Source organism: Crinia signifera, chromosome 1 (assembly GCF_055691185.1).
Source record: "Crinia signifera chromosome 1, ASM5569118v1, whole genome shotgun sequence".
Taxonomy (NCBI): domain Eukaryota; kingdom Metazoa; phylum Chordata; class Amphibia; order Anura; family Myobatrachidae; genus Crinia; species Crinia signifera.
The window spans coordinates 57,766,477-57,838,565 of record NC_139217.1 but is presented as its reverse complement, the minus strand read 5'-3'; the positions used below and the strand labels follow the sequence as shown (position 1 = coordinate 57,838,565).

The 72,089-nt window shown below is 44.6% G+C and overlaps 2 protein-coding genes across 4 annotated transcripts; one reads left to right on the top strand and one right to left on the bottom strand.

Moving 5' to 3' along the window:
- Positions 1–28,086: 28,086 nt before the first annotated feature.
- Positions 28,087–50,289, bottom strand: LYAR (Ly1 antibody reactive). 2 transcript variants are annotated; one of them, XM_083157016.1, is made up of 9 exons: positions 50,130–50,289; positions 42,558–42,718; positions 41,619–41,733; positions 39,558–39,665; positions 38,650–38,733; positions 38,206–38,563; positions 37,935–37,991; positions 32,062–32,147; positions 28,087–30,638 (listed from the first exon to the last, which is right to left on the bottom strand). In XM_083157016.1, exons 2-9 carry the CDS (start codon positions 42,677–42,679, stop codon positions 30,504–30,506), a joined length of 1,065 nt encoding a protein of 354 aa, XP_083013142.1. In that variant the 5' UTR covers positions 42,680–42,718; positions 50,130–50,289; the 3' UTR covers positions 28,087–30,503. The 2 variants fall into 2 exon arrangements, with proteins under 2 accessions (XP_083013142.1, XP_083013221.1); XM_083157095.1 differs by having other exon boundaries at positions 42,558–42,713; positions 50,130–50,242.
- Positions 50,206–68,958, top strand: ZBTB49 (zinc finger and BTB domain containing 49). 2 transcript variants are annotated; one of them, XM_083156889.1, is made up of 9 exons: positions 50,206–50,338; positions 51,633–51,808; positions 54,885–55,058; positions 57,635–58,677; positions 59,340–59,386; positions 62,657–62,730; positions 64,544–64,626; positions 64,714–64,875; positions 67,264–68,958. In XM_083156889.1, the coding sequence occupies exons 3-9, from the start codon at positions 54,907–54,909 to the stop codon at positions 67,896–67,898; spliced, it is 2,196 nt and encodes a 731-aa protein (XP_083013015.1). In that variant the 5' UTR covers positions 50,206–50,338; positions 51,633–51,808; positions 54,885–54,906; the 3' UTR covers positions 67,899–68,958. The 2 variants fall into 2 exon arrangements, with proteins under 2 accessions (XP_083013015.1, XP_083012936.1); XM_083156810.1 differs by having other exon boundaries at positions 51,633–51,816.
- The last annotated feature ends 3,131 nt before the right edge of the window (positions 68,959–72,089 follow it).

Genomic DNA, 72,089 nt, shown 5'->3' with positions numbered 1-72,089 from the left:
GAAGCGTGGCGAGCGGACACGGATACCTTCACAGGTATCCGCGTCCCCTCGCAGGCTTCACAGGTGTCCGCGTCCCCTTGCGGGGCTCGCTGCGCTCGCCACACTTCGGGCTCGGTAGCTCGCTGCGCTCGCCATACTTTCTATTCTCAACTCCACGCTGACGTGGATAGTAAGGGTATGAAAAGGTCGTAGGATGCGTACCGCAGCGCTCGCCACGCTTCGGGTTCGCGTTGATAGTGGGGGTGGTACAACCTGAAAAATGACATTTGGGGGCCATTGAACATGTTTGATGCTAATTTCAATGCATTTAAATGCATTTTTATTAAAAATCGCATGTGATCGCATGCGATTTTTAAAAAATGCTTAAAAACTGCAAAAATCGCATCCCATCGCATGCCACTACATATGGCATGCGATGGCATGCGATGGGAGCCGTGAAAGTACACAAGTACCCTTTTTTCTTCTAATCTATACTCATGCCCTTGTGTCCCAAATTCCTTTCTAGTAGAAAAGAGGGTTTGTGACAGTTCCTTATATTGGCCCTTGATATACTTGTACATGTTGAGCATGTCCCCCTTAAACTTCTCTTTTCCAATGTAAATAGTCCCAAATTGCTTAATCTCTCCCCGTAGCTTAAATTCTCCATTCCCCTAATAAGCTTTGTTGCTCGCCTTTGGATTTTTTCTAATTCTATGATGTCCTTTTTATAGTGTGGGGCCCAGAACTGCACTCCGTACTCGAGGTGAGGTCTCACCAATGCTTTATACAGTGGCATAATTACCCTTGAGTCCCTAATTTCCATTCCCCTCTTAATACATGCCAGAATTTTGTTGGCCTTTTTTGTAGCTACATTACAATGGGCACTACATCCCAGTTTGCTGTCTATTTGGACTCCTAGATCCTTTTCAAGTATGGAATTACCCAGTTCCTTTCCGCTAAGGTTGTAACTTGCACACTGGTTGTGTCTCCCAAGGTGCATAACCTTACATTTATCTACATTGAACCTCATCTTCCATTTTTTTACCCACTCATCTAGAATTGCAAGATCATTTTGAAGCATGGTGACATCTTCTGATGATTTGATGACTTTGCTAAGTTTTGTATCGTCCACGAAGATGGATACATTGCTGAGTAACCCTATCCCAATATCGTTAATAAAAATGTTAAACAGAATGGGCCCCAAAACTGAACCCTGGGGCACTCCACTTAGTACCGGTATCGTATCTGATACGGCACCATTCACAACCACTCTTTGTTCTCTAGTACATAGCCAATTCCCTACCCATCTGCAGATATTTTCACCCAATCCTAGGTTCTCCATTTTATTAATCTACCATATGAAATATCTTGTGGCCTAAGCTAAGGCTCCCCTCTGGTACAGACAATATGTGGCAAGGCGGAAGCCCTGTTTAGTTAGTTGTGCCACAATCATATAAAGTGCAAGATAAGTGCTGGTGAGTTTCATTTGTCCATCTGTCTTTTGTGTGTCTGTTTCTGCCTATCTCCCTTTCGTCTAAGCGGACCGTGGACCTTGTACCCTGGTAAAAAGTCAAGCTATCACCTAGGTGTGCGAGTGCCAATAGGTGTCACTTCGGGCTCTGAGGCCAAGAGTGCCAAGGATGACATTCCCTTAAGCTCCATTTCGTCACAGGACGGAGGGTGCATCGGTCTGCGCTAAGACAGAACTCACCTCTCTCCTTCCTCCTGGGTGATCGTGTCCGGGTGCCAGAGAGTTACCAGGACCATGGTGCGTCACGGCTGGAAGGTGAGAGGGTGCGGCAACTTGTAAGTGGTTCAGCTACACCAGGCTGCACGGCAGCACACCGCACCAACCCCCTCACGCCAGGACACGGTCTGCAGATGAGGCTAGGCATGGCTAGTATCCCCCACCCCCCGCTACCATATCACCCTGTGTATCAGCACAGGACGCATCCCCTCCTTATGGCCCTGGAATTGATAATGCCACATTGCCATGAAATACAGAAGCTAAGCCCACAACTAAATACAATTCTCTGCATCCGTTTTATTGTGTTACACAAAACAAAAATCATAATGGTATAATGGAAGTATTGAATACGTCCTATTAAACGTTATCAGATCTACAGGGCTTTCAACGCTGCTAATTTATTAAGGAAAACTATTAAGAATAGATATTTGTTACCTATTCATTGTGCTTTCACTGGACAACCTCCAGTTTGATATCGGATATGGCAAGGAACCATTTGATACGTGTTGTATTTCCCCTGGTTCCTGTCTGCTGTCAGTTAAATCACAAACATACAATATAATTTTTATATCAGTTTACCCATTGTGTATGACATAGGTTGTATAGCTAACACTGCTCATTAAATGTCATTACTTGAGGTTAAACTGAGACTCTAACAACATATTTGTTTGTCTAGCATGTGTCCCTGGAGATGAATATGGAGCTGGCAATATGCTTAGAATTTTTTTTAATCTTTAAAACTATTACTGAAATAAGTTTCTATAGAAACCATCAAAATTCCGACAGTGAAGTATTAAAGAATATGGCTTCAAGGTGGGTAGTGTGGGCAGTGGCGTAACTATAAAATGAGCGCTGCCCCCCCCCCACACCAAAAATTACAGCAGCCCCCCCGCCTGTAAAATAAAGCGCGCCCCCCTCCCCCCTTTCCACCGGTAAAATAATGCCTGCCCCTTCAACCCTGCCTTACCCCTGTTAATGGCGATTAAATATGACCAGAGAGACAATAAGTGAAAAGCGCAGGTTACGTAATAAGTCCGCAACCTGCGTACCCTTTATACCTAACTACGTGCGAACAAAACGTAGCGCAGCGTAGCGTACCTTGTATTGTATATTGTACACCAAGAACCAATACCTTAATAAGAGATTCCTTCGCAGTAATTTGTCTCTAATCTGCGAATATACCTTTATGGACAGTGTCCGTAATATACCTGCGAATAACAGACACAAACCACAGTATAGAAGTAAGGAGATAAGAACTCCATAAAAAGGTTGTATTTAAGTCCCTAATGGACAACAGGGGGTTACAGGAATAGAGGATACAGGTTTAACAAGTGATACAATATGCTAACAATGAATACTAAACAGGCTCTGCTAAGGGGAAAGAATACAGATACAAGACACAACCAGCCAACTATACAATAAGTATAAATACCGTTAATGCAACCGTTACCCGTCTCATCAAATATGCGAAGTGCAGTCCGGTCAGAGCTCACTATCGTTCAGGGCTGAACTATAGTCCGGTAGAAAAGTCATGGGAAGGTAGATGTGCCGAAGAGACCCTGGCTGCTCTGGGTCGCCTATCTAATAGGGTCAGAAAGGGGAGGTCAAAGGCCGTTCTCATTGGTCGGAGGTCGTATGTCAGTTCAGCTGTGATTGGGGGATTAGATGCTGCACCTGGTCTGAATAGGTGCAGGGGAGTGAACTTTAAGAGTCCTTTGTTTGATGGTTTCGGCGTCAGCAGGGATAAGAACTGGTTTCATCTAGTTTCCTTTGTTACCTACTTTCAACAGAAACTGTCTCTGGAATATGGATTATGTCCATAACTATCGGGCAGTGTATATTGCGAAATATTCGCAATGACCGGAATACTTCGCATAATGAACTGAACGGAACGGTACTAAACACGATACAGACAGATGGGTGCAGGGCTAACTAAGCTATGTGTGGCGTTCTAAACCTTTAACTATATTTCATTTCGTGTAAGTGTGTTATTATGAATTTATGTGTGATAGTATGTCTACTCTTCTGGTCCACTTTGTCACACATACTCGGGTATGGAAACTTTATTTGCGCAACTCTGCGAACCAAAATGGCGGCCATACTATCACAAAATGGCGTGTGTGCACCTAGACTTCCACACCCCGCTGCTTACCACCGCCACCCGGTCATCATTACTCAGTGTTGGACCCTCCCGGTAGGCAACCCTGATACATTTATGTTAGTAATTGCATACTTTTGCTATTGCCATTATGCTACTCGGACTGACTAACTGGCATACACACATCTCTTTCGTTCTACCTACACTATGGGATGCCCCTAATGGAGTAGCAGGTAAGTATTACTCACCAGCCTAATTCTGTATTTGCTTGTTACTTGTTGAACAGTAATAATCTGTGCTAGAACAAATGCTATATTATGTGTTGTACTGAAAACCATTTCTATCCCACACTCTTCTCCTACAACCCTTCAGAACACAAGTCTTTCTTGGTTCTCTTCCTACCTCACTAATTGCTCGTTCAGTGTTCGCTTCTCTGATTCTACCTCCTCCTCGCTACCTCTGTCAGTTGGAGTACCACAAGGCTCGGTATTAGGTCTTCCGCTTTTCTCAATCTATACTTCCTCTCTTGGCAAACTAATCAACTCTTTTGGATTTCAGTATCCTCTGTACGCTGATGATACTCACATCATCTATCTATCCTCCCCGGAATTGTCACCATCAGTGTTGCTCCGTGTCTCTGAATGTCTTTCTGCCATTTCATCTTGGATGTCATCTCGCCACCTCAACCTCAACATTTCCAAAACAGAATTAGTTATATTCCCAACAGGCAAGAGTAGTTACCAACCTGATATCTCTATCACTGTTGAGAACGCAACAATTAATCCTACTCCACAAGCTTGCTGCCTAGGGGTCATCCTCGACTCTGAACTGTCCTTCATCCCTCATATTCAATCTGTCTCTAAATCATGTTACATGCATATAAAAAACATATCCAAAATTTGTCCGTACCTTACACAGGACACTGCAAAAACTCGAATCCATGCACTCATTATATCACGCACTGATTATTGCAATATCCTCCTTACTCAGGGGTGGGCAACTATTTTGGCTGTGGGGCCGCTTATCAAAACTAGAAAATATTCGAGGGCCGCACACATAATCACAAAATGCTTTAAGATTTTTATCAAGAATATTTGGTATGAATGTTACAAGACATACAGAATATATACACACACACACACTTATACATTATAGATTTAACGTCGTCTGGAGTGATGCGGATCCTTCCCACAGTATCCACACACCACCGCAGACACCCAGGCAGTTATCCAGGAGAGTGAGTGCCGGTTCGTCCATATATATATATATATATATATATATATATCGACGGAGGGAGAAAGGCACTCAGCGGTCTTCAGTATGAGCATTCAATAAATGACACTTAAGTCAAACATGGGTTTTAAAGCAACGTTTCGAGCATTTATTGCTCGTCCTCAGGCTCGAGCCTGAGGACGAGCAATAAATGCTCGAAACGTTGCTTTAAAACCCATGTTTGACTTAAGTGTCATTTATTGAATGCTCATACTGAAGACCGCTGAGTGCCTTTCTCCCTCCGTCGATATATTGAGTGGATCTCCACTGTTTACAGTGCACCGCGGCAGCAACTCACTTGGACCAGCATTTGAGTGCCTATCTACAAAATCTATATATATATATATATATATATATATATATATATATAGGTCGGGTATCCCGTATCCGGGCATCCCGTATCCGAATTATTCCAAAAACCTTGTTTTTTTTTGAATAATTAAAATTTTATTTATTTATTTTTTTCTCCCCCCTAACCCTCTTTTAATACTTACCAAGTCCTCCGGCGTCAATAGCAGGCCTTCAGCATCCTCTCCGGCGTCTCCAGCGGTCCCAGGAGTGCTTTGCGCGAGTGCGCGCACGCGCCGGTGACGTCACCGGTGCGCCTGGGAACTTGAGCAAAGCACTCCTGGGACCGCTGGAGACGCCGGAGGACTCCATGGACGCCGAGGAACCATGGGGGACCCACCAGGGGCAGGTAAGTATGGCTAAAAAAAAATTATTCCAAAAACCGGAATATTCCCTTATCCGGAATGCTCGTGGTCCCGAGCATTTCGGATAAGGGATACTCAACCTGTATATATATATATATATATATATATATATATATATATATATATATATATATATATATATATGGATAGAGTATTGATAAACTGCGCCCAAAAGTCAGTCAATAGTATACCAGTTGGAAAAGTCCACTGTTTGTCTCAAGCAGGGAGTATAGCACCAAAGTTCATATGAAACTTGCAGCTGCTTTTTTCTCAATATGGAAATCCCTGGAATCCACAGGGCAAAAGATCTAGAGAGAGGCAGAAAGAAGGCGCTTCATGGTGCAGTATTTTAGTAATGAAGATTTATTTTAAAACGAAAATCCAGGGTACAGTTTAACATGAACTCGTACCGTATGTTAAAACACTGTGGACTGGGTACCACAAGGCATGGGTTTAAAACCAAAGGCAACACTGCTCACACTGTACCGGGACCTTGGTATCACTCGAAACGCTGCAGAGCTGGCTTGCAGGGAAGCGTACGAAGGAGAGCCACGTCCAGGAAATCAGTGTCCATAGTAGAAGGAGCGTCGTACGCTCGTACAGAATATAAAGGGCTATCCCCGTCAATCAAGGAGCAGGTAAGTATGCGGTAATTGGATACCGCTGGTGAAAGGGCGGCTAACACACATCTCGCGTCATCTCAGTGACGCGGACAGGGCGGGTGAGCGCACAGGATTGGCCGCCGCTAGTGAGAGGGCGGATGAAAGTAACACGCGTCATTCAAGTGACGCTGACGGAGCGGGTAGCTGCACGGTATTGGACACCGTCAGTAGGGGGGGCGGATGACTATGTCAAGCATAATGCGGGTGACGCGGGCAATACAGATTAAACTGCCGTACGTACCACTGATCATTTTTAAGGAGCGGTTTCAAACGGGCATAAACCAATAAGTGCCGGAGACACATTAACATGACAACAACAAAGGGGGAAGCATCAGGCTGCGTATCTAGTGTGATACGTCTCCTGTTTGATGTCCGGGCCAATATAAGGTGTAATTTAACACTGGGACATATGAGTAAATGAAACCCGGTGATTACTTAAAACATAAGCAGCTTGAGCCGCAAGAATTAAATAAAGTGACAGCGAGACAAAGTATAACGCTTCAGCTCGTTGTCATAGATACATGTAAATGAGGTTGGTCACCGGAGATACAGGCCAATGGGAAACAAAAGAGGAGGGTATGGGATACCACATGGTAAACAATCTCATTGGATGAGACGCACCATACTATAAAAGTATATCAAAAAAGCAAATAGGAATATCGCATTAAATGCGAATAAAAAATATATATATATAAAGGACGGCAAAATTATGCCTGGGATGACATTAATTGTAAACACTATATAGTGTGTGCCAATATATAATGTGTACCACTGGTACGGATACTATGTGTGAGCAGGATACCTCTTGGAATAAGACATAATTAAAACATTGCATTTACAGAATAAATTTACATATAATCTCAATACAGAAATACATTGATATAATTCATAGCAACTGACTAACACATACACATCTAACTAAAATCTCTCAAATAGGTTAATCCGCAAATTCGAGAGGTGAAGTTATCATTAGAAACAGAATATAAATTAATACATAAAATACATCAAATACTTAGCGCATTTTTATAAAGCAATCTATTGGACCTTCCTTATTATATGATTATTGGTCACGAATACTAGAATATATTCGGTACTCTTTACCTAGCACGGCGCCCACGATCTTGATCGTGGGCATCGTGAGGTAAAAAATCGTGTCGGTCGCGTCGTATGCGGGCTAAAGATGCCCGCACGCGACGCGATGTCCACGATTTCCCATTGAAAACCATGTTAAACATGGACATCGTGTCGGTCGCGTCGCGGCCGGCCATAAATGTGCACACGATGGCCGCGACGCGATGCCCACGATTTGCCATAGGAATCAATGTTAAAAGGCCCGATGGACACGATTTTAATGTTAAATGGCTGAATGGACCCGATTTTACCATAGGAAACAATGTTAAATGGGCCTTAGAGCCCAAATACTTACCCTGAACTCTGAAATGGCCCCCCCAATTGTTTACGCCACCCCACGATCAACGTCAACCCGAAGCGTGGCGAGCGCAGCGAGCCCGCGAGGGGCGGCGGTACGCGTCCTCCGACCTTTTCATACCCCCACTATCCACGTCGGCGTGGAGTTGAGAATAGAATAGTGTGGTGAGCGCAGCGAGCCACCGAGCCCAAAGCGTGGCGAGCGCAGCGAGCCCCGCGAGGGGACGCGGATACCTTCACAGCTATACGCGTCCCCTCGCGGGCTTCACAGGTGTCCGTGGCGACGCGGACACCTGTGAAGCCCGCGAGGGGACGCGTTTACCTGTGAAGGTATCCGCGTCCCCTCGCGGGGCTCACTGCGCTCGCCACGCTTCGGGCTCGGTGGCTCGCTGCGCTCGCCACACTATTCTATTCTCAACTCCACGCCGACGTGGATAGTGGGGGTATGAAAAGGTCGGAGGACGCGTACCGCCGCCCCTCGCGGGCTCGCTGCGCTCGCCACGCTTCGGGTTGACGTTGATCGTGGGGTGGCGTAAACAATTGGGGGGGCCATTTCAGAGTTCAGGGTAAGTATTTGGGCTCTAAGGCCCATTTGACATTGTTTGCTATGGTAAAATCGGGTCCATTGAGCCATTTACCATGAAAATCGTGTCCATCGGGCCTTTTAACATATATTCCTATGGCAAATCGTGGGCATCGCGTCGCGGCCATCGTGTGCACATTTATGGCCGGCCGCGACGCGACCGACGCGATTTCCATGTTTAACATGGGTTTCAATGGGAAATCGCGGGCATCGCGTCGGTCGCGTCGCGGGCAGACATAAATGTACCCGCGATGCCCGCGATGGGCGCCGTGCTAGGTAAAGAGTACCATATATTCATATTAAAAAACCCAAGATCCAAGCAAAGCTTGAAACACCGGTAATGCAGAGCTAATACTACAATAACTATGATTCTAAAATACAGCACTCCTTAATATACAACGAGATAAATAAGAGTATTGACGGCACACTAAGTTTGTTAGAGATACACTTAGTTTATAAATGGGGTTATCTCGTAGCCTTCGTTCAATCCCCTGGGTACTAGTGTATCCAATCTAAGTATCCATGCACATACATACACTGTGTGGGTGTGTATGTGTGTGTGTGTGTGTGTGTGTGTATATATATATATATATATATATATATACGAAGTTTGGGTCCGGCACTCGGATATGCAGTCCTGAACAACAACCGGGGTGCCCTCCCAAGTGAATGTATAAAGATCCGTTCGAGTGCCGCCCCCTCTGTGTCTCTTGACACTCATCTTTATTTATATATATATATATATATATATATATATATATATATATACATATATTCACACACTGTGCGGGTGTGTATATGTGTATATATATATATATATATATATATATATATATAACACTAATGCACATAAAATATTTGCCTGTTGCTTACTTAGCAGCCGTTTTGCCACCTCATAGATGTGCATGGCAAAAATCCTGCTGCACCCGCCCTGCACACGATTCAGGGAGCCTGGGAGGGGACGCGGAGAAACTTTAATACTGCTGCCACCGCTGTTGATGCCTGTCTGTGCCTGCCGCGCACAGAACTTCCTGGAGCCTGGGAGGGTACGCGGCGACACTCTGTTACAGCCGCTGCCGTTAATGTCCGTCTGTGCATGCCTTGCACAGCATTTCTGGGAGCGTGGGAGGGGACGCGGTGACGCGGCCACGCCAACCAATGGAGGGGAGGCAGCTGCAGCGTCATCACGTCCCCTGCCACGCTCCCTGTAATGCTGTGTGCGGCATGCACAGACGGACATTAACGGCGGCGGCATTGAAAAAAAAGTAAACAGTATGACGTCAATGACAAGCGGCTTGTCATACTAATATATGTCAGATCGGCGGGCCAGACCTAAGCGGCTCGCGGGCCACCTGTTGCCCACCACTGTCCTTACTGGTCTTCCTAAGAAAAGATGCTCACCACTACAATCCATTCTAAATGCAGCTGCTAGGCTGATCTTCCTGGCTAGATGTCCATCGTCTGCTGATCCGCTCTGTCAGTACCTCCATTGGTTGCCTGTATATTACCGCATTGAATATAAAATACTTCTACTTACAAAGCCATTACTCTGACTACACCCACATATATCTCTTTGCTTATCTCATAATATATCCCCACCCGACCTCTCCACTCTGCACAAGATCTGTGTCTCTCATCCACAATTATTACTCGCTCCCACTTATAGTGGTCACACATCAGACCAACTTTCCTCCAACCATCCAACTAGTTAGTTGGATGGAATAAAATTCTGGTACTGGATAGGAGCAAGTGTAATTTGTAATTAAGTCATTTTTTTGCCAAAGCGGAACATGGACAACAACTGTCACTCAGGCAATGTACTGTAGATGGACCTATTTGATTTAAACAATTTCACTGAATGTTTTTGTCCATTCTCTAGAGTTTGTGAGCAAATTGCTTATTGGCATTTGCCCCCATACAGTACCAGGTTTTTAGTCCAACCAACCAACTAGTTGGGTGGTTGGAGGAAAGGTGGTCTGATGTGTAGCCAGCATTACACAGGATTTTTGTCAGCCAGCACCCACCCTATGGAATGCCCTTCCATGCACATTAAGATTCTCCTCTAGCCTTTAAACTTTCAAGCGTTCCCTGAAAACTCACCTCTTCAGGCAACTTTATCATATTCCAGAACCCCCACACAACCTCCAGTAGCTTTCATATCTAATTGCATCCCATCAGGACTGTCTTGTAATCTGGTGGGACTGCCATGCTATGGAATCCTATCATTATGTATTCCTCCTATTATCCCTATACATTGTAAGCTTGAGAGCAGGTCCCTCCTACCTCTATGTTGGTTTGTTTCTACCCAGTTTGTTTAATCACTGTTGTTTCCAATTGTAAAGCGCAACGGAATATGCTGCACTATATAAGAACCTGTAAATAAATAAATAAATCAGTAACATGTAATAAAATTATAACAATAGCAACTTTATTACAGAAAGCATCTTTATTGAGCATCTCCTAGCATAAGGATATAGAGATTTCTGGGGCACACAGGTTGTAGTCAGCCTTCCTGCTCACTTCAGCTTATAATGTCAGGTGGGGAGAATATCCGCAGGTTAAACAGTATATAGTAAAACAGTTTATCAATAACCAAAGAATGTGATGGAGGTAACCCACTCCGTGAATGCTGTTCATGTCAGTGGTCTCAGGTGCATATCAAATCACAGTGCAACCTGACTTTGAACCTTTAGAAAGGAAAGAATAACTTTCAGGACGACTATTTGATACTGAGTGTGTTTCAGAGGGGCTGAGGATTCTGATATGACTGTGAATGTATCCCACTGTTCACAGGGCTCAGCGCAATTAACCCATTGACTGTCCTTTATATGACTGTCTGCCCCTGGCCTTATGGTTAGAGGCGCAGAGTCAGCAGCTGTGAGAAATGAGGCTGTTCAGTGCTTTAAGCACATTCACTAAACATAACTACACAGTACTTAGAAAAAAAGAAAAAGTATATATATATATATTTATATACTGTATATATATATATATATATATATAATTATTTTTTCTAGAAAAAAACTATATCCTTATCCTAAACTTCAAACAAATAATACTTTTATTGAAGATGGGATGTTGCTATGGGCAACCAATCAGATTCTCTCTATTATCTTCTAGAATGTCCTAAATTAATAAAAAGTAGATTCTGATTGGTCGCTATGGGCAACATCCCATCTTCAACAGAAATCCCTTCTTAGTAAATAAACCTCTATGTGTTTTCTGTTAATGGGACACCCAAGACAAAATTCTTAAAAGCAGAATGAGAGTGCTCTTACCTTTATATCCAGGACTAGTCGTAAGGTCTATGCTTATGCAGTTCTTGTTCCACCTACCCTTCCCAACTACAGCAGAGAAGAAGCTGCTGCAGCAGCCACAGCAAGTCTCCAACTATCCATCTTCCCAACAACAGGAGGACAGGAGCTGCTGCAGCAGCCAGAGCAAGTCTCTAACTAGCCACCTATCCTACCCAATCACAGTAGGAGCTGCTGCAGCAGCCAGAGCAAGTCTCCAACTATCCACCTTCATTCCCAAGCACAGCAGGGCAAAATCTGCTGCAGCAGCAGCATAAGCAGGTCTCCAACTATCCACCTTCCCCTTCCCAACCACAGCATGACAGAAGCTGCTGCAGCAAGCACAGCTAGTCTCCAACTATATACCTCCCCTTCCCAACCACAGCAGGGCAGAAGCTGCTGCAACAGCCAGAGCAGATCTCCAACTAGCCACCTTCCCCTTCCCAACCACAGCATGGCAAAAGCTGCTGCAGCAAGCACAGTTAGTCTCCAACTATCCACCTTCCCTTCCCAACCACAGCAGGTCAAAGGCTCCTGCAGCAGGCACAGCAAGTCTGGAACTATTCACCGTCCTTTCCCAACCACAGCAGGGAAAAATCTGCTGCAGCAGCCAGAGCAGGTCTCCAACTATTAACCTTCCCCTTCCCAACCACAGCACGGCATAAGCTACTGCAGCAGCCAGAGCAGGTCTCCAACTATTCACCTACCCTACCCAACCACAACAGGACAGGAGCTGCTGCTGCAACTATCCACCTTCCCTTCCTAACCATAGCTGGGCAGAAGCTGCTGCAGCAGCCAGAGCAGGTCTCCAACTATCCACCTACCCTACCCAACCACAACAGGACAGGAGCTGCTGCTGCAACAAGAGCAAGTCTCCAACTTTCCACCTTCCTTTCCCAACCACAGAAGGGCAAAATCTGCTGCAGCAGCCAGAGCAAGTTTCCAACTATCCACCTTCCCTTCCCAACCACAGCAGGTCAAAAGCTCCTGCAGCAGGCACAGCGAGTCTGGAACTATTTACCACCGTCCTTTCAAAACCACAGCAGTGCAAAATCTGCTGCAGCAGCCAGGACAGGTCTCCAACTATCCACCTTCCCAACCACAGCTTGGCAGAAGCTGCTGCAGCAAGCACAGCTAGTCTCCAACTATCCAACTAGGGCAGAAGCTGCTGCAACAGCCAGAGCACGTCTCCAACTATCCACCTACCCTACCCAACCACAACAGGACAGGAGCTGCTGCTGCTGCAACAAGAGCAAGTCTCCAACTTTCCACCTTCCTTTCCCAACCACAGCAGAGCAAAATCTGCTGCAGCAGCCAGAGCAAGTTTCCAACTATCCACCTTCCCTTCCCAACCACAGCAGGTCAAAAGCTCCTGCAGCAGGCACAGTGAGTCTGGAACTGTTCACCACCGTCCTTTCAAAACCACAGCAGTGCAAAATCTGCTGCAGCAGCCAAGACAGGTCTCCAACTATCCACCTTCCCAACCACAGCTTGACAGAAGCTGCTGCAGCAAGCAAAGCTAGACTCCAACTATCCACCTTCCAGTTCCCAACCACAGCACGGCAGAAGCTGCTTCAGCAAGCACAGCTGGTCTCCAACTATCCACCTTTCCTTCCCAACGACAGCAGGGCAGAAGCTACTGCAGTAGCCAGAGCAGGTCTCCAACTATCCACCTACCCTACCCAACCACAACAGGACAGGAGCTGCTGCTGCAGCAAGAGCAAGTCTCCAACTATCCACCTTCCTTTCCCAACCACAGCAGGGCAAAAGCTGCTGCAGCAGCCAGAGCAGGTCTCCAACTATCCACCTACCCTACCCAACCACAGCAGAGCAGAAGATTCTACAGCAGGCACAGCAAGTCTCCAACTATTCACCTTTCCTTCCCAACCACAGCAGGGCAAAAGCTGCTGCAGCAGCCAGAGTAGGACTCCAACTATCCACCTACCCTTGCCAACCATATCAGGGCAGAAGCTGCTGTAGCAGCCAGGCACAGGCTCCAACTATCCAGCTTCCCTTCCCAACCACAGCAGGGCAGAAGTTGCTGCAGCAGCCAGACCAAGTTTTCAACTATCCACCTTCCCTTCCCAACCACAGCAGGGCAGGAGTTGCTGCATCACATACAGAAAATCCCCAAAACCCTCAATAAATAAGCAAACAATCAAGAGAAAAAAAGAATGGGATCAATCTCACATGGATATCACAATGATATCTACAGTGTTCAATTCACAGACCATGAGTTGCTTATTAATTTCAGTTTGTCAAAAGTTTTGTAAAATCAAAATGTTTTTAATTTATTGGACCCTTATAGGCCTTTAAGCAGTAATGTTTAGGGATGCCAAAATGCCCCCCCCCCCCCCATACAGGCCATTCTGCAGCCGGGAACAGGGGTGCGGACTGTGGGAGCGGCGTTGTGGGAGCGGCATCTGATTGGTGCCGCAGACAGAGGGTGTTCGTCGGTGCAGGCCCGGAGTTGCTTTCTAAAGTGGGAGACATGGCTGGAGGTGTGGGGGCTGCAGGTAGTGTGCACCTGTATTTTCTTTCTGGTTCTAGTACAGTATATTTGTCTGAGATACTATACATACTGCCTACAGCAATTACTTGGATTATAGAGTGTACTGGGTATATTATTAAGTACTGTAAAGTAGACAGTAAGAAAGAGAGAGAATTCCTTGGTAAGTTATTAGAACAAAACATGCATGAAGTTCTAGAGGCCCGGCCAAAGGTAGTCCCAGAATTGGAACCATACAGTTGTTGTGTGTCTGGGAAATACATCACAAATCGTTTCATAAAAGATAAATAAATACGCAAGAGTTGCGTATTTAAAGGGAATTCTATTTTTTTTACGTTTTGAATTCCATATTTTCTTCACATAGAAAACGTAACTAAGCAAAACTGATATACATATGTGGAATTCCGAGAGGTTTATTCCACATATACCACCTACATATACCACCTATTATACCACTAGGTGGTGCCCATCAGCAGCAATTCAATTGTGGTGCTATTCCGGCGTAATCACCAGGTTCACTGACATTTTTGCTCACAGCCTCCTGAGGGGGTGAGGTGAGAAAAAATTTGTGAAAAGTCTGCAGTTTGGGTGCCCGACCAGGATTCTTTGTGTTGCGCCCACTATTTTAATAAGGTTTAGCCACTTTGTGCTAAGGGACAAAAGTACCAGGCATCTGATCAGAGCAACAATTGAATTGCTTTGCTTATTTCATGAAATGTCACACTCATCTGTCATTCATTACTGTATTCTGTCAGTACATCACTTGGCAAGCCTTGCCCAAACCCCCAGATCTTTGCACCACTTGCACTTGGCTGCTAAGGTTAAGCCCTTCCAGATGGTACTGAAAGGCATCCCAAATAATGTTAGTTATTTATGTTGACTTAGTGCATGAGAAGAGCCTCATGTTCCTTTGTTGGAAATAAAAATAAACATTATCATTTGATGGTTCCGTAGATACGTACCTGATGGATTTCCTTTTCATCATTCTGGCAATAGATCCCTTGTCTTATAATTGCACGATATTTACCTTTCAATAATTCAAGTGGTTGACTTTCACTCAACTATGTGTGTAATATAGATGGCATTGTCTTTTTATTGCGTATTATGCTCACTAAAAGCACAGTGGGTATAAAGGACCTAGCACCAGAGGATAAATAATATTCATCTATGACTGGCTCCCTCACACAATACGGGAAGTAATAAATGATTGTACATATTTATATTAATGGTGCAGTGTGCCTTGTGTATTCCATTGGAAATACAGAATACAGGTGGCAATCTGGTGTGAGAGGTCTACACGGGGAACTTGCCCCCAATGATGAACCAAACCTGTGTAACAATATGTTATGGAGGAACCCATTAATAATGTATTTATGTTTCAAATAAACTGCTCCTGACAGTATGTAGGGTAGGGGTAGCCAAACATCTGGGACAAATTGGTTCATTATTGTGAGGGGACAAATGTACTCAGTTAGTAGGACAACTTACAGTCTTTGATAAAGCTTTGGACGGAGGTGGATAGTGTGATAGGGGCCCTTATTCTGGTTGGTGCGGTAATGTCCGCGTGCGGTCGGTCCGCCGATGTTTTGTGTCTGCGCATGTGCAGAGGCGTCTCTGCGCATGTGCAGAGGCGTCTCTGCGCATGTGCGAACGGGACGCACGTCCAAATTCCGCATGAAATGTGTACACTACGAACAGGGGGAGGAGAGGGGCGTGAAGGGCTGTTTGGGCTCATTACCATATGTAAACATGAAAACGCTGGGCGTACGTATGGTAATGTGGTCGTGACGCACGTGTAGGGGGCGGACATATGACATTGCCGGATGTCAGCTGCCCGCCCAGATCCCTGCTTTTGCACGGAGAAATGCCCGTTTGGTCTGAGGTTGCGGGAGCTGCCTGACCGCTCGGTCTGCGACCATCGAATGATGGGGGAGGTTCCCAGAGATGGAGGAGGTGTATTCATGAGAAATACACTTGCGGTCCGTTCGGACAGCTTCTTACCGCATTCGGACGGAGTGAGCGATCCGTACGAAAGGCGGGGTTTAGGACGCACGGTCCTGGCCGCATATTCGGCTCCGTCCGCACAGACCAGAATAAGGCCCAGGGAGAGGTAGACAGTACCCAGGAAGTCATGGAGGCAGGAATGGGAAGAGTTTATCAGTTGGGCAACAGTCAATTTCAAACATTTTTGAATCTTACACATGTAATTCTAAATGATATACAGTATTATAATAATAGACCCAACATGCCAGGTCTCCTTAAGGTGGCCATACACTGCTGCAATGTCTCTGAGCAGTGTATGGCCATCCGATCCCCCTTGGGACCTACCAAGGGCGGTAGGATCGCATGCAGTCTTTACACATGCGATATATCGTATGCAATCCTGTTCCCCGCCGCCGAGAGGGGGCCAATCCAGAGATCATATGTGCAGCACATATTGTATGATCTCTCGATTCGATCCATTGCACATGGGGCCAAGCATCGGATCGAATAAGATATCCAAACACAGCCGATTTGGACAGTTTTAATCTAATCCATCGGAATCGGATGAAAACAGGCCAAATCGGACCTGTGTATGTGGTCCTTATTAGGGTGGCCAATCCCGGGATCGGGATCGGCGGGATCCCGGGATTTGGCCCCCAAAACGCCGGGATTTCAATCCCGGGATTGGAATTTCCAATCCCGGGATTTCGGGATTAAACTGCGCATGCGCAGTTTAATGCCGGGCAGCGTCTGAGCACTCAGACGCTGCCCGGCTTCTCCCAATCCCCGCAGTGCGCAGCGTGACGAGGTCACGCTGCGAGGTCACGCTGCGCAGGGCACAGCCGCACGTCCACGGCTGCCCGCCCGTCCAGCGCTCCCGGCCACCTGCCCGCCCACCCACCCAGCGCTGACGGCCGGCAGCACTCACGGCCGGCCACCCGCCCGCTCACCCACCCAGCGCTCACGGGGACCCAGCGGCAGCGGTCCCTGCCACCCACCCGCCCACCCAGCGGTACCTGCCACCCACCCGCCCACCTAGCGGTCCCTGCCACACACCCGCCCTCCCACCCAGCGCTCCCTGCCACCCAGCGCTCCCTCCCACCCAGCGGTCCCTGCCACCCAGCGGTCCCTGCCACCCACCCGCCCAGCGCTTGGGCGGCCAGGGTGTTTTTTATTATTAGGGAAGCCAATCCCGGGATCCCGGGAATCCCGGGATTGAGCATTTTTCAATCCCGGGATTGAAAAAATGCCCCGGGATTGGCATCCCTAGTCCTTATGTCTCTGACACCCAACTTGACCCCCCCCCGCTCCTCTCTGTATGGCTCCTCTGCTGTTTGTAGCAGAGGTGCCCCATAACCGGTCATATTTTGTGAAAGTCTGCTACAGCATATTACACTGTGAGTGGATGGACCACAGACCAGCAATGGGACTGGGAGGTTTATCTATTAGCAATAGAGGCAACAACACAGCAACATGGAGGTAGCCTGTAACCTGCCATTTGCCTGACTTGGCATCCTCATCCCCGGCATGATTATTGGTTCTGTCGCTCTTCTGTCCTCTATGTTCTCTTTTAAAGCCGAAACAAACAACCTAATGTCAGATTTGTGCCTGCTGTAGGCAGTGGATATAAAATTATGCTCAGCGGTCATTACTGTGCTGGATGAACAGGTTGCTTTGCTAATCTCTAGAGTCTATGGCCAGTATTCAATGAGAAAAATTTGCCTTGTTTTATGGCGAGTTTGTGCTATTTTCGCGTTGGAAGGAGCATTTTGCTCTCCAAAAGTGAACCACCCTATTCAATGTGATATTTCCGCCGTCTTTTTAAGTGATTTTCGCCGTGTCTCTCCGTGTAGCAATTCTCCATCTTTTCATGGAGAACTGGAATGTGAACTTTTAAACTAAAAGGTTTTTTTTTTAATTTTGGTGTAAAAAAATCTGGATTTTTTTACTGTGAAGGGGCATGTTATTTTTATTCATGTGCTTATAGCATATGAATATATATTTAATTTAAAAAAAATATATTTTTTTTATTTTTTTTTTTTACACAGAGCAGCCAGCAGGGGGCCGGAGCTCTCGAGCCGCTCATTAGATATTCATATATTCACTGCATTCGATCATTACATATGCACGATCGGGTGCAGTGAATACTGGGTCCCCCGCTGGCTATGGGGGGGGGGGGCAGCTTGTGCTGCCTGGGTCCCGGGGAGCCCACCTTCCCTCCACATATATTCTGGGGCAGTCAGGGAGACTTTAATCTCCCTGGCTGCCACCGTCCCCCGGCTCCCTGTCAGCTCCCTGCCGCGGACGCTCGTCCGCTGCAGGGGTTAAGACTCGCCGCGAGTGGCGGCGAGTCTTAACCACATTGAATAGTGGGAGCAGGAGTGGCAGCGAGCCCTCCGGAACAGGGCGAGTGCATGGCGAGAGAAAAAATCTCTCGCCATGCATGGAGAATTATTCTCGTTGAATACTGCCCTATGTGCCGACATGATTATCAGTTGCTGATCTGGCTTGCTCCTGGCATTCCTTGTACCTTTGACATTATACCTTTATGCCTGTTTGCTGTTCAGATCAGTCATTATTACATTACTTGCCAAGCTTATTCCTGACCATCACAGCCTGCTCATGGCTGTGCTATATAAGAAACTGTAAATAAATAAATGTATGCCAGAAAACAATTGTGGCACTACTGTGATTCTTAGTACATACTGTTGGCCCTTAGGTAAGTATTAACCCCTCCCTCATGCACCTGAATGGTATTACTGAACTACAGATGGGTCAGGTCCCATCTTGGCAGGGGATGGCGCTGGCGTCGCCAGCCGCCATCCCCGCCAGCGCCATGGCGATGGTGAGAAGGAGATGCGCGCGCACGAGAGGCGCGCGCGTCCCCTTCCGACGGCGCTTCCATCTGTTCCCCCGGGTCCCCGCCGGCTTGCCGGCGGTAACCCGGGGTCCCCGCCGCCTGCCCGCATCCCCCCCTAACCCCCCCTAACCCTGTCCGTCTCCCTGAGGCGGAGACGGACAGGGTTTCCGTCGCGCTGGCGACAGAGACTGAGACGCGCATGCGCGTGAGATGCACGCGCGTCTCAGTGTATTCGCTGGCGCGGCTGCTGGCGGGTCGCCAGCGCGGATGTTCTGGCGACCCGCCAGCCAGGATGGGACCTGACCCATCTGTAATTGAGCATCTACCACTATCTGTATGTATGTTGTTAGAGGCAGAAGGGAGCCCATATTAGGAGGAGATGCAGGTCCTGATATGCCACATGGAGTAGTCTGGGGTTGCTCCAAGGTAGGTAGCTCTTAGTTCAGATATACCAAGTAAGGAGCCATTATCATGTGGCTCCTTGCTGGTTAATCATAGACCCAATTCAGGGTAACGGTGGTGTGGGGTGTGGTGCTCCTGGACTGGTTGGGCTGGGTGGCTTTAGTGCAGCACGCCCTTACATTCTATTAACACTTTTCCCTCACTAACACTATCTCTCTCTTATTTTAATTACATTTCATTTATTTTATTTTATCTCTCTCTTCATATATAGCTTCGGCTTCCTATCACTAATTATTAACACCATAGTATCTCACTGGCATGCTGCACTAGGCTTCCTAGCTTATGATAGTTTTTGGGGTGCCGCACCCTGCACCTAGATATAGCGCTAGGGACCCCCAATATACAGAGAAGCCTTGACGTGGCTTGGGGGCATATCATACACCTCAGTGAGCTGGGGGGGGGAAATGTCTTGTTTTACTTACTCAGTATTAACCCCTCCCTCATGCACCTGAGTGGTATTATTGAACTGTAATTGAGCATCTACCACTATCTGTATGTATGTCCTTAGGTAAGAAAACCAAAAACCCAAATCAGCCAGTTTCAATACCTTGTAGTCTCCTCGTCAAGGTCAACCTGAGTTGAGGGCAACATCTTTCTCCCTGCAATCACTTTTTTGCCCTACAGTGGTCCTACGCAACAGTGCCCATCTCTTGGTTTGTTGACGCTCAGTCATAATTCTATCTCAAAATTAAATTAAATTATTTTGGCCCAATGGCCGTATTATTTTATGTATGTAGGTTCTCTGAAGAACATTCCGTGTTGGATAACCTTCAATCTCATTATCTGCAAATCACCTTTCCTTCATCAGGCTATGATTAATTTAGCAGACCCATAACAATGCATTAGGGCTAAGCAGCTTAAAGAAAGATAATCTTGGATCTTCATTGAATGGATCATTCTGGATGCTTAATGAAAATGAGATTATTCACTAATAGGCTATCTCCTAAATTATTTGGGGCAATGGAACAAGATCGGAATGCAGTAAGCGTATGCTAGATGTCAGAGGTGACCATAACTTTTCTACAAAGACAAAAGAGTATATTGTAGCTTGCATATACTTCTTCTCCTGGATCATGTCTAAAGGGGTGTACACATGGAGCGATTTTTGCTAGTGAGCGGCTTTGACTAAGTGATTTGACTAAGCGATATGACTAAGCGATTTGACTAGATGCAACAGCGATTTTGACTAAGCGATTTTGTCTATGGGCGATTTTTTTATACTAGAATTAACATACTGGGTTGGCATTAATCGGAGATCGCCTAGTGAATATCTCCCTCAGCAGTGAATACATTACAAGCGATTTTGACTAGACAGCCAGCAATCTAGTCAAAATATTCTTGTCTGGCAACTCTTTATCAATAAGGGATATTATAGGGCGAGTTATTTTGACAAGGGGCCGGTCTTATGTTAAGACGGCCCTGCCCACACCCCTGGCCTATCACCTGGGTAGCTGTTCCAACATCAGAAGTAATGACCTCCTGCCCTGGAAAACACAGGTGCTGCTAATGAGCCCAACCCTCATCCTATCAGTTTCCTGCTGCTGCTTTAAACTTGGACTAGATCCTCCACATTACCTTCGCGTGGTAGTATGCTGTCCATTGCCACACCAATGTAAATAAAAGTCAGTATAGACCGACTTATATTTCCAAAGGGCAGAAATCATTCGATGGTCGGAGACCGTTTCTCTCCTCTAGGGCCGCACACGAGGGGATGTGTTCACCTCGCATGTTATCAAGAGGATTCAACAGCGACGGCGGGGGTCAGATCGGTTGCATTATAATCTAAATCATAGTTTATGAAGATTAAAGACTACATTTACTTTCTTTTTGCACTTCACCTAAATCCTACCGACTATCCTAATTATAAAAAAAAGCTGAACTATAGCTACACACCGTATTTATTTTTCCTCCTATCAGATTAGGAACAGCTACATGTGTTCTGGTGTAATAAGGCCACAGCTGACATGGATAAAAGATAGCGATAGAAGATAACATTTTTTTTTTTACAACTTAAACAGCTAAGAGGAAATGTTCCTTATTACAATGTCACGGAACCCCCAGGAGTTTAGAATGTCGTATAAGGTGAACTTCCCTGTAAGTACTAATGGGAAACATAATACTCTCTTCTTGACTGACAGAGCATAAAAAAGAACTTAAGGGGACTTATTCTTGTAATTTCTTGAATGCTTAATTGGGAGAAGCCAGAGAGAAATGTTGAATATATTGATTGTGAGATCTGGTAACCTACGGGTAGCAGCGCTCAATGTATGGAACAATATACCTTCTTTGCTTATCTTGCACCAAGTTTAATATTTGATCTCTAATTTCCTTTGTAGGGGAGAGTGTTTCAGCTCAACAAGAGTCTGAATGAAATGATGCATTGCCTCTTTCCATTCACCGGTCATGGGATCTCGTCCCCCAGACATGTTGGGGTTTAAAGTCATTGTGCTGATGCTATGGGACTACAACTCCAGGTTACAGGATCACTTTCCCTGCGAGACAAAGAGCTAGAGTGTGACATCGTTTTCACAGGAGTTCTCAGAAGTAAAATAAATTCGGGAACAAGAAATTGTTGTATGGGAGAGGGATGGAGGGGGGGAGAGGGAGGCAAGAGAAGAGAGAGAAGGCGGAGGAACGCTGGGAAGAGGAGTGGGGACAACCGGGAGGGAGGGGGAGAGGTTAGTGAGGAAATAAAAGGACAAGTAGCTGTTGCTGAACAGATGTATGGAAAGATGTACACACATTATCTATCTCTATAGATATATCTATCTATCTATATATATCTACAGATGTAGCGCTATTAATCTTGGCTGGGGCTGGGGATTCTATCGCCAGCCCCCGCCAGCCACGGGGTACGTGCGCACGAGACGCTCACGCGCCACTGTGGCAACAGAGCTCTGACGTCTGCCGCCTTCCTCCCCTTAACCCTGCCAATCTCCTTGAAGCGGAGGCAGGCAGGGTCCCGCTGCCCAGCCGCCGAGAGACTGGGACGCGTGTGAGATGCATGCGCGTCCCAGTTTAACGGAGTCCCTCTCAGCCGGCGCTCGCCAGAGGGGATATTCTGGCACCGGGCAAGGACAAGAGGGGCTGTGTGTGTGTGTGTGTGTGTGTGTGTGTGTGTATATATATATATATATATTATATATATATATATATATAGAGGCTAAAGATGCACAAGCGCTTATATAGACTTGCCCAGCTATTGCCTGGATAGACATAAGGAGAGATTTATTGTAGTGCGAGTACAGTAAGGGCACAATGTACACATTTTCGCACACAAGCAGACAGGAATATACATATGCCTGCGTCGACAATGTCTAGGTCAACCTCCAGCAAGCCCAGGCCCAGGTAATTAGTACCCACCCCTCCCCCCTCCTGGCGGCCCTGATTACAGATACACCTCCATATGGGAAGCCACAGTATCCTCCAATGAGACAGGCAAATAGATAACTCAGTAGTGCCTCCATCTGCCGAAGCCATGCACTGAAATAGTTTGGGGACCTCGTGTGGTTGTGCTTCATATTTACACCCCCATGAACTATGTGGCAGAAATCTGTCATTACCGCACTTCCCATTCCTCTGGGTCATGGAAGATAGAGAAGTTTTATTAAATAAATATATTTCTAAAGAGAGTGACAGTTTTCAAGTGTCTAAAGCTGGGTACACAATAGACAACGTGTAAACAAGTCACTAGCTCTGAACAGTATACAATGTATCCTTCCATTTGTGTCATTTGATCCATTGTGTCATCAGACATAAGCACCCACAGCTGCTGATTAATCTAGCCAGAGACGCATAATGCTGTGTATCACAACTCATAAGAGGAAACCATGCCAGGTAACTGATTGTGTGGGCAGCACTGCCACAACGCACCTGCTGGTACACAAACACTTGAGAATCAATGTCATATTGACAAAAGCTGTTCTATGGTATATTCTGACTATCCATCATCCTGGCTGTGACCCTCCAAGTTATAGCATCCTCTATATAGCCGTGGGCATTCTGTGCTTCTGTCCAACCATCTGTCGGGCCAGGGAGGCTTCAGTAAATGGGCGAGATGCCACAGTGGAGAGTGATAAACAACCAGCCAATCAGCTCCCATATTTTTTTTTCAAACCCAGCCTGTAACATGACAGTTCGGAGCTGATTGGCTGGTAGTTTATCACTTTTTAAAGCGTAGTACATTGTGCCCAATGTCAGAGTATCACAACTCTCTGTTCTTTCACAGTAATTTTTCTGAAGCAATTATTAATATGTTCTTATTTACACAGTGCTGTTGTCCTACTAGGGTTCACCGCACTTTGTTTTGCAGATGAGGCACACTCAGTGCAAGAATGAGGGTGGGGTGCCCCCACCACCTCAAGAACTCCCGGCCAGAGCTGACTAGCTAGGGTGGGTAATGCTTTGGCCATGGGACCCCGTCAAGCGTGTCCCCTGGTTATGGAAATACAACCCCTGCTTGTGGAGGGTCCTTAAAATACAGGGGACCCCCACTAATTTTGTTCCCCGTATTTTGGGAATCAGGGCCGGCTCAAGAGCCTGGTGCTGGTCCCTAAAATAAAGGGGACCCCCACTCACTTTGTCCACTGTCTTTTGAGAACCAGGGCCGGCTCCAAAAGCCCGGTGCTGATTCGGAAAATACAAGTGACCACTACTCATTTTATTCCTGCCAAAAAATATATTCAGTCTGCACAACGGGAGCATCTGGTCAGCGTATTCCCTGAGTTATGGCCACTGCATGTGAGGACTGCTGGGATGCAGAGGATGGGGACTAAGCTCAGCCCCCAGCCACGCTGTGTTCTGCAATGGTGCCAAGCGCCACCTAACTGCCATGTTAAAGACCCAGTGTCTCAGCTAGTCAGAGCGCTGGGCTGTACCTTATCCGCTTCAAGTCCTTGTTTCTAGCGGCGCTGCCGGAGGCGGAGGGCTGCAGGGACTTCAGCGCAAACCTTGAGTCACCCGGAGACAGTTGTCTCCGCAGCTGGGAACCCAGGCGCCAAACCCCGCAGGGTGGAAACGGGTCGCCCTGGCAGCAACTCTTAGTGCAGGCAGACAGGGCCAACTGTCTGCCTGCTGAAGCTCATTAAAAAAGTGAAATTAACAACAAAATATCAAAACAAAATAACTCTGAAGCCTTCCAGAGCAGCATCCGGCTAACCCCGGCACTTTTTCTAAAATGGGTGGAATGGAGTATTCCACAAATTCAAATAATTTAAAGTGCTAACTCCCCTAATCGTCCATCTATACCCCATTGTAATAATGTGTCAATGTAACGATCTGTCAGTCCAATCCACCGATCAGTCAACATGACATCTAATGTGTACCCAGCTTTAGCCACCTATGTTTAAGCTTGGATATTCTTACAACCTGGACTGTTGGCATGCCTCGAGGAGTGACTTTGGGAACCACTGCTGGGTGACTGGATAAAAGGTATAACAATTGTTTCATAGCTATAATATTACTATAATACCGGTTTCACACTGCCAAAACGTTTCAAAAACCGGTATTTTTAAACGGGTCTGAGACTTCACATTGCAGTAGATTACCGTTTTAAATACCGTTTAAGTACCATTCACATCAGTCAACCCGTTTAATCCCCTGAACACGTTTCAAGGCAGAATGCAGGGGACAGCCTATCACAGGTCTGTAATCTGTTGTGTTTACTAAATACCGTTTCAGAGCCATTCTCACTGCATAAAAAACGGCTCTGAAACGTGTAGGACTCTGCTTTTTAAACGTTTTGAAATACCGGTTATCTTTAATTGGTAAATCAACTCTGGTGCTTTCCCACTGCAGTCATAAACGTTTTGAAATGGGAAAAAAATGGCAATATACCGTTTAACAAGTGCGGTGTGAAAGGGGTATAAAAGTGCACTTTGTTAATGTATGGAAGAGGATGGTGGAATACCGCCATGTGCTACACTTACTACTCTGCAAGGCCAAACAATTATTGTAAGTTATTTTCTATTGACTTTAGCTTTGAAAACAAAACAGAATTTGTTTGTAGAAGGCGCCAGAGATGCCTGCTCGGACAGACATTTCAATAGTCAAGTCTTGAAATATTTTACAATTACTGTGTGCGGTTTACATTACATTCACTGATTATTTTTGGATTATTGTGTGACTTGTATTGAGCCTTGTAATTTAAGAAAGGATTAAAGATTATGCTATTAGGTGATGCCGCCTGTTTATGATATATAATAGCACAGTAGTTATGAAAGATTTGCAAAGTTCCTGTATCAGATTTAATTTGGAGGTTACAGTACCATAAGAAAACAAATATTAAACAATGGTGTTCTTTACAAGACGTTGCCCTCTCTTACCTACTTCCACATAAGCGAATTATTATTTATTGGCGGCTAAATTCAGCCTTCTCATCTGCCAGGTGTACTGAACTCATGGTCATGACCCGTACTACTCTCACTTTCTTACGGGAGAGAAGAATACATTTATGGCTCCCACTTCATGTTTCTCTTGGTCACTGCGCCACTTGTCTCCCAGTCACTGTGCCCTCATCATCTCTCCCATGTCTTTTGGTCACAGAGTCCCTTATCTAATTCCCAAGTGTCTTCTGGTTATCTTGCCCCTTGTCTCCCCTCCATGTCTCTCTCGGTTACAGAGCTCCTCGTCTCCGTCCCATGTGTCTCTCGGCCAGAGCCCCTCGACTCCATCCCATGTATCTACTGGTCATTGTGCCCTTCCACTCCCTCCCAAGTGTCTCTCGGTTACAGAGCTCCTGGTCTTCCTCCCGTGTCTTTTGCTGACAGAGTCCCTCATCTAATTCCCAAGTGTCTTCTGGTTATCTTGCCCCTTGTCTCTCTTCCATGTCTCTCTCGGTTACAGAGCTCCTCGTCTCCGTCCCATGTGTCTCTCGGCCAGAGCCCCTCGACTCCATCCCATGTATCTACTGGTAATCGTGCCCCTCCACTCCCTCCCAAGTGTCTCTCGGTTACAGAGCTCCTGGTCTTCCTCCCGTGTCTTTTGCTCACAGAGTCCCTCATCTCCTTCCCAAGTGTCTTCTGGTTATCTTGCCCCTTGTCTCCCTTCCATGTCATTGTGCCCCTCCTCTCCCTCCCATTGGTCTCCCGGTTACCAGAGCTCCTAGTCTCCCTCCAATGTCCTTCGATCAAATAGTCCCTTATTTCCCTAACAAGTCTCTTTTGCCCCTCACTCCCATGTCCATCACATGTGTCTCTTTGTCACCATGCCCCCTCATCTCACTCCCACGTCTCGGTCCTGTGCCCCTCCTCTCCCACCCAAATGTATTTTGGTTATCTTCCCCCTGGTCTCCCTTGGGCACAGAGTCTCTCCAAAGTGTTTCTTGGTCGTCTTGCCCCTTATATCCCTCAAATAACTCTCATGGGCACAGAATATATAGTCTCCGCCATGTACCTCTTGGTCAGATAGCATCTCATCACCTACACCTCGTTCCTCTTGGCCACAGAGCATCTAGCCTTCACCACATACCCATTAGTCACTTAGTCTTCCCCCATAAAAAACTTTTGGGGAGGATAATTATCAAAAGTAAAGAACTTGTCCATAGCAACCAAGTTCTAGCTATCATTTTATAAAATGTAGAAGATCAGTGAAATCTGATTTGTTGCTACAGTATGTGCAACTGCTCCATTTGTGCCCTTTAGAAGGTTTGAGAAACCTCCTTGGTCAAAGTGCCCCTTGTTGCCTAGTCACAGAGCACCTCATCATCCCATGAACCTCAGTCAATATCAATCCCTGTCCTATCGTGTCCCCATGTGCTAAAGTATCTTGCCCCATTGTCCCCCCCATCTAGGTTACTGGTCTCCATTGCATCTTCATATTTTTATTTGGTGCTTCAAGCCCTCATTTACAGAAAATAACTTGTGATTATTTATCCTGCTCCACTGTAAGTGGATAGATTTGGCATACAATGTGGCTGTTCCTGATAGATCAGAACAACCAATCATTCAAATCGTTCTGTGCGCACTTACAATATTGATACGCCTACCCGCGCGCTCGCTAATAGAGGTCTAAACCAATCTTTGCAATGTGTTGAAATCGTTTGATGTGTATGCACGATGAACGATTTGGTTAAGCAGATTGACTGGCTCCCACTCCCCTCCACCATCATTAAAGATCGATCATTCACTATGTGACACCAAATCAACTAGATTCGATCCCGATGTGCGGTATCAGGACCGAAAGCAGAAATAGACTGTGCAGGCAAGTTTGTTTCTGCTTCAATCGGCTATATCAAAAGGAGGGCCACGCTTCTCAAGGTCCCTCCTACCCCCCCCCCCCGCCAGATGACTATATCGAATCAATAACGGCGGCCGCCACATCGCACCGTGTGTACACACCTTAACACTAAAGCCAATAGTTACCATTGGGATTCCACTGTTAGTATTCTGACTGTCTGGATGATCCCGATTGCCAGGATCCTGTCCGCATCCCATTGTTGTTAGATATTTACTTCAGAAATATTTATTTTTAATTAGTGTTATGGAGACAAAAACCTGTATAAGATTTTCCACAAGATTTTATTAAAAACTTCTGTAACCATTAATTGAAAATGTGTCCTATTGTCTACTGTATAAACAACAGAGCCCAAAAGGCATCATAGTAACAATGGTAAAAATATACATCCAAATTAACGATCTCCTTCCCCAACGCCCTGAAACATCTGCAACTGTACATTAGTTTCACACAGTGACAAATACTGTACATACATTTGTATGACAGTGAGATATTGCCACCATAAAATCCTTACATAGGACTTGCCCACTTAAGATTCGGATAAAGCATCTATAACACAGTAATCCTCATATAGCGAACGTTCTTGCAGGTTACTGAATAAGCATGGACACATGTCGAGTCCAGGAAATTGTACATACTTAAGCTAGCACGTTTCCTGAAGGGACTACGAGGGATTTTTACCAAAGCTGACTTTTTAAAAAAACATCCTGAAAAATAACAGCTAGGAGCAGATCGGTTGATAGTTTATCTCTTAACAAGCTTTCAGAATCGCCCCCTTTATCGTTGGTAATATACATGCATTTCTGGAAAGCTAGTACCTCTGGACTAAAAAATAAAGCAAGGCTGCATGGATAATTCGCAGCAATTGATGAACGGATGAAATGATTTATTATATAGAACATCAATCTTAATACACTTATTTATGCGCATGTATAAAACCTAGAAATAAAAGTAGAGAGAGTGATGGATCAACTTTCCAATCAAGCATTGATGCATAAATTTACACAAACTGTATCCATTACTTAAGTATATAATGTATGTCTCTATAAATGGATGTATTGGATATCACATGGACTTTGTAAGAGCCTAGTTCGGTATAACAATATACATTTAGACTGCAATACAATGCCGGAGATCTAAAGGTGTCCAGGCCGGATCTGGAGGTTTACCTCTCCCAATATGAGGGTTACCACCGGGATCCACCTGCACTGTGTGGGCGGGGCTGTGCATACCTATATCCTGTACCTATAGTTCTCATATACAATGTAGACGCTTCTGTGCTCTGATCACGTCCAGATCTCATCCACGCGGGTATCTACCAATACAGGGTAATGTTTTATATATTCGCATAAATATAAAAACAATTATTAAGTGTATTAACATTGATGTTATATATAATAAATATTGTATCTGTTCATCAATTGCTGAGAATTAATTATGCACATGAGCCTTGCTTTATTTATTAGCACAAAGGTACTAATGAATTAACATCTCTTCAGCACAAACTAATGACATCACTAAAAGCGCATACTGTAGCGGCCATTTTGAGGTTTGGAAAAACATGTAGCTAAATGTTGCATATCCATTAGGATCTTGTGTCATCAGTGAAGCAGTGGTGGTCTAGAGTGTCTACTGAATTTGTAGCCTCCATTTCTTTAATATAGTTTTTATCCAAAAACATGGCTGCCTCCGCGATACAGGATATAGAAATGCAGAGGAAATATTTGACATATAACATTAAAACATATATAACTGTAATGACTAACAACACCTTACAATGAGAAGCAACCAAATCGTATAAAAAAAAAAAAATGGAACTAGGGTGTAAGACACACAGGCTGAACCAATCTCGTCGCCATCTTCTAATGTATGTGCATACAATAAAACAGCTCATTTTGGTTGAAGATATAAGCTTTCATGTGAAACTATAAAATGTGTTTAATAAAATAGTGAATATATCCTAGCCAAACACTATTAAACTATTTCCTTAGCTAAAAACGGTTTTACACAAAATGGCCAATTCCTGCAGTTACATTTCAGTGACGCATACTTCAGATTTAAGATAAGATATATCAAGCTTCCAACTGACAAAGTGGAGAGTGATAACCAGCCAATTAGTTCCTACCTGTCAATTTTCAAACCCAGCCAGTGATATGGCAGTTAGGAGCTGATTGGCTGGCTGTTTATCGCTCTCCATTTTATCATTTTTTGAAGCTTGATACATCTGGCCCTTAGTCACATATATCAGGTTATAGAGCACCAGTAGCATACACACAGTGGGGTTCAGCCATGTTGTGGGCTGAACAATGAATGCACTTAGAACCAGCACCATCATTAGGGAGCTTAATGACCATATTTCATCAAGCGCATGGAAACGATGGGGTGCGTTTACATAAACATTCATTCAGTCTACAAAATGGCTTCCACCGCTCTGTGTAGGCACAAGTCACATTTCTGCAGGGGCACTTGGTGTAAAAAGTCTGTAATACCAAATACTTTATATAATGCAATCAAAAACAAGAAACATTTCCTTGAACAGTGCAGTTATGGCAGTATACAACATTGCACACAAAAGATGGCAGACAGTATAACTTTTTTTTTTAACATATCTATATATATATAATTCTTTTAGGAGTTTGTTAACGAGATCTAGACCATATATACAATTCTATTTTTTTTTTTTTAGTTGACAAGTTTAACGTTCTCTTTTAACACTCTAAATTTTGGATTGTTTTTTATTTTCTTGTTGAAGGTAGAGAGGAGCTCCTTCTCTGACTTGTGCGTTTCCGAAGAGATGGCGTAATACTGGGAAATAACCTACAAAGGAACAGAAGACAATGTCAAATGTCACAACGATCATATCCCCTCACACAGTGGGACTTTCTTATGATGCATCAGGGACACACGCACAGAGATATTCATAAACACATAAAGGACATGATAGGTTGATATAGAGAAAAATAACTGTAAATACCCGGGAGCTGCTTCAAAAGGATCATTTGATGCAAAAAAACTACACAACAGGAGGACCGAGGGGTCCATTTATGCTGCTTTCCCACTGCAGACCCGTTTTAAGTTACAGGTAATCTTAAACGGTATTTAGCATTCCCACTGCAGCAGATTACAGTTTTAAATGCCATTTAAGTACCATTCCCATTGCAGGTAAAACGTTTTAGCTCTTCAAAACGTTTTTACAGCACAAATGAGTGTCTGTGACTTTAATGGGCTTTTCAGGGTTGTGGGGAGTGTCACAACACAGGCAACAACCAATCGCTTGAATTGTAGCCTGTTTACATTAAGAATACCGTTTAAGATGCATTCCCATTGCCTCTTAAACGGTAGATTACCGTTTAAAACACTGCTTTGAAAACGGGTTGAAATACCGTTTAACTTTAAACGGTATTTCAACTCTGGCGCTTTCCCACTGCAGCCTTAAACGGTATTTTGCCCTCAAAAATCGGCAATATACCGTTTTAAGGCTGCAGTGGGAAAGGGGCATTACTAAGTCTTGGAGAGAGATAAAGCGGACAGAGATAAATTACCAGCCAATCAGATCCTAACTTGTTTGTCTGTATTTGAAAAATAGCAGTTAGGAGCTGGTTGGCTGGCATGTCTCTCTCCCTAATGGTGTGCACACAAGGCTAGATGTGTGATAGATGCGATTTGAGCCTGCGATCCATCGCAGTGCAATGGAAAATAAACATGGTGCGATTTGTCCGCATGCTATAATGTGTGGGTACCATAAGAATTAGCAAATAGACCCCTGAGTGAGGGCACTTTTACCAGCAGAGATAAACGGGGCACACTAGCACATTTTTATATATGCATTCATAGAAGGCACTCTGGGACGGATTCTTGTTCTCACACTATGGAGGGGAATTCAATTAGCCACGATAACCCGATTTTGTGGTAAAAAAAAAAAAAAACCCCGCTTTTGAAAAACTGCTTTTCCATTGTATGCAATAAGTTTCGGATGTTAATTCTCCATGGGTTTACCGCTAATTTCACTTGACAACCTCTGAGGTAATTAGCTTGGGGAAAATCCCTGGTTGCATTTCCTCTACTGTATTAGATTCAGGTTCGAGTGCTATAGGACGTTTCTAAATGCATCTTGTCATACCTAGAGTGTAGTAGGTGTTTGTTGCCACTAGGGGGAAATTCTATCTTTGAGCTATGAGAATAGACACTTCACCTGTGACTATGAATATATTATACAATTGTTCTAAACAGTACGACTTACCTTCTTCCTCAGCCTCTTGATGGGAAGCTCGTGTTCAGGAGCCTTGCGCAGAAGTGCCTTGATTGTTCCTTTCCAGTTAAATTTACCTGTAAAACGTGAACAAGAATATATTATACAAATGGGTTCTGCCAAGACATAAGCTATATTACAAAATAGATAAGTGTAATACAAACAACCTATAGATATATCAAAGGAAGAGTATCCCCCTATGGTACCAAAAGGTAGCGCCCCAAAAAGTTCCACACTGTACCTAAATGCAGGCTATAAGCAGATGTAGGGTATTGAGTCTTCCTCCATATCGCCTGCTCTACAGTTCCCAGTTGTTCCATCCCTATTGCTGACCATGAACCCACTGCCTTAATGCTATTGTATGGTCAATCTACTAAACATTTTACTTCTTACTTTCACAGTGTACAAAAACAAAAATAGTGTAATTCTATGTGGTACGTGTGATAGAAAGAGGGACAGAAAAGAATGTCTTTTTTGTTGGCGCACAAAGATGAATTGAAAAGATTGTATATATTTTAAAATTTCAATGTTTTAATTCAATAGTATTTAAAATAGATACTGTCCTATGAGTGAAATGTTCCCGGATATATAAGAAAAGTTTTTTATCTTTAATTCAGTTTTTAAATATTTATATGGTTGTCAGTGTCCTTTATGTATTCTTTATTTGTTTCCTGTTTACAGGGGAGATTAGTTTTATTTGTCTTACTAGAGGAGAATTATTTCATTTCATCATTTAAATATTTGTTTTCATACTGATTTTTGTATGTCTCACTCTTTTTATATACTCCCACTGTAATAAAATCGTGCGTGTTATAACTGTGGTTCTACTTCCTTAGTGAGCAAAATGAGTGCTTATATGCTTCTTAGATTCTGTGTCGCTTTCAATTTATCAAGAGTCCCTGCGTATTGTCGCTTATCAAGCATCCACAGGATACGTTGGGGTATTTGGTTGGTGTGACGCAATCAGTCCCGTGGATTTGAGGGATACGTAGCGATTTAGCATACACACCTGTCAATTTAAAGTAACTTGTATTCAACAAGTATATAGTAATTGATTAGTTTTGCGGCTCGTCAGCCAATTCTCCACAGGTTGGGGAGTGCACAGAGATTTATTGCTGAGAATACAGAATGTACATTGTCTACTGTATATTCACAATTTCAACAGCCCGTTTATCAAAAATCCCCGCGTATCCTTGCTTATCAAGCGTCTGCAAGACAAGCCGGGGTATTGGGTTGGTGCGAGGCAATCAATCTTGCAGATTTAGAGAGTACACAGCAATTTGGCATGCACACCTATCAATTTAGAGTAATTTGTCTTCTGCAAGTATGTGACAATTGGTTTTGCTTGATTTGCGGTGTGTCACAATTATTGCAGTTTAGTGTACACACCTATCAATTTATTGTAGCTTGTCATCTGCAAGTGTGTAGCAGTTGTATGTCTGTCAATTTACTGTAGTTTGTCTTCTGCAAGTATGTGGCAATTGATAGTACTGGTTTTGCGGTTCATCAGCCAATTCTCCGCAGTTTGAGGGAGTGCACAGGAATTTATTGCTGAGAATAGGGGATATGCATTATCCGCTGTATGTTCTCAGTTTCAACAGCTAGTTTACCAACAGTCTCTGCGTATCATCGCTTATCAAGCGTCTATAACATACGCTGGGGTGTTGGATTCGTGCAGGGTAATCCCTATCAATCCCGCAGATTTAAGGAATATACACTGATTTGGCATACACACCTATCAATTTAATATAACTTGTCTTCTGCAAGTATGTAGCAATTAATTTTGCTAGTTTTGCGGTGTGCCACTATTTATTTGTAGCTATAATTGTGGTTTGGTATACCCACCTATCGATTTATTGTGGCTTCTACGGGGTAGGTGGCTGTACTTTGGCCAATAGGGTTGTCAGTCTAGTATGACTGTTCAAATCGTTCCTACTGCAATTGTACCGCAAGTTTATCTTAATAGTGCGTTTTATTATGTATTCACAATCGCATCAATTAATTGCGTGGGTACTGTACACGTTATCGCTTTATCAGCGTTTTTAAAGAGCATGTACAGTTATAGAGCCGTAATTGTCAGTTTATTTTACTGAGTTTTGCATCTGTTGGTTCATAAAGCATATTATGCTTGCAGGCTATTTGAATAAGTCCGCTAAGCATTTCACCAGTTTGTGTTTATTTTGCATATTCCACAGTTATTTTGGCTGAAGTTGCCATTTATTAAACCTGCTTAGCTGGGTATCACGAACTCAGTTTGTTTAAGTGATATCTACTGAGTATTTGCAAGTGTAAATTTTTGCAGTTTATTTCGTATCTGGCTAGAATTGCCGTTAATTATAACTGCTAAGTGGATATTGCAAAGATAAGGAGAAAAACAGATGTGATTTCACAGCTTAATTATCTCACGACTTCTGCCTTAAAAAAACTGTCACAAGTGAAACGCGCGTCGGTGTTTGGTGTGTCAGTGTCCTCTCAATTTGTTTAAAAACTGTATCTATTTAATGTGATTTAACATGTCCGATTGATACTATACTTCCATAGCAGAGTGCGGAGGACGGACTGCACCCGCTCTGCCGGCTGTAGAAAGATAGCCGGAGAAGCGGTAGCAGAAACTAATCCACATAACAGTGTGATAGAATAGAAACATACTTACCCAGCGGCTTGTGAATTTAACCACACCCGCTTTGCTGATCGTAAAAATACCATTGAAAAAGCGGCTGTAACTGCATATCCCATACCCGCAAATAGTGTGATGATATACCCTGCGGCTTGTGAATTTAACCACACCCGCCCTGCTGATCGTAAAAATACCATTGAAAAAGCAGCTGTAATTACATATCCCATACCCGCAAATAGTGTGGTGATATACACTCGCACACAATAGTACTGCAAATTAAGCCTCCTAATCTAAGTACCGTGGGCACACATAGCGGAATAAATCATAAATATATGTCACCTAAATCGTGAGATAATTAAGCTGTGAAGTCACATCTGTTTTTCTCCTTATCTTTGCAATATCCACTTAGCAGTTATAATTAACGGCAATTCTAGCCAGATACGAAATAAACTGCGAAAATTTACACTTGCAAATACTCAGTAGATATCACTTAAACAAACTGAGTTCGTGATACCCAGCTAAGCAGGTTTAATAAATGGCAACTTCAGCCAAAATAACTGTGGAATATGCAAAATAAACACAAACTGGTGAAATGCTTAGCGGACTTATTCAAATAGCCTGCAAGCATAATATGCTTTATGAACCAACAGATGCAAAACTCAGTAAAATAAACTGACAATTACGGCTCTATAACTGTACATGCTCTTTAAAAACGCTGATAAAGCGATAACATGTACAGTACCCACGCAATTAATTGATGCGATTGTGAATACATAATAAAACGCACTATTAAGATAAACTTGCGGTACAATTGCAGTAGGAACAATTTGAACAGTCACACTAGACTGACAACCCTATTGGCCAAAGTACAGCCACCTACCCCGTAGAAGCCACAATAAATCGATAGGTGTGTATACCAAACCACAATTATAGCTACAAATAAATAGTGGCACACCGCAAAACTAGCAAAATTAATTGCTACATATTTGCAGAAGACAAGTTATATTAAATTGATAGGCGTGTATGCCAAATCAGTGTATATTCCTTAAATCTGCGGGATTGATAGGGATTACCCTGCACGAATCCAACACCCCAGCGTATCTTATAGACGTTTGATAAGCGATGATACGCAGAGACTGTAGGTAAACTAGCTGTTGAAACTGAGAACATACAGCGGATAATGCATATCCCCTATTCTCAGCAATAAATTCCTGTGCACTCCCTCAAACTGCGGAGAATTGGCTGATGAACCGCAAAACCAGTAAAATCAATTGCCACATACTTGCGGAAGACAAGCTACAGTAAATTGACAGACATACAACTGCTACACACTTGCAATAAATTGATAGGTGTGTACACTAAACTGCAATAATTGTGACACACCGCAAATCAAGCAAAACCAATTGTCACATACTTGCAGAAGACAAATTACTCTAAATTGATAGGTGTGCATGCCAAATTGCTGTGTACTCTCTAAATCTGCAAGATTGATTGCCTCGCACCAACCCAATACCCCGGCGTGTCTTGCAGACGCTTGATAAGCAAGGATACGCAGGGATTTTTTGATAAACGGGCTGTTGAAATTGTAAATATACAGTAGACAATGTACATTCTGTATTCTCAGCAATAAATCTCTGTGCACTCCCCAACCTGTGGAGAATTGGCTGACGAGCCGCAAAACCAATCAATTACTATATACTTGTTGAATACAAGTTACTTTAAATTGACAGGTGTGTATGCTAAATCGCTACGTATCCCTCAAATCCACGGGACTGATTGCGTCACACCAACCAAATACCCCTGTGGATGCTTGATAAGCGACAATACGCAGGGACTCTTGATAAATTGAAAGCGACACAGAATCTAAGAAGCATATAAGCACTCATTTTGCTCACTAAGGAAGTAGAACCACAGTTATAACACGCACGATTTTATTACAGTGGGAGTATATAAAAAGAGTGAGACATACAAAAATCAGTATGAAAACAAGTATTTAAATGATGAAATGAAATAATTCTCCTCTAGTAAGACAAATAAAACTAATCTCCCCTGTAAACAGGAAACAAATAAAGAATACATAAAGGACACTGACAACCATATAAATATTTTAAAAATATTTAAAAACTGAATTAAAGATAAAAAACTTTTCTTATATATCCGGGAACATTTCACTCATAGGACAGTATCTATTTTAAATACTATTGAATTAAAACATTGAAATTTTAAAATATATACAATCTTTTCAATTCATCTTTGTGCGCCAACAAAAAAGACATTCTTTTCTGTCCCTCTTTCTATTGTAAATTTTATTGTCTTTGGCTGCACCCCCTCCGAGCTTTATACACAAAATTGTCTCATTTGGGGTCCACTAGTGCTATAGCACCTGCCTGTGCGGATGCATTCCACCTTCCCTCTCCCTCATAAATCTATGTGGTATGTGTCCAAGTAACCACCGCAGGAATGCCAGGACAAGGAATCCCAGCAGAACTTTGCCCAGAGCATCACAAGGCCCTCTGACCACTTGCTTTCTTCCCATGGCGCATCCTGGTGATATCTCTTTTCCAGGCAGAAAAAGGACATGCACCTGGTTGTCCACATTATGTAAAAGACAATGTGATTCATTATGCCAGGCCACCACCTTCCATTGCTCTATGGTCCAGTTCTGACACTCCGGTGGCCACTGTAGGAGCGTCTGGGGTGGACAGGGTCAGCAAGGACACTCAGACTGGCATGCAGCGAGGTGTGATGCGCGGTGCATTCTGATACCTGACATAGCGAGCAGTAGCTCCTCTTATTTACTAGCCACTGTATACCAGTACCTCCCCAACAACACTGACATTTTGGAGATGCGCTGACCACACTGGTTTAGCCAGCATCACTTGGCCCATTTCAAAGTTGCTCAGATTCTTTTGTTTGCCCATTTTTGTTGCTTATAAACATATCACCTTCAAGACTATATAAAAAAAATGTATATGTATATAATTCAATCTATATTTTTCAATCTAGAGTAGGGATGGTCAAACTGGTCCTCGAGATCTACTACCAGATCTACTACCAGATCACACTTTCCAGACCACCTAGCTGCTGCACAGGTGTAGTCATTATTGTCACATTTTTGCTGCATTCATTCCTAACCGACACAGACCCACAGGTGTTCTGGAGAACATGAACTGTTGGTAGATCATGAAGACCGGTTTGGCCACCCCTGAGCTAGAGGATCATGGGCCAGAACAAGTGTGCCTCCTACCTCCGCGAACACTGTCCTCTTCAGCATCTTCTTCGGCTTCATCTTCCTGTTGCTCTCCTGAGATTTTGTGAACAAAGAAAAAAAGCGTTTTGCATTGTCAACATGCTTAACTGGCAGGATACATATGAGGACGGGTTTGCTAACAAAGGAGCAGCTCTGCAACACAGTCACAGCAAGCAATCCGTTATCAGTCCGGGGCGGACAGACCGTGACATGTGGGATTGCTATGGCTGCAGGGCAGATTCGCACCCGGAGTTCGTACTGCATGTACCTTCAGAATCCTCCTGTTTTCTCTTCTTCTGTGGACTTTGCTCCTCGTCATTCTCATACCCACGTTTTTTCTTTTTCTTTCCTGCTAATTCCTCTTCCCTGCCTTCACAGTCACCACCGGCGCCCGCATCCTCCTCTCCTGCCTGCTTCTTGCGCTTTTTCCCCACCCCGTTCTCCGCTTGGCCGCCTGAGTTCAGCTCTTTTTTCTCTTTCTTATTCTTGGTCTGTCTTTCCTCCTTCCGCTCCCTTTTACTTTTCTTTTTCTGGGTCGCTTCTGCCGTTCCCGAAGCTTCGGATGCGACTTCGGTAGAGCCAGCATCCGACGGTTTTGGTGCATCACCGCTGGCAGCTTTGTTTTGCTATAGAATCATGGAAGGAAATAAGTCAGTATATCGTAAAGAATAAGCACATTCTATTATAGAGAGTATCACCAATTATTACTTACAGTGCTTGTGGCCTCAGAGAAGATCTCCCACACTTGGTCCTGTATCAACTGATTATGAATTTTCAGGCTGTTCTGCATCCAGTTCTGTAATGGAGTGCAAAGATACTTCAGATATTTGGTGATGAGTCAACAGTGCTTTACCTGCTATCCTATACACCACTGGTCAAAAGTTTTAGAACACCTCTATTTTTCCATGCCATAACCAGTGCCAATGACGAATAACCTCGGGTCTAGTCTGAGATGAATAAAAGTTTAGGGGACACGCCCTTTAATTATACACATCGGCCCTTTTTCTGGTTCACTCGCAAAGGAAAATTCCTTCTCAGATGGACAGAACCATGTGCACTGCAGGTGGGGCAGATGTAACTTGTGCAGAGAGATTTAGATTTGGGCGAGTTATTTTGTTTCTGTGCAGGGAAAATACGGACTGCTTTAGTTTTACACTGCAATATAGATCTCACTTTGAAGTAAATCCCCACCCAAATCTAACTCTCTCTGCACAAGTTACATCTGCCCCATCTGCGGTGCACATAGTTTTGTCCATTTGATACTAAACACAGTGAACCAGAATAGTTAAAGAGGTCACATGGTGGTGGCTGGTGCCCCATATTTTTGCTAATTACAGGCAGCAGCCCGTTGGCCGCACCCTCGCTCACGGCAAAACCCCCACACCACCGCATCCCTAAGCGGATCCATGTACCTTTCCATTTGTGAATGTCATTTAGGGAGAGGTGACATGAAGTCCAGTACAATCTGCTACATTAATACTCAGACTGATGGACGGGAGGGGCTGGAGGGCAGAAGGCGATTTGGTGGCTGTATTATGTGACACCAGAAAACACTACTGCTCTTGTTTTCCCGTCTGCGTTTATATTAAATGGAAACTAAGAGATTAAACAAACACATACCTGGAATTTTGTCTTTTTTCTTGGAATGTTATCAAACGTGCTTAGTTGGTTTAAAATGTTCTTCAGATTTGAACTAATGTTGGGTTTGTTCATGGCTTCATAAATCCTCTGTTAAAGGGAAATTACAATACACATTTGAAAAGACAGAACACATCCACTCAATTCATACTTACAGCATTACCCCAGATCTTTATTACTAGGCACAGATACAGGAATCCTCTTTAAATGTCAAAATAAGACCCGCACCTGCCAGCTATGTAAATCCGAGTACTGAAAACCCGAACGGTTAAGTGTTCTGCTCATTAACCATGCAGCAGAGTGAATGGTAAGGAATGCCACGGTTACTTACACAGTATATCAAACAGATTCTAACATTAAAGCCTACAGACGTGTCATCATACATCTTTGCGGCAATTACGCCTAACAGCCCCTCTTGGCCCGCCAGGTCACGTGAGACTCTTCTAGCCGCGGGCGTCTTTTTTTTTTTGCTCATAATGTGTCTTAGTCGAAACACAATGTGACTGGGATGCACCAGGGACTGTGCTTATTAATAGGATATGTGACCCTTATACCTGTGTGCTACTGAGTCTCTTTGAATCTGTACACGAGTGTTACAGCGTTGCATGTTTTCCTCATACACGCTCTGTATACAGACTCAGATGCACACAGTATACATATGTCAAATCAAATTAATCAGCACAGTCTCCTTGTGCGACTTAGTCGCTTTACATATCAAAGAAATTTATTTCCAGCAGAAAAATACACATGGCGCTAGAGACTGGTCAGCGCTCTCCAGCCAGGCATCTCCCGCTGTGCGGTATATTGTGGCTAGATGTAGGAGGACGCATCCGTATAAGAAAAACACTTTGTGCAAATATTAATCATTAAAAAAAAAAATTTAAAAAACTTTTTGATACATGTATATGGTAGATGGGCATTGGCAGCTGGACTCAAATGCTGAGGGGCAGATGTATTAAGCCTGGCAAAGTGGAAGGTGATAACGCACCAGCCAATCAGCTGTGTTCGAAAAATGACAGTTGGGAGCTAATTGCCAGGTGCATTATCACCTTCCACTTGATCAGGCTTAATACATCTGCCCCAGGATGCCAGAAAGACAGCATATAACAATATCACGTGCATAACAAATGTATTGTAGTGAGCTGCAATGGCCCAGTGGTCTCAGGAATTTCTCAGTCTGTTTTTTTTTTTTATAACTGCATCACTGATTCCAGATTAACTTCTTACCATCGGGAAATTGATAATTTGGCTTTATCTCAGAACCTCTATATTGGAGCATTGCATTGTTTTTTGTCTGGTCTTATTTTATAGAGAATCTGTCATGTGCCCCAAACAGAACTAAACACTCTACTGCTCCATCCTACCGGGAAAGAGAATTACATGCAAATGCCTAATGCTAATGGTGAAGGTGGAGCCAGGCCAGTTCCCATGTAGGTCCCCTTTATGTCACAGCTTTCCTGCCTCAGACACTCAGTGGTGAGAAAGCTGCACAGGCCCGGCACAACCTCCCCGCAGCCTGCATCTTCCGGGACACTTTTTCCAAGGCTACAGTAGTATCCCGGGATTTGTGTGCATCATGTAATGAACAAATGGTCCGCAAATGACTATTTACTAAGGTCAAACGGTTTTCTCTTTCAATACATATTTTTGAACATAGTGACAGATTCTAATAATCTCTAACAGTTGGTACACACGTTCTTATCCTTTGGTTTTTAGCGATTTTCTTTGTCAAACGTTTGCCATCAAACCCTTGCTGACCACCTCTACTGTTGTAAATACAAAGAAATAAAAAAAAAGGCTCATCTCCATTTCCAAGGGTATATCAAAGACAGCTGCTGTGGAACTACAAATCCCAGCATGCATAGGCCTTCTGGTATCTGTACATAGTTCCAAAGCAACTGCACATGCAGCCTAGCCGTGGGTCTGCGTCATGGCGATACAATTTTGTTTACAAGTACGATTACTACATTGGTAAAGCTCTCTAAATATTGTCAAATCTTACATGGCTGAAGTTTGCTAATAAGATAGAACCAGGGCAATTACCTGTATCCACTGCTGCTGTTTAAGATCTCCCTTTTTGGCTTTCCCTTCGAAGCCTTTACCACCGTACTTCTGGTCTTCACTTATGCATTTCAAGTGCGTTTTGTATTCTTCTCCCCTGAAGAAACATAAAGAGGAGCAATGATTTAGAGCAGTGATTCTCAACCCTCCAGTATTCCTTATACCCCTATCACATAGCACCTTGGATCTAAGTTATTGCCGTGTCAAGTCTGGTCAAGGTGAGGTGTGAAAGCATCAAAGCTTAGAACCCGGGTCTACCAACCCAGCAATTCGACCGGGTTATAAGAAGGGTTACTCTCTGTATAATGGGTGACTCAGGCTTAATGTGGAAATGCCGGACCTGGGATTGCGATCCCGAGTCTGACCCAGCTCTGTGATGTGAAAGGGGTGTAAACATGTCCTGTTTTAAAGCTTTCTTTGTGATCAGCTGGGACAATTACTGACAACAACAGAAGAGAATAACCCACCTCTGCACGATTAGGGAAATCCACAAAACATGACCTGCTGGGATTTCTTGAAAACTGCAGTTAGGAACTTTCAGCTCCCTAAATGAATAGTTTCCAACTAGAAGCTGCCATATTTGCTTTAAGACCCACAGCAAAGCAAGTCACCCATGGGACTATTCTGCAGAAGGACTTTGTAGATTTTTTTTCTCCTTTTAACCTAGTTAATATTACAATAAAACAAAAGGCCTAGGCATGCTGCTTTATGTAACCACCCAAGTCTACAGCAACCTAACTGGCTAGCTGAATGGCAGGGTGTGCTGGATTTTTAAGTACAGGTTGAGTCTCCCATTCCCAAAATGCTCGGGAGCAGAAGTAAAATGGCAGTTAGTGTGACTATATAAATGTATATATTTCAACCTGTAAGTATTTGGGAATTGCACAGAAAAGGTAATACTATGAATGCAGCTGGACTTACCAGAAATCTTTGCCACAGTCTATACAGGAGAGGCACTGACAGCCCCTGCACATTGCTGTGTGCTTTTCCACTTGTCCTTTCTTCAGGGATTCCCCACAGGCATTGCAGGTGAAGAACACCATGGTGACACGAACAGGTGCGGATCAGGGTAGTCTTCTGTCCTAAAGAAATGATTTCAGGATTAAACATCTCGTTACTCACTATTGTTTATTCTAGCACCCACTATCTTTGAAAACCCATGCAGTTCCTCTTCCTTGCCTGGGGTGTCGCTGTCTGCTGTGGTGTTTCTAGAACATGTATGGTTTGCATATCAGTGCTGATAAACAGACCACACTGTGCTGGAAGCACTACAGCAGACAGCGACACCCCAGGCAGGGAAGATGAACTACATGGGTTTTCAAAGATAGCGGGTGCTAGAATGAACACTACATCTGAGTGTGATCCTCTATCACTGTGAGGACATGTTGTGAGGTGTCTATGGGCCAGAGGCACGAAGCTTCAAAAGTGATAAAATGGAGAGCGAATAAAACAACCAACCAATCAGCTCCTGCATGACATTTTTTTCCACAGTCTGTGACATGGCAGGTAGGTATTCTCCCCTGACTACTTGAGTAATATCTACAGCCCCATGGAGTTGCTGTAAGTGCAGAACACAGTACAGTCGCACTTACTTGCATGGACGAGCTAGCTGAAAACATTAAATATAATAGGGGTCCCCACTCTTGAGGTTTTACACTAATGCATTACATGAATACACAGGTGTTGGTACAGGTGTAATATGATGCAAAATGGCAGAATAAGGGGCAGATGTATGAAGCAGCGATAAGGAAAGAGAAGTGAGCTAGAGCAGTGGCCCTTGGTAACTAATCGCCGCTGAAGTAACATCTATAATTTGCATCATATAAAATTATACAGAGCAGCTGATTGGTTGCCATGGGCAACTTCTCGACTGGTTCACTTTTAATCCCCTATCACTGCTTCATACATCTACCTAGGGCCAGATGTATCAAGCTCAGAAAAGTGATAAAATGGAGAGTGATAAACAACCCAGCCAATCAGCTCCTACCTGTCATTTTTCAAACCCAGCCTTTAACACAACAGGTAGGAGCTGATTGGCTGGCTGTTTATCACATTTTGAAGCTTGATACATCTGGCCCTATCACAAAATGGAAGAAAACTAGCTAATAAAAAGTCAGGACTCACAGGGCCAGATAGGTCTGTCCTCATAGGAGGAGACTTGGGGAAGTCTCAGGGGGTATAAGAGGTAAATTATGATGGGAACAAATAACAGGGAGCTAGGAGCCCACATTTTTTAAAGGAGTCATCCCTAAAACTAACATAATAATGTGCGATCCCTGTACAGCTGCAAATACACTTCTGTGCTAGAATCTGTCAGGTCCTGTACACTACACATTAGTCCCAGGTAATACAGTGCAGCCCTCACCCTACTCCACAGTGTATCATCAGCCGTCACTCAGCCCTGCACAAGGGTAAATATCATCACATGGGGCTAGAGCAGGGTCTATGTGGCCCACTCAAATGCCATAACCTTGCCTGCCAAAACACTTGCACCAAACCATCTCCTATTATAAGGCACTTTTGCCGGTGTTTGCCTCACATGTATCCTACGCGATGCCAGTCATAGCTGTAAGGTACGACAAATCCTGTGGCAGCCATAATGTCGGATAGGAAGGAAGTCACATATGACACGGCACTCTTCACATGATTTATCTGCCCGATGGGTTGAAATAGTTTCAAAAATATTGTATCAATATATCATATCGTACTAGTGCAGGCATGTCCAAACTATGGCCCTCCAGCTGTTGTGAAACTACAAGTCCCATCGTGCCTTGCCACAGTTTTGCTATTAGGTAATGCTAAAAATTTGGCAAGGCATGCTGGGATGTGTGTATGAAGGCCTTAACAGCAGGACCACACCCCAGTGATCACCCTCATTTGTCATAAGGAGACACCACCACACATACGCCAAAGGTGGTGTCCATTTGTATCTTAAAACAACCATTAATGATTTAGATTTCAGCACAGTACGTTCCAAGTAGCACTTTCCAGATGAGAATAACTGTTAGTTAGGAATGAAAGTACTCTGTGATTAGTGATAAATGGTCAGATTTACTGCAGTGACACAAACCACATGCATTAAAGGCAAGAAGACCTTTGTTCATAGTACTTTTTTCAGTAGACGTCACAATTCTGTACGTTCCAGGATAGTGTAAAATTACCGTAATTTGTCTGCAGGATCTTGGTTATAAAGACTGGGTGTCCTGTTCTTATTATCAGCATGCCACGGTTGTTCTCCTGACTGCAAGTATCCTATTCGTTGGCCTCAGCCCACAGATTTCTTTGAAAATTCAGCCGGACATACAGATTTGGCCACTACACCCCACAGCACTACCACATACTCAGCGCACATAAGAACGCAATTTTACTATTTCTGAACGGATCAGCAATGTCTATACCAATTGGGAACTGGTGGAGAAATCTGAGGTTTGCCCAAGCTAAGCCCATTTGTGTACCGGAGGAAGCCGTGAAAAGCCCGGTTACCAGTGATATCACTGCTACATAAATAAACCCCTTTATCACACCATCTCTTTTTCTGACAGGACAAATCGCCCCGAGCGGTTATGTACGCCGCCCCCTCAGCGCACAGAGCACCAGCGGAAGGCGGAGGGGTGCGTTCTCTAGCTTAGTCTGCTTTGTGTCCCCGCTGTTAGGACCCCAGACTGATTTTTGCCTTTTAAATTATTGCCTCTTCAAAAATACAAAAATTCACAGGAGTAGGGCCGGGTACTACATTTCCCCTAAATGTCAGTTTATCAGCACACAGCTTCTGCTCCCTAGACCACCTTTGACATCAACCTGGTATCCAGTCTCTTAATGAACGTGTGTTGGCTACCTAGCAGAGAGCTCAGTAGCCAGAAGTATAAAGGTGGCCTGGTAGGAAAGTGTGAACTTCGGTCAGCCTTATACCCTTTTCACATGGCAATTACTTGGCATTTTTGAGTGCCGCGTCATTTTGCCGGGTGCAGCCGGACCCCGTGCACGCCACGCTTTTCAACCCGGTAATTTGCTGAAAAACCTGGGTTTTTCTGTGGTGCGAAAGGGTCAACACGGGTCTTAAATCCCGGCACTCTGACCCTGGTCAAGAGCAGGGTCGGAGTGCCGGGATTTAAGACCCGTGTTGACCCTTTCATACCACTGAAAAACCTGGGTTCTTCAGCAAATTACTTAAAAGCTTTAACCTGGAAATTTGCTTCTTGGTGTGAAAGGGTTACTCCCCAATATCATCTCTGCATTTCCCTCAACACAACTCCTTACTGCTTCTATCCACCCATGGAGATTCTATAAGAGGCGAAGCAGTAAGAACTAGACAGCTATCTGAACACTGTCCAGGAGAACATCTATTGGGAATAGTAACCTGTGGAGACATATGTGTGGTGAGCCAAGCATGCCTGTGAGAATATTCATTGTAATGTTCTAAACCAGGGCTCGACAAACCCCGGGGGCCAGGTCGCCACGGCGACCAGATTCTGCTTCCCGGCGACCAGATTTTCTGAAGCAGAATCTGGTCATGGCCGGGTGCACTTGCGGTAACAGTCGGGCAGAGAGGCTTTCAATCTACCTGGCTGTATGACAGCTAGTTCCGATGTCCATCCCTAAGGAGCAGGTCCACCGGGTCAATCAGTTTGCGGTGGGGTAACTAACGCTTTAGCTGCTCAGAGCCGCCCCACTGCCGCGTACCAGAGCCGCCCCACTGCCGCGTACCAGAGCCGATCCCACTGCCATCCAACAAAGCTCCCTTCCTCCGGCGCAAACTCTCACCCGGACGCACTGACAGACACCCAAAGCCTGCCTGTCGGTGCTGCTCTCTCTGTCACTGCCTGCTAGAGAGAGTGTACAGCACCCGGAGGCACAGACTGCACTGCAGGTCTGGGTCCACCTCCGCTCTGTGCTGAGCGCTGGGAGATCTCAGACATTCCTCCACTCCAACACACGGAGGCTGAGACTCCTGAGAGGAGCTTCTGCTGAGGGGACCAGGTACTAAGCACAGTGTGTGTCAGGGTCCGGAGGAGAAGCCCTGCAGGCTACAGCACGATATGTGCCAGGGAGAGGAGGCTCTACAGGCTGCAGCCTAATATGTGTTAGGGAAGAGAGGCTCTGCAGGGTGCCATTTCAACCCCTATCCTCTCTCACTGTACAGGCTGCCGGGCTGCCTAAAGAACGCATCCGCGTACAGCGCCAAACTAAGAAATAACCCATTATTCTAAATACCTCAGCCAGACTGGACAAACCACATCCTGTGCTGCAGGGTCCAAATAACACTTGGAAATGCTGCTTCCGGTAGTCTGGGGACCCGCTCATCCTCCAGGCCACTCGCAAGACAGAGGTGTAGGTATTGTTCATCAGAGGTGGAAGAGAGGGGAGTCAGGGACAGCAGACTCAGTGTGCCCCTGGTCCCTGCATGTGTGTGACTGGGAAGTGACCCCCCCTCCCCCAGAAGTTGCCACTGGAAGGAGAGAGCTGCATTAGTTGAGTTAAGAACTTGAAGTGTGTGAGCTGTGAGGGCCTGGGGGGGAGAGTAGTGTCAGGGTCAGAGCTGCATCCAGTATGGAGTAGGGGGGGAGGCTGCATCAGGGGCAGAGCTGCATTGGGTATGGCGTCAGGGAGAGAACTGCATCAGGGGTATGGCATCAGTGGGAGAGCTGGGACAGGGATATGGCCTCAGCGGGAGAGATGCGTCAGGGGTAAGGGATATATAATTCATTTCACTGTTGCCATGTGGGGGGAGCAAAATTTATAGTTACGCCACTGCACAGTCGACCTGCTTACATACAGCCGGGTGGATTTATGACTTTTATGCCTGGCTGTTACCGTTACCATGGATGGTGGAGGGATAATTCCCCATAGAAACAAGAATGTTAACCCCATTGCAACTAGCATGTTAACCCCTGGCAGAGCATGTAACTCCTGGTAAAGAGCATGCAACACCTGGTATCAAGCATGTAACTCATGGGAACGAGCATGTAAGTAAGCAGAATGTATGTGGCATACTGTAATATGAAATAGGCATTATGGCGTGTGGTGTAATAGGTCATAGGTATTACGGTGTGTGGCATAACGTATAATAGGCATTGTGGTATAATATGTAATGGGTGTGTGACATGTGTAATAGGCATTACAGTGTAAATTTTTGGTGCGTGGCTTTGGCACGCACTGTCCCTATTTTTAGTTTGTCTGGCTCCTACTTTTTCATCCTGGCTCCTAGATTTTAAAGAAATTTGTCAAGCCCTGTTCTAAACACATTTAGTTATGTTCTACAGCAGTTCAGTTAACCCAGGGGGTCCCATGTTCTAAACTTAAACCCAGACATCAATTCCACATATATTAATATGTGGTGAGCAATTCATAAGCAGCTCTGCTTTTTGTTTCACTCTGCAAAATTAATTTGCCATCTCAGGGTGACGTAAGCTGGCTTGTTAGGGGAGAAAAGTGGGGCACTGCTTTCTCCCCGCCTACTCTCTGTTCACTCTACCACTACTGTAAGAGCAGCCAATCAGAGGAGCCCAGCACATGTGCATAAGCTGGGTTTCCGCCTCCTAAAAGGACGCTGCCCCAGTAGACTTTCGCTCTGCGCCTACCTTTGCCGCTAGTGCAACAATCAGAGAATGGGATGAGGCCCTGTGCAGTTTCCCTTAAGCAAGATAAAAAAAAAAAAAAAAACATTTCTGCCATAGATGACAGAGAAATGTAGAAGGATTCCCTTAATATTTTTTTTTTAAGGGCCAGATGTATCAAGCTTCAAAAAGTGATAAAGTGGAGAGTGAGCAGCTAATCAGCTCCTGCACTTTTCAAACCCAGCCTGTAACATGACAGGTAGGAGCTGATTGGCTGGCTTTTTATCACTCTCCATTTTATCATTTTTGAAGCTTGATATACTTGGCCCATAGAGAGGGTAAGTTAGAGCCAATTATGTTGAGCGGGTAAAATGTAAGCTCTTATGCTGCCCATACACGCTGCTAAGCGTACTGAGCCGATGTGTGCTTGCACATACTTTTTGTACTTAGGTTTCATCAAATTGCATCGCATTGCATGCACATGCAATGCAATGTGATGTGATTCCTGCTATTGCAGCCCACAACGCACGCCCGCATCGGGACGTGTATGGGCTGCTTATCGAGCAGGGCCCACTCTCATGTGCTTTTCTAAGAATATCTCTCTGCCACTGTTATAATTGCCTCTGTTTCCGCTGCTGCAACTGTCTTTTATTTACCATGTACTTGTCCATTTATGGTATATAAAGCCGATACGCTGAGCAATATCGTTAATGATATAGTCGAAGCTCTGTGACAAACAATCTAGTACATACACACTGAACAAAACCATTATCAATAGCGTTCAGTGACATCACACGGCACCCTCTGCACATGATATAGTCACAACTGAGCTGAATGTACAAACGTCAGGAGGGGGGTTGTTAATAACCCATGGGGTGCACATTGTTAAATTTAGTGCACACAATGTACAACACAAACATTCATATTGTTAACGATATATCGTCTGTGTACGGGGCTTTAGAGTAATTAATGAGAGAGTTCCCCACAAACTATCACTGTCTATACATAATAAGGTAAGCCAAGGTTTACACTAATAGGGGGATATAACCACTTTAGCGAGCATATACATGGTTGCATCTCAATGTTAAATAGGGCCTATAGTCTAGAGCAGGTATGGCCAATCTGTGGCCCTTCAGCTGTTGTGAAATTACACATCCCAGCATGCCTTGCCATAGTTTTAGCATTCCCTAGTAGCAAAATGGTGGCAAGGCATGATGGGAAATGTAGTTTCACAACAGCTGGAGGGCCATATTTTGGCCATGTCTGGTCTAGAGTAAACATGGTCTGACATGGACACGCCACGTATCATCACCTGCGTCCACACAAGGCAACACCTCAGGTACTCCTTCCTCAGTAACATTCTTATAAGCTGACCAAGGCAGAAAAATACATCAGCAGGTAGGTGCTGCTTACTCATGCACCTTATACCAGCAATACAGTGACAGAGGGTTACACCGAACAGTGCATACAAAACAGTACACAAAAATAATACTGTATAGGTTGGGACTGGAGCAAATATATATTTTATAAATGGGTCAACAAATGAAAAACTTTAACCAAGCTGAGCATGAGCCATCTTCATTCATGAAGTTGCAGCCTCCTGGTGGCAGCAGGACTTGCCCAGTTTTTTATGTGTTGCCATACCAGCTGCGTACCACCCAATCCTGGCAATGTACAGGGGCACCTTTCTAACAATTGCTAATTCCCCACCAGAAAGCAATGCAGCAAGAACCGACACTTAACTGAAGTTTGCAATCTCCTTTCAGTATAGAACCAGCAGCCTGTGGGCTACATGATCTCAGTATGTGGACACCCATGCTGAGCATAGGTTGTGGAACTGGGTGGCAAAAGACCAGCAGGCAGTACCCACCAGCACCCCCCTGTGTGTAATAAGTGCGCATATATGGCTAATACACAGGCTGGTGCACGCAACACTCACCTCCTGCACACCACGTGTTATCCTTCTGTGCCGGCCGGGCAGTGTGGGCAACTCTCTGTGTACTGAGTGACGTCACTTCCTCTACCCCAGTACTAGCGACTTCACTGTGGGGGCGGAAATTACGACACCGTCTAGCAGAAAGCACGTCGTTGAGTTTTGGGGGTTGTCACCGGTTGTCGGCGACACAGGAAGGATGCGTAGAATAGGGGGTAAGAGAACAATGGCTGGTGCCCTATGTATCCCATAACGGACTAGTATGTGTCTTGTGCATCCATCTCCATAGAAGCCTGCTTTGCCCTGTATTGAAGCCTGTATTTGTATTTTCTGGGGCATTAGCTTTTTGTTTGTTAGGATCACCTGGATTCTGGAGCTAGGCAGGCCGTCTGTGCTGGACTACAAGACCCAGCATGCACTACACAACCTCTGCCTGAAAGTGCTGGGCCTTGTAGTTCCACAGAAGCTGAAAATCCCTCTTGACCTATTCTCTAGGGGCCCCTCAGCTACTGCAATTCCATGTGTAATGGGAATCTCCTTATAAGACTACTGCAGGCATGTCCAACCTTGGCCCTCCAGCTGCTGTGAAACTACAAGTCCCATCATGCCTTGCCACACTCTTGCTCTTAGGGAATGCTAAAACTATGGCAAGGCATGCTGGGATGTGTAGTTTCACAACAGCTGTAGGGCTAATGTTGGACATGCCTGGACTACTGCATTGTGGGTGGTGACAGGAAGAGGATGATATAATATGATCCTTTCCCTGGTAGACCTGAGAAACCTGGGGTTCTCCGTTATATAGTTTACATGGGGTATGTGAAGGAATCTTACATGTAGATTGTAGTGGGGGAAACAGGAGTCACTATAACAAGAAGATACATATTCGCTGTAGGATTGGTTCGTTGAAGTTCATATAACATCTGTATATAACCTATATTTCCAGTTATCCTCTCAAAATAGTAGCATAAGGGGTCTGAATCACAGACAGAAGTATCTATTGTTGGCCGTCCATCTGCAACTACCACTACAAGCTCATTAATTTATGCCTGAATTCGCAAGAACCGAGACTCCCACTTCTAGGCACGTCATTATGTGCCACCATTATTTGCATCAGATTTATGGCATCTGCCTGACCAGGGCCCTGTGCATCAGGGAACAGAGCTGCTTGCACACCACTCCCACCTAAGGGATCATGACACTACTAGCCACTGCCCAGGAACGCCCATCACCTTTTTGCCCCATGTCTGACCTGATCACAGCAGCGCCTTTGTGCATGCGCTCTGCGTGCCGCATACACCGTAGGGGTATAGAAAGCGCCACACATGCCCAGTCGCTAATAATCGCTAAACTAGGTAAACATCAGTATTGCATGTGTTCTCGGGCCTAGGTGTCATCATTTTTCCTTTCCAATAGAACTAAATTTCAGTGAAACAGTTGTTAATTTTAATGCTGACTAGATTGTTACACGCATTTTCCAACACTTAACAGACAGACATTACTATCTTCTAGGTGATGGCAGATAATATTGGCAGTGAGCCAGTTGCACTTGCATGAATGGGGCAATTCCTGGCTAAGCAGAACCAAAGGAAGCATGGTCTGACTTAAGGGAAGGGCACTCTGCGATTGCTCATTCCATGGCAGCTGGAGAAGAACCGCGTCTAATGGTTTAACATGGCGTAAGCTTGGTACGCAGGTAATGTGCTTTGGGTTCCAGAGCCTTTATGTTTTATTAGTTCATACAAATGTTGGATGCTTTTAATGGGCACCTGTCTCATACAGCCAGAGAGAGCCGCGTCCAGTCACTGTGAGAGAGATTTATCAACGCAGGCAGAGATTTTTCATACACGCACTAACATGGCAGTTAGAAGCTCATTGGATAGCACTTTACATCTGCAAGCGGTACTTATGTAATATCTGGGCTCCCGTTTTTCTTATGAGACTGCGTCCCCTTGCGGGGCTCGCTGCGCTCGCCACACTATATAAAATCAACTCCATGCGTAGTTGGATAGTAGGGGTATGAAAAAATGGGGTGCATTTAACATGAGAGCCCAGATAATACATAAGTACCCTGCAAGCTTTGCTACATCTCCTTCATGGTACTATGGGGTAGATGTGTGATAAGGGAGGAGAAGTGGCCCATGGCAACCAATCAGCTGTTCTATAATTTTATATTATGCAAATTATAGATGTTACTTCATTGCTGATTGGTTGTCATGGGCCACTTCTCCCCTGGCTTGCTTCTGCTCCCTTCTCACTGCTTCATACATCTACCCCTGGGTATGCAGCCTATCAAACCTAGAACTAATATGTTAAAATGCAAGATATTGTTTCCCTGCTAAATTTTATTAGACACTGACATACGGACACACAGATGCAGACATACAGATTGTGACATGCGGATGCTGAAACACTGATCGAAGCTGACATACCAACACTGAAAATATAAATTTACACCATTAATCCAACAAAGGAAACTTGGAGAGGTCAGCAAATACTATGGAACTTTCTGTAGGTAGATCTGACCAAACTTTCTTTAGGTAGATCTGACCTTTATAAATAAACGTACTACTACCAAGCGATTCAGCAATCTGAAGAACGGGATAAATGATCTATAGTGTTCATTCTAGCACCCGCCATCTTTGAAAACCCATGCAGTTCCTCTTCCTAGCCTGGGGTGTCGCTGTCTGCTGTATTGCTTCCAGCACAGTGGCCTGTATTTCAGCATCGATATGCAAATCAGACCTGTGCTAGAAACACCACAGCAGACAGAGACACCCCAGGCAGGGAAGAGGAACTGCATGGGTTTTCAAAGACGGCGGGTGCTAGAATGAACACTAATATAAAGAATCACAAATGGTTTACCAATACAGATTGAATTTCAGTTTACCAGAGGAGCCTTAAGAGAACCCATCTGAGGATTGTTGCACCCTAAGCAAATATGAACTTATATATTTTTTAAAAGCTTTCATTATGCACCCCATAATAAATGTAAGTCTGACCAGAGTTGTCCTTTAAATGGTTCATTGCAGAACAAGGCAATCTCTTCCTACACCACATGTTACTAGGTACTGACAGCCGTGCGTGAGGGCAATGAGTACGAAGAGATTGCGACATGTGATCACAAACGTATCACTGTGGAAGGTAGAGATGAGCGAGAACTGTTATTTTCTAGGGTGAAATGACTTGCTCTAGTGACCGGCATGGGAGCCTGTTCAGTCTGTTTGATGACTGGGATCTCTGTTCGTTTAATTACACTGAACTTTCCTTTTCGTCATTCACTTTTAATGCTTTTATTACGCCTCCTCCTGTAGACTGATCTGAATTGTTCTGCAATCACATATTGTTGCATATTAGATGGTTGTGTTAAGACATGTGCAAATCTGCCGGTTATTATACAGCTGCAGTCCCATTACATTATGCTGTGTTTAGTTCCGCTAGTATATCTAAACACTATATTGTCTGCCAGTCGCAAGGTTCATGTTTTTATTTGAGTCTTTCTTGGAAAGTTTGCACAAAATGTTCACCCAATGTTCTAAGTACAGATAATACACTAGACAAACTTAATTCCAGATACGCAACTAAAAGATCAGAATGATGAGTTGTTGTTTTTTTTACACTGGTTAACTAACTTTATTCTGATGGCGTTTCGGGGTATATCGCTGTCTTCAGGGACAAACAGCTCATTGTCAATGAGACCCCAATTCTCAGCAAGTCCTACTCTGGGCAGCATGGACAGTGTAATGGTTAACATTACTGCCTCACAGCGCTGAGGTCATGGGTTCAATTCCCACCATGGTGCGAATCGAACCTGTGCTTGCGTGGGTTTCCTCCGGGCACTCCGGTTTCCTCCTACAATCCAAAAATATACTGGTAGGTTAATTGTCTCCTAACTTGACTTGTCACATCGTCGTGATGGAGAACCCCGGTAGTGGCAATCTCGATTAAGCATGCCCGTGTAATATGCACTGTTGACAGTTTGGCCGGTAGGTACAAAATCCTTGTAGACCACACCCTTCAAGTCGAAAAAGACAATAAGCATGGATTTGGTCTTTGATTTGCTCATTCAGACCTTTTGTTGGGCGAGGCGATGATGGTGTGTTCCACTCTGTGCTTTGCCTTTTGGTCTCTAGATCATACTCATAGATCCAAGTTTTGTCCCCTGTTATTACTTTGTCAAAAAAATGTGGCTCACTTTGCACATGCACCAAAAGTTTGCGGAAAATCACCACAGCTTGTCTTTTTGATCAAAGCCTTGGGCACCAATCGGGCACACACCTTTCACATCGCTAATTGCTTTTACACCATCGCTTGCACAGTAGTTTTTGGAAGTCCCAACCTTTCTGCTCCTATTATAACACTCAACAACGGTTCATGTTCAAAACATTACACACTTTGTCCACATTTTGCTCGTTAAAGGTCGTCCAGAGTATGGTTTGTCCGTAACGTCTTCTCTGCCCTCCTCAGAAGAATATAAACCAGTGGTAAACTTGCGCCTTGCATTAGACTGAATTTTCTTGCAACTAATCATACTGTTCCCCTTTTGATATTATTTTTGTATTTTTAATGTGTTTAAAAATAGAAAAACGAGTAATAATTCCTAAGAACTAATAACTCCGCAATTAAAAAGTCTTTACACCTTAACTAAAACTTTTCCCAACAGAACCCTTACGTTTTATCCTGTACAATGCAACTGATCGTCCTTTTTATTTGTGGAGACCATTATAGTGCGCTGTTACTGATTTATCTATTGTCCTTTTCTAGAGTTTTGAAATGATCATCCAGAATGGACCGCTCTGCAAGTCACAGCTGTCACCTGCTTCAGCAGCTTCATGAGCAACGTATCCAAGGGCTTCTCTGCGACTGCATGCTGGTGGTCAAAGGAGTCTGCTTTAAAGCACACAAGAATGTGCTGGCTGCTTTCAGCCAATACTTTCGGTAAGGCGGAGTCTTATTTTTTATTATTTTCTATGTACGCAGAATCTCATGTACTCTATACAGGAGTGGGTTATTAGATAGACAGGGGTAGATTTATTACTAGGCGATCAGGGGAATCTGCGCTATCCCCGTGCGTTATAGCAGGGGATAGCGCTTCCCCTGATCTATCACACCAGCTGAGCGTTTACTCTAACGCCGGCGGTTTGGGGCAGGAGGCATAGCGTAGGGGCGATATTTTGCACTGCGCCCCTGCCAGATTTATGAACGGTCAGCATCGCTGACCGTTCCGCCGCCTGCAGCTGTCGACTTCGCCAGCTGCAGGCGGGGATGCCCTATACCTAACAGCAGGGACAGCGCTGTCCCTGCTGCTGGCGCTGAGCTGCGCTGGGATCTCGCAAGACTAGCGAGATCCCGCGCATGCGCAGTGAACCGGCCGGGGGGGAAGGAGACGGCGCATCAGTATTAACTGATGCGCTGTCTCCAGGAGGGACATCGCCGGAGGGGGGAGTTAGCGCTCCCCCACTCCGGCGGCAAGATCTTAATAGATCTTGTCGGTGTCCCCTCCTGCTTCGCCTCGCTAATGAGGCGAAGCAGGAACTGTTATAGCGGCGCGATAGGCGCCGCTATAATAAATCTACCCCACAGTTCCTAGATTGACCGTCAATAGCTCTACTCCAAAAGGTTGGCATGTAATAGAGTTTTAGACACTGTATATCTATCATCCGGAACCACTCTGTACAGAGGTAGCATTTATTTTGCCTGCCCATGTCAGCTTATAGAACCATTTTTTTTTTTTTTTTTTTTTTAATTATTGTTATTATTATTGCATTTCTATATACCTCTCCGCACAAAAGTATCATCCATAGCACATAACAGACTTGAATGTCAGAATTTATACTGAAGAATAGCAGTAAAAAGTATCTTTATAGTGATTATTCGAGCACCCTTCACCTGTCACAACTAGTGCAGTTCGACTTTCCTGCCTTGGGTGTCGCTCTCTGCTCTGGTGCTTCTAGAACACTCAGTACTGACTGTGCTAGGAGCACCACAACAGAGAGCTAGAAGGGTGCTAGAATTATCACTACTTTTAAATACCATGCACAACTAGGACTAGGGGTGATGATCTTTTTAAAATATCCTGCCATATTCTCCTGTGAGACAGGAAAAGGCAAGTTACAAATACCACCACACCAGCAGATAGGCTCTAGAACCGTTCTGGGGCCCCTGGTGGCTTTCTGTGCAAACACAAGATATCCCATAAATGCATGGAGCAGATTATCTGTTTGGATTTTCTTTGCCCAGCCCAGAAATGTATGACTGTGGTAGTACAGATGTAGCCGGCCACATCTTTCCGCCAGCGGCCGGCTACCGTCAGGGGCGTGCGCCCCGTGGCAACAGATGCTGGTGCCGGTCCCCCTCTCCGCCCGCCCCCACCCCCCCCCCTAACCCTGCCCATCTCCCTGAAACGGAGACGGGCAGGGACCCAATGCGCCGCTGTCGCCAGACTGGGGCGCGCGTGCTTGTGAGAAATAAAAGCATTTTCCTTTAGTCACAAAGGTAGTTTTACTCCTCTGGTAGGACCTAACGGCAGTGCGGAAGGCCTTCGGACACAATAGTGTGTTTGTAGTCTGGCAATATGACCACAGTGTGCCACATAAACAAGAGGCCAACAGAAGCTGAACCTGATTTGGCTGGTGTTAATTCTTGGTGCAGGAGATCCAGCTGGAAATGGCATAACATCACATTTCTTGGTACAAACCCATGGGCTCTTCACTTACCTTCAAACGCCCCATTGCCACCTGGTAATGCCATTCAGCCATACACAAGACGTGAGCTAGTTGTGGTCACCATAGATTGTCTTCTAAATGCTGTATGTTGCTCATAATTTTGAGTGGTTTCTTTTCAGTGCATCTCAAATGTTCTATGTTCCAATCATATTAATATATAAAGGCTTTCGATTGGCAGCTTGGACACGTAAATGAGAGTTACTGAAAAGACAGCAATATTAAAATTATTATGTTTGTAGACCCTGGGAGAGTTAAAAAAATGTGGGCTTAACTCCGGAACAAGTTGCTGGTTGGAGTATATTTTATAAGACTCTGCGGGACAAAGTTTTATTCCTTAAACGTATAAGTAGTCCAGAAAGCCACCAGAAGACCATCCCTGCATCTCCTCCTTCTCTGTTTTTTAATTGATATTTAGTCATTTCTTTTATGCATATTGCTTACAAATATATATATATATATAATTTTTTTTTTTTTTTTTACTTGTCCGTTCGTGTCTGTAAGTGAGTAGGGACTGATCCCATGATGGACACTTATCTGTTAAATCCTGGAAAAGGAGATATCAGTACTTGTAACTCTGTTCCCTGTCTCCAAACAAGTAACTCTATGTTGCCCGTTGAGACACCTCCATGGTATCCCTGTGCCCTATTATACCCCTTGAGAGATGAGGATTCATTTACTTCTGACATGTCTCATGCAGTTCCCCTACACTCCTTCTGTTCATAATACTATGGTCATTTTATGGGGTGAACACCATCCATTAATTGTATGCGTTGTCTTCTCCTCAAATAGATCTCTGTTTCAGAATGCCTCAACCCAAAAAGATGTATTTCATTTGGAGATTAAAAATATTGGTGGCATAGGTCAGATTTTGGACTTCATGTATACCTCTGAGCTAGACCTGAACAATGATAACATACAGATGATGTTGGACATCGCACAGTGCCTCCAAGTACAACACGTCCTGAACATGTGTTATAGCTTCTTAAAGCTGACCACAAACGTGGACCCTGTAACCTCCATACCATCCACCAGTTCTCTACCTCTACAAAGCTCTTACGCCACGTTTACTAACCCTATTTCCAGTGAGCGCCCATGCACCGCGCTCCTGGTAGAGCCGGTAGCAGATGACAGGTCTGCTCCGGTTGACAAGGGGAACGTCCCTCCAAGCAATGTAGCCAAGAGCACTCCGGTCTCCTTCAGCACAAGTAATAAGGAAATCCAACTAAAACAAATAGGTCACCCTTACAAACTACGGGATTTTTACAGCAAGCTGTTCTACAAGGAGAATGCGGACAAAGAAGCGGAGCAGCTGTCCGCGGCCAACGTATGCACAGAGCCTAATATCATTGAGACCCAGCCATGGACCTTGAATAACTCTGAGTCCATATTGGCTCCTTCTGATTCTTTACCCTTGGAGCCCTTACCTGCGTTTTCACATACGTTTGTCTCGCCCCAAGACCCAGAGGTATCTCCACTGCAATTTCCTACAGAGATGCGCCTTAAAAAAGCGATCCATCTCAAGAAATTAAACTTTCTCAGGTCCCAACAGGCGGCTGAGGAGCCGCCGGAACCGCTTGTGGTCCTGCAGAAAGCTATAGAGGAGACCGTGTTCACCAGTGAGGAGCTGAGAAGCACTGATGAAGGCTTCTTGGAGAAGGAAGTCGAAAGTGAGATCCAGGACAGCGAAGATCACGATGCTGAGGTAGAGCGGACTGAGACTCCGGATCCGGATGATGAGTGTATACCAGTTCCCAAACACTGCCATTGCGATGTGTGCGGAAAGAGCTTCAAACACCCAAGTAACCTGGAGCTACACAGACGTTCTCATACAGGTACAGTGAGGTAATGGTTTCATGTATAGACCAAGCATTTACCCAAGATGGGGAGATCACTTAATTTATTTGAAAATAAACTTTGTGTCCCGTGGAGTGGAGTGGAAACTCTGTGTCCAGTGGATGTCGCACCAGGGGCGGGGTGTACTAACAATCTCTATGCGTTACAGCCCTCCTCTTATCTCCTACATACCTTTTGGATATGTAAATAGAAATGCAGTTGTGACCACAAGGACATATGTCCCACTGAGAGCCGTCCTTTACGATCACTAGACTTCCTGGTTCCAGACCCAAGAATCCCTCTGCACATTCGCACAGTGACGCTATCACTGGGGGTACTGGGAGGGATCCAATTGGATCCCTCTCAGGAGAATACGATAAGAAGCCTATAGGCATTTAATAGGGTAACTTCAGCAGAAGATGGCATTACCCGCTGCATTCAATACCCAGAGTGCTTCATATTCCGTAGCTGCGTACATATGCGCAAAGTCCAAAAATGTCCATTGTCAGTTTATTGTCCACATTATCCCTTTAGTACATCCTACCCTTGATGAGATAGATTGTTCCTAATGAGGCTGGTTGTTGGTGGGGGCTATATTTAAATAATTGACTCATTTTGTGTGGATTCAAACTTTTTTTTCCTGTCTAATGTTTCTGTCTAGGTGAGAAACCCTTCGAATGCAGTGTTTGTGGGAAGCACTTTTCACAGGTGGGCTACTTCTCTTCTCAGTATTCAGTAATGCAGTGTTCTGCAGCTGTGTAGTACTGTAATATGCACTGTACTGTATCGCCCAGGGCAGTAGTGTGGAAGGATAAGTGGCGAACAAGTCATCATGTAATAATGTACTCCGGGCACTAGACCCTTCTATAGATTCACCACTTCCAGTCTGACTCTAGGGGATGTAGTTACCAAGATCAATCCTAATTAAATTAAAATTGATCTTAATCAATGTTGGGCTTCCAGCACTTAAACACACATTTTCTAACATTGAAAAATGTAATATTACAAAACTGAAATGCACTACATACTATAGGAAACCTAAGAAGCACTACCAGACTGTAAAGACCCGAAACGCGTTGAATAAACATTCCATAAAGAGCCACAACACCAACCAGAACCTTCCCACCGAACCTCCCCACACTGCCACTGCAGAAGCTGTGCCTGGCGAGCAAAAACAAAGCCTGAGCCGCAAGGTCTCGCAAATCTATAAGTGCAGCGGTGCCCTACAGAGAGACGCTGGCAGACGCGGCCAGGAGCACCGCTACACCACCAATGAGCAGTGAAGCTGCGGGAGAGATACGGAAGCCCACATCCACTATACCATCAACGGAAAGGTGTCTACTCGGACGCACCTCATCACATGAGGGTAACCATATGCGTATCGGGATGCCGCACAGCATACATACCCATAGGACAGTCAAGACATTATCACTGAACTTTTATTACATAGACTCTTATTCTCAAACCAACATCCAGTGGGAGACTCCTCCTGTGTCCCACATTAGATCACCAGCAAATCGCCAGATGGAACATAGTACCCAGGTGAGGACCCTAAAATACAGGGCTCCCCAAGGTCCCTCCAGAGTGATACTGCGGTGGTCAGACAAAGGAGCGACATCATTGCTGCATGATGATGTAAAACGCATATAAAATCCATCTAATCTTACCAGAATCTAGCACCTAAACATTCTCATACACATTGTTTTAACAGAGCAACCAGCTACAGCTAGTTAGTACTGTACCTGTGACTGCACACTCCCAACAAGCAACATACCCCAATCCTCCCTACGCCGATCCCACCCACACACCCTGAGTGCTCTAATCCTCCATTTCCTTAGCAATAGCAAAAGTGGCCTGAACAACCCCAGGATAAGCTGCACCACAACCCTATTCCCGGTAGAGCGCATTCCAGCATGGAAAGTTAGTAAATGTGTTTAACCCTGGAAGCCCAACATCGATTTAAGATAGATTTTAAATCGATTAAAAGCTATTGGAATTGATCTCTAGTAAATATACTGCTACAGAAAGCACTGTCCGAATACTAATTGGGTTCCGGATGACTGCCCGACAATCGGGATCCCGAATGCCGGAGCTCCAATAGGGGGATCCCGACTGACGGGCTATTCTCCCTTGTGGGGGTCCGCAACCCCCATAGAGGGAGAACAGATCCTGTGGCAAGGGCAGGGGGCCACCGAGCCCGGAAGGGGCTTCTTTGCTCTCGCCCCCCTGTCGGAGCACCGGCAGTCAGGATTCCGATGTCTGTATACAGACTGTCAGGATCCCGATTGTCAGGCAGTCATACCACACCCATACTAATTGGGAGGTTACAGAAGCCCTCCTGCATTTGATAATCATTCCTGCTATTTGATATCCTGTTAAAAAGTATCTGCACATTTCTGGTTTCTAAATGTGTCCGTGCTTGTTAATACGGGCACACTTTAGCAATTATCAGTGAGGATGTATACAGGAATACTGTTGTATATTGACAGATATAAATTTCCTATTGTCATAACCTATGACAAAATATATTTAAACCAGATGCGTCTACCAATATGATGCTTGGTTACTGTATAATATCTGTGACATTTAGTGCATTTGGCTAGCTGCAATTTTTCTCCACATTACAATCTCTTTTAGTCCATTGTGTATCCCTACTTACTAGCTGCTTTGTGTCCTGACTCTACCTAATGTTTAGGCTTCTGGGGTAGTGCCCTTCCTCCCGGCACTATGTGCTGCTTTTGTACCGCTATTTTATTATACCGTTGTTTGGACATGATCTGGCACATATAGGTAATATCCTGACAACTGGTTCAAATTCCATCATGATGATGGCTTCTCAAACTACTCCACCCCGCCCCCAATGGATTGGGCTGAGAAATCGGGCCAAATCGGATGTGTATGACATACCATCTGACACAATGCGCGGTTCCATGCCCATCGGGTTGAACCTGCTGCACATTTTTCAGACCCATCAGTGGCACGGGTACTTTTTAGCACCCATGATGTATTGGGTAAAATCTGTAGGTGTGTGCCAGCGGTGAATCACCGCTGGCATACAGCTATGTGCAGGGGCAGGAAGCAGCAGCAAAATATTAAAAATACTTTGAAAAGAATTAGCCAGAGGCTGATTGGTTGAGAGAATTCTCTCAGCCAATCAGCAGCCGCCCTGTGTTTTGAAAGTATTTTTAAAATTCTGTTGAGGCTTCCTGCCCTGCCACTCACCAATGCCTGGCTCGCCCGGCTCTCCTGCCTCTCATTGGTTCTAAAGCTCCCTGGGAGTTTTACATGCGATAAAAATCGCATTCGTAAATGAGCATTTTGGGAAATTGGCGGGGGAACTCAAGGGCCATTTGGTCCTACTTGTCCTTGGGACAAGTCAAACAAGTGTATGGGGGCCTTTAGGTTGTGTACATGAGAGCTGTATTGATCAGTCACACAGTAGCCGTTAATGGATGGCTGTAACAGTTCCTTTAACCCTAACAGCAGTTTATGTATATGTGCAATGTGCGAGCTCACTGCATCTAGTGTGTATACTCTGTTACTGGCCATTTTATCAGCAGTGTCTCTCAGTAGTGATGGATGGATTAATGTGTATGGGCTTATGTACGTGGTGTCCCTTATTTTCTTTGTCATTTGTGGAATAGAAAATCAGTTGCATTATCATTCTATGCAAACGGTTTATATAATTATATTAATGATCCCAGAGTCCTTTGTAACTCTGGGTGAGCGGCTATATACTATTATGCTTTATGTATGTAACAGGAATCAGCACATGCCCAGGACAAGATATTCTGCATAAAGTGTTACTGCATTTAGCTCAGTGTCATCATTTTCTGCTTGTGCATGATAGAATACTGCCAGCACACTGCGTGTCCAGCAGGGGGAGCGTGCGCACCACTTGGCAATAATTTGCAGCCACAAATTGTCTTCGCCCTTTCTCCTGCTCTTTGTGTGACACAGAAATGTCTTTCCTTTCAGGCCGGCAACCTACAGACTCATTTACGGCGGCATTCTGGTGAAAAACCATTTATATGCGAGATTTGTGGGAAACGGTATTTATATGCACGTTATAATCCTATCTTTTTGTGTGTTTGCTGTATTTCACAATGTTTTTGTTTTGTTGTTATCATCATTATGTATGGATTAGATAGTTTCTTTCCACAACGACATAGTTCAGAGGTAAAGTTGCAAGAAATAACTATGGTGTATGAGGCTGCTTCTATATTTAGGTTGTCCTGTATCCTCATTACAGAGCAGCTGGAGTTCCTTCCCACCTAATTAATACCCACCCTAAAGTATTCATTCCCTGTATCGCTTCTTCCTGCCATCTACTAGCTTTAGGTAGGGGTAGCATTGCCTTATCCTGACATAGGCCATTTGCCCTCTCCTCCTAGAGACTTGCTGTGACCTGTAGGGAAAGGGGATCCAAAGCAGGGAGACCAGGAGAACAGAGTTTAGGAACGCTTTCTATTAGGCCATCTCTAATTGACAACACATTGCTGCACTGCAGGTGGGGCAGTTGTAACATGTGCAGAGAGAGTTAGATTTGGGTGGGGTTTGTTCAAACTGAAATCTATCTTGCAGTGTAAAAATAATGCAGCCAGTATTTACCCTGCACAGAAACAAAATAACTCACCCAAATGTAATTCACTCTGCAAATGTTACAACTGAAAGGACTTAAAGGATTGGAGCCAGATCTCCCAGGGACACCTTTAGAGGCCATGCCTTGATAAGACAGAGTTGTTTTGGCAGCACAAGAGGGACCTACACAATATTAGGCAGCTGATGGGTTTTGTTTTTAATGTATTCATACTGTTCATTTGGTGTATGTGCTGTTCTCCCTATGGATAACCTCAGCATGAATTTGGACATTACTTCCTGCAACCCTTCAGCCCACGTTTAGACAAAACGTCACCCCTTTTGAGGTTCTTGGATGGGGACTATTCTGCAATGAGGGAGATGACCAGTTGTGTAAAGCATGTATTGGGTGTGCAGTACGGAGATTAGACTCTATGGGACTATCATCCATTCCAATACAGGGTTGATGGATTGTCCTTTGGGCTGTTCTCTCCCAGTATTAGGCACATATACTGTACACTGGAGCTGCAGGTTATGACCATATATAAAGGAGTGTACACACGGACTGCAGGATGGGAGATTTTTGACTAAGCGACTTTTGCTCAGTCAAAACCTCCCAGCCGCTGCCGGAGATAAACCGGGGGCCATCCCCAGCAGCAGCCTGTGCGCACAGCCGAATAGTCACTGCGGGCAATTCAGAGACATATTCTAAGCGATTTTGACTATGTAGTCAAAATTGCTTAGATGAATCGCCCTGTGTGTACACCGCTTAAGAAAGATAACATCATCTATATATGTCTAGTGTCCATGTGATACTGCCATCTGTAGTGTTCCTTCTTGGAACCGTGGCAGGCAGGTTGCTGCTGCACGGGGGGCAGCGTAAGGAGGGCGGACCGGGCCCACCACTGTCACTGTTGTGGGCGGTCCTGGGCTGCCAACATCACAAAAGGGGCGTAACCGGGCCACGATGTCACAAAAAGGGGCGGGCCCGGCCGCCGCCGTCACTAAAGGGGAAGGGCCCTGCCCCTCCGAAGTCTCGGTCACACTGGCGGGGTCGGAAGCAGGCTCTTTTAGCTGGCGCTGCTAGAGGGGCAGGGTGCAGCACCTTTAAAAATCGGGCAGGGCGCAGCACCCAGATAAAACAGCCTAGTGGGAACACTACATCTGTTGGCAGCAAGTGAAACTGTATCTACTATCTTTCGAAGCATTAGCTTCCAGCGAGCTTACTAGTTAGTAGATAACGAGCTGAATGACGTTCTGGGTCTGAATTATTCTCTTTTGTCCCAGATTTGCGGTCTCCAGCGATGTCCAGCGTCACATTGTCATACACACAGGCGAGAAGCCCCACTTGTGTGACATCTGCGGCCGAGGTAATGTGACTGAACGTTTTTGTTTCTGTAAATTCCGTCCCAAGTGCATTACACGAATGCCAAGTGTTGTGTCCATCACTGTGCCAGGTTTCAGTAATGTCAGCAACCTGAAGGAACATGAAAAGACTCACGCGGAGGACAAACTGTTCACCTGCCACGACTGCGGCAAATCATTCAACATGCCACGGAAGTTAATAAAGCACCGAATCCGCCACACCGGGGAGAGGCCGTACAGCTGCCAGACATGCGGTATACAAGGCTTTCCTTTCTAGTATTTATTATACAAGGCCTCCTAAATGTGCTGCAGTGGGCGAGTGGAACAGACCTCCATAAAACAGCTGGTCCCACCATCACTCAATTATATAACGCCTTAGGATTATTAAACGCCAACATTTAGGATAATGGGCCTTATTCTGGTTCACTCGCAGAGGCAAATTCCTTCTCAAATGGACAAAACCATGTGCATCGCAGGTGGGGGAAGATGTAACGTGCAGAGAGAGTTAGATTTGGGTGAGTTATTTTGTTTCTGTACAGGGTAAATACTGACTGCTTTATTTTTACACTGCAATATAGATCTCACTTTGAAGTAAAACCCCACCCAAATCTAATTCTCTCTGCACATGTTACATCTGCCCCACATGCAGTTCACATTGTTTTCTCCATTTCTGAAGGAATTTTCCTCAGAGATGATTTACAAACCAATCCGCTTCTAGATATCATTTCATTGAATGTACTTGATAAATGAAAACTAGAATCTGATTGATTCTTAACTTGTTGTATTTTAAACCGACCACGAGATCCCTAGTGGTTTGTTTGAAAGTCCTCATTATACCCTCCAAATATACCATAATACATTCCAAATATACCATACAGAAGGGCAGATAACCTAAGCGTTATAGTACCAATCAATCGGCTCCTGTCAATCTTTCAAAAATTAGCCTCCAACATGGCAGTTAGGAGCTGATCGGTTGGTACGTTATGTGTCTCCACTTTATCACTCTCCAAGGTTCTATGTTTCCCAAAGTGTGCTCTTTAACCCTTTGAGTGCCAGCATCGCCGTGAGAGATGCGCAAAATATCCGCAAAAAAATGCCAGCGTTGCTCACATTTGTTATATAAATTCAAATAAAAAATTTGGTACTTGTTTGCTAGCACGGCGCCCACTACGCAAATAGCTTAGAGTGCTATTCTGCCTAGTGAAATTGCATCGCATTGCGTACCGTCTACAGTGCTATGCGATGTCCATGTTAACTGCACAGGAGTGCTTATACAATGAAATATCGCATAGTATCGCATGGCACCAAATGCGATGCGATATTTCATTGTACAAGCACCTATGCCATGACATGTGATGGGTGCTTACAATGAGATGTGATGCTATGTGATGTGTGCATAGTATGTGATGGGTGCTTACAATGAGATGTGATGCTATGTGATGTGTGCATAGTATGTGATCGGTGCTTACAATTGTAAGCACCTACGCCATTGTTTAGCGTCAACCCCAGTATCCACGCCACCTCGAAGCGTGGCGAGCGGCGGCGGAATGCGTCCTCCGACCTTTTCATACCCCCACTATCCACGTCGGCGTGGAGTTGATTTTAGATAGTGTGGTGAGCCACCGAGCCCGAAGCGTGGCGAGCGCACGCGGAATACATGTAAAGTAATCCGCGGGGCTCGCATCGATTCGGGCTCGGTGGCTCACCACACTATCTAAAATCAACTCCACACCGACGTGGATAGTGGGGGTATGAAAAGGTCGTTACACATATTGCACGGTAAAAACTTACCATGCAATGCGATTTCACTACGTTAGCGTACGTAGAAAATGTGGGCGCCGTGCTAGGAAAGAAGTACCAAAAATGTTATATAAAAAAAAATTATATTTCCTGTATAACGTAAACATTACAGGCAATGTAATTTTACGAAGGCTGTGTGCAGCAAAAGATTTTGGCTGTGCAACTTTGGAAGGAAATTTAAATGTTTGTGCGTCGCTGGAAAATGACGTTCAGCATTTGTGTTAACTTTACTTCAAAATGATATTAAACATTTAAACATTCAAAACACAGCGCACAATGTAGTTATTGGGTGAAACGCACATTGAGTCCACAACTGCAAAAAGGGACCACTGCTGCTTTGTGCGCTCTGTTGTAATGTCTGTGCGCATGCTCGTCGAGTTGTGTGTGCGCACGCGCACAGCTTAGAGGGAACACTGATTACAGGCCATTATGATGAATAAAAATGTTTGCTTGGCAATTTTCAGACCTATTCTGACAAATTTACTCAAAGGGTTAAAAACACACCTCCAGTTATTTCTTGAATGTGTTTTCTGCCTTCCACTATATAAGTTAATGTGAACTATCCTCTTTCTTTTCTCTTCAATACATGGAAGAGTTTGGGGCAATGACCACTGCATTTATTTTAGTTTAAATGTATTTATATTTTTATTTAGCTAAAATAAAATCTTACAGTTGTTCTGTACAATTATTTTTTCTTGTGGGTTATAAAACTCCATTTTATAATTTGATGACCGATCCACAATGACGTTCTTCCCGAACGCACTTTTTTTCCTCTGTCACAACATGACTCCATAACATGATATGATATTTGCCTGTTAATAAAACTGCTAATATTTTCCCAGGGAAAAGGTTTGCCGGCTCGGGGGACCTGCGCAGACACGTGAGATCGCATACAGGGGAGAAGCCGTACACGTGTGACATGTGCAATAAGAGCTTCTCCCGCTCTGCGGTCCTTAGGCGCCATAAAGATATGCACTGCAAGCCCGGGGAAGACCGGGAAACCACTGCGGAAGACTTGGCGAATGCCGTGGACTCCTCTGACCTGGAGAAATCTCAGAATTCAGACTCGTTAGCGCAGAACATTTCCGTTGCTTTCATACAAGAACCTGGACCGTCAGTGGAAAACGCAGCTAATCCCTATTGTAAATTACAGGCGGTGAGTCAACAGGAGGTACTTGCCGTGCAGGATAAGAGAACCGCACAGCGCTCAAAGGCCTCAAAGCCTCACTTAGCAGACACGGCCCAAACCTACGCGTTTACGGAGGTAGAGGTCGCAGTCACAGAAGAAAGTTTGCACACAGACCTATCCATGATCCGCTCCTCGTTAGTAACTTTGGAGAATAACTGCAATGAGCCACTGAGTAACCGAGCATCTGCCAATGGATACAGAGGTTCCGATGGCCCCTTCTTCACTAGTATGACACTTTGGGGGCTTGCGATGAAGACTCTGCAAAATGAAACAGACCTGGATCAGTGATTTTTACTTTTGATGATTCTTGACCGTTAAATCCAACGTATCAATAAAGTTTAGCTGATTTGAATAAAATAATATAAGTCAGTGAGTTAACCTAAAAATGAAAATGCATTTCCTATGGTTGTGCCATTCACCAGCTCTGTCGGCATCTGTTATTGCTGCAACAGCCCTGTAGCTCCTCCTCTCGTCTTAGTTCCCTGCCTGTCAGGGAAAAGACATCGCTCTGTGAGATTGCTATGGGTACTAATGGAAATTCCAATGGACAGGGCCTCTAACACCAACCTGGCATGTTTAAAACCTGCCGAGCGGTAAGATTGGTAGTGATAGTACGCTGCGTTACCCTGCTGGTAGAACAAACTATGCAATCACAGTAAATGCAATTTCATTTTCAGATTAACTCCTCTACCTCCAATCAGTTTTTTTTTTCAAGAGTATATTAAAATGTAAGAAATGTTTAAATTCTTTATTTTTCTAAACTGATTTAATATAAAATCTGTATTTTTGCATCATTTAATTAATTAGGCTGTAGGAGATAAAAGCCGGTAAATGTTCCTATGAAATAAATAATTGTCGCTGCTACAGCGGCAGAGCTTGTTCCTGTAGTGCGCCCATCAGTTTAATGCACAACCTAAAAGCTTTCAGCTGTACTGTTACGGACGTGTTCCGCCAACCTCTCGCTGTTCTTCTCATGCTTGATGTACAAGCTGTTGGGATTCGCACAGTAGGTTGTATACAGAGTTGGGAGCTATTTGCCCTTGGGAAAATCATGTTGCACTGCGGGTGGGGCAGATTCACAATGTGCAGAGATATTTCTATTTGGGAGGGAGGAGTGTGTGTCGTAGCTGCATTCTAAATTAGAGTGTAAAAATAAAGCTTCACTGGTTTTGTGGGCTACATGCAAAAGCAGCCTGTGTTTACCCTGCATGCAAAAAAGGCATTGGCACTTCTTGCTTGGCAACATGATTTGTTCATGAGCAAATTGATTATCTTCCTTTTTGTACTGAAGTTCAGTATAATAAACATATACCTAGGTTATATATAATAATAAAATATTTATGTTTAACCTGTCTGTGTCGCTGCGTCCACCCACCCCAAAGCAGTATATGGTTACCACTTCATTAGCCGACACCACTAGAAGCAAGCCAAGTTTGAGTAATACAAACCGTAGTTAAGGCTAGGACACTTATCACATAGCAGAGGTGCCCAGAAACCAAACGCATTATATTTTTTTTCCGCCTATCTCTGCATGAGCCCTAAACTGTCTTCAGGAGCAGGGACCCTGTTATGTCACATAGCAGAGAGGGGGTTCTTCCTTCACCTTCTGTGTGACTGATCCTTTCCTCCTGATTTAGAGTTCTGATCATCTAATTGGTCAACTAGTGACAGGGGATGCAGTCACAATCCCGGCGGTCAAAATAACACAACCGCCGAAATCCCGGCACTTTGTCCCTCTGTGGGTGTCCACGACACCCATAGAGGGAGAATAAATTAGTTTGCCGAGTGTAGCGAGGCACCGGGCCTGCTGCGGGACGAGCGCAACGAGCCCGCAAGGGGGGGCAATCCACGTCCCCTCTTTGTCGGGATTTCGACCGCCGGGATTAAATGCCAATCCCAGTGACAGGACCTGTGCTATTGCGTTAGTCAGGTGTTCTTCAGATGGGGTCGATCAGTAATAGGGTCAAAAATCCAATAGGTTGACCATTATTGGTCGAAAGGCAAAAGGAAGATATGGTCAATTGGTCTACATGAGATTTTCAAAGTTTTTTTTTCAAACAAAGGTGTTTTTTCATACCTTACTATCCAAGTGGGCATGGACATTAGCCCAATGTCGCACTGACTCAGACAGCGGGGGGGAGCGCAACGAAGCCCCTTGCAGACCCACCATGCTGCGGGCACAGTGGCTCGCCATCCATTCTATTCTCCCTCTATGGGGGTCCCACAAGGGAGAATAGCTGGTGGCCATCGGGATCCCGAGTGTCAGGGTTTTAACAGTCGGGATTCCGACGTCGGTGTAATGACTGTTGGAATCCCGACTGTCTGTCAGTCATCCGGCACCCGTGGGCATAGAGAGAGATTATAATAGTACACGAGGCATGATGAGCGAAGCGGTACGCTTATACTGTCTCCATGTCGACATAGACACCAAAAATGTAGACTCCTGTCGACCTTTCCCATAATGACCTATGGCTTGTGTGTCGACCTAATTACGATCGACCCTGTGACCCTCACCCCCACAGATTCCAGGGAAATGTACTTTTATGTTACAGGTTGTTCAAAAAGACCAACAAAAAAAAAACGTCTTTATTGAAGTGCAACAGCACAGAAGCTGCCTCACATTGGTACAGAGCCATCAATAGAAGCCAGAAGAAAGCAGATGACCAATGGATAAATAACATTGGAGGACAGCATCTGCAGTAACCTGAGGGCTAGGTGGATCGGCCTCTCTGTGATAACTTTTTGGCTGCTATAAGAAAAGGAATCTGTCCATAAACATGCTAGTTGGAAAGGGGTAAATTTACTAAGATGTGAGTTCTATTGAAGATGGGATTACCCATAGCAATCAATTTCTACTTATTTATTTAGCACCTTCGAAGATAATAGAGTGGATGATGCCCATATTAACCAATCAGATTCTATCCTCCTCTTGAAGGTGCTAAATAAGAAGTACTGTAGAATCTAAATAGGTTGCTATGGGCAAGGGAGTGGAAGTGAGCAGTCATTGGCAGTTGCTTGTTCAATTGTTTCTCCATTCAGACCAATCAGCTGGCAGCAGCAGCATTTCAGCTCTCATACTGGACGTTCTGCGTCGTACCCATTACTTTGGTCCAGTTTAGCTGCTCAAGTGACTCAGCCTGACCTTTCTGGGCCCAACAAGCCCAGTAACAAAGCAATTGAACAATGCCCCTTCAGTGTCCCGTCACTTTAAACTGGAGATTAGGAACGATTAACAACTAACTCCCCTATTGACTCATACAAGTCTTAATTAAGGAATCTTCTACTACCTCTCTTAAAAAAATGCTAAAATGTATTTCAAGCACAAAACACCCAGGTATTCACTGCACTGTGTTCAGCAAATTACTGAATTTAATTCTAGTTCCTTTAGTGTTGTGGTTAATACTTTTCAATTAATATTAACATATGAAGACTACAGAATAAAAATAAGCCATACGGATCACAACTGTGTGCAAATAGGCAATGACTGTACCCCAGCTCTTTCCTATATTCTGCAAGGTATCAGTAGTGTACCTAATACACACTCCGCCGCCGAAACACTAGCACAGTACACAGCGCAGCCTCCTACCACACAGTCTTCAGGCAACGACAGATGCTCAGTACTGAGAAAATAGGTATTTTAAAGGATAAATCTTGACAACCTGGCACTATTTCTGAAAATTATGGGCAGGATTGGAAAAAGGTTGAAAGTCAATAGGTCTTCTGATGTAGTTCTTATAAATATGGGGATGTAGAGGACCTGGTAAAATAATGACCTGTTTTCAAGATGGCCTTGAGTATCGTGGGAAAACTTTAGGTTCGGTTGTAGCGGTTTGGCGCTACCATGGCAACTGTTAATGGCGTCCATTTTTCCTGGTGTGTTGCCATTCAATATCCAATGCCCAACATGTACCATGAGATGCATTTCATAATGCTCAGTGTACATTATCCGGTACTTGTGTATTATAACGGCGCCCGATTTAATCCAAATCGCATCCGATATCGCATCCGATTTATCGGCCGATTTGCGGCCGATTTTCTGCCGATTTTTGGCCGATTTGATCTGCGATGCGATTTTGCGTCCGATTTTCGGCCGATTTTCGGCCATTTCCTGATGATTTGCATGTTATTCCATCCTTGCACACCCCCAGGTACTATGCGATGGTATGCGATGTGATTTTTGGGAAAATGCCCCTGATTGTACAATTAAATATCGCATAGCAACGCATGCCAGCAAGTGGCATGCGATGCGATGTGATTTGCAATGTTAAAAGCACCCCCATTGTTAACGCCACCCTCACTATCAACGCCAACCCGAAGCGTGGCGAGCGGCGGCGGTACGCGTCCTCCGACCTTTTCATACCCCCACTATCCACGTCGGCGTGGAGTTGATTTTAGATAGTGTGGCGAGCGCAGCGAGCCACCGAGCCCGAAGCGTGGCGAGCGCAGCGAGCCCCGCGAGGGGACGCAGATTACTTTACA

Bases quoted from the DNA above. Each gene is read 5' to 3' on its own strand.
- LYAR (XM_083157016.1), bottom strand. From the start codon at position 42,679: ATGGTGTTCTTCACCTGCAATGCCTGTGGGGAATCCCTGAAGAAAGGA. The intron at 39,666-41,618 runs GTAATTGCCCTG...TCCCTTTAACAG, and splicing joins AACAGCAGCAGTGGATACAG to AGGATTTATGAAGCCATGAA. The intron at 38,734-39,557 runs GTATGTGTTTGT...ACTCCATTACAG, and splicing joins GAAAAAAGACAAAATTCCAG to AACTGGATGCAGAACAGCCT.
- ZBTB49 (XM_083156889.1), top strand. From the start codon at position 54,907: ATGGACCGCTCTGCAAGTCACAGCTGTCACCTGCTTCAGCAGCTTCAT. The intron at 58,678-59,339 runs GTACAGTGAGGT...GTTTCTGTCTAG, and splicing joins ACACAGACGTTCTCATACAG to GTGAGAAACCCTTCGAATGC. The intron at 62,731-64,543 runs GTATTTATATGC...CTTTTGTCCCAG, and splicing joins TGCGAGATTTGTGGGAAACG to ATTTGCGGTCTCCAGCGATG.